Source organism: Photinus pyralis, unplaced genomic scaffold, assembly GCF_008802855.1.
Source record: "Photinus pyralis isolate 1611_PpyrPB1 unplaced genomic scaffold, Ppyr1.3 Ppyr1.4_LG5, whole genome shotgun sequence".
NCBI lineage: Eukaryota > Metazoa > Arthropoda > Insecta > Coleoptera > Lampyridae > Photinus > Photinus pyralis.
The window spans coordinates 23,599,789-23,651,985 of NW_022170596.1; the positions used below are offsets into that span (position 1 = coordinate 23,599,789).

General features: G+C 37.5%; 2 protein-coding genes across 3 annotated transcripts; both read left to right on the top strand.

The window, feature by feature from the left end:
• Window positions 1–2,193: 2,193 nt before the first annotated feature.
• LOC116170629 (FERM, ARHGEF and pleckstrin domain-containing protein 2-like) lies at window positions 2,194–39,574 on the top strand. Its single transcript, XM_031487133.1, has 19 exons — window positions 2,194–2,252; window positions 2,323–2,410; window positions 10,791–10,895; window positions 10,943–11,289; window positions 11,342–11,585; window positions 11,639–11,796; window positions 11,846–11,920; window positions 13,886–14,004; window positions 14,083–14,276; window positions 18,555–18,681; window positions 33,948–34,327; window positions 37,398–37,601; window positions 37,652–37,838; window positions 37,885–38,135; window positions 38,181–38,316; window positions 38,362–38,499; window positions 38,547–38,695; window positions 38,745–39,004; window positions 39,082–39,574. The coding sequence occupies exons 1-19, from the start codon at window positions 2,194–2,196 to the stop codon at window positions 39,176–39,178; spliced, it is 3,318 nt and encodes a 1,105-aa protein (XP_031342993.1). The 3' UTR covers window positions 39,179–39,574.
• Window positions 18,694–33,941, top strand: LOC116172381. 2 transcript variants are annotated; one of them, XM_031489590.1, is made up of 2 exons: window positions 18,694–26,262; window positions 26,315–26,469. In XM_031489590.1, exons 1-2 carry the CDS (start codon window positions 18,714–18,716, stop codon window positions 26,335–26,337), a joined length of 7,572 nt encoding a protein of 2,523 aa, XP_031345450.1. In that variant the 5' UTR covers window positions 18,694–18,713; the 3' UTR covers window positions 26,338–26,469. The 2 variants fall into 2 exon arrangements, with proteins under 2 accessions (XP_031345450.1, XP_031345449.1); XM_031489589.1 differs by having other exon boundaries at window positions 18,694–33,941.
• Window positions 39,575–52,197: the final 12,623 nt, after the last annotated feature.

Sequence of the window (52,197 nt, forward strand, 5' to 3'; positions counted from 1 at the left end):
GTTATTGATCGCCGATAATTAATCTTTTATAGCGCCTCGATGTCTGTGGGGATATCTGGAATATTCGCTACATATATTTGATGTTCCACAAGAATTGCAACCCTCGATATTGAACAATTATTGTAATGTAAGAGCGAATTTCTTTCAAAGTTTGCAAATTTTGAAACTGTAAATCACTGTACCCATTTGTGGATGGAAAAATAATTCTGCATTGGTCCGTAGCAATATACTTTTACCTATACTGTTGACAACACTATCGAGAAAGGCACACGAAAACAGTCTGAAGGAAGATACATAAATATATTCATAACCGAAAAAAACGAAGGGGGTGACAGAAATTTCAATAATTTCCAAATCCATGCATATTTAAGGTATAGAAAGCAGTTAAGAGAGTTTATTTGAATTTCCTGTTCCCGTTCTATTGAATTTTCTTTCTTCCCCCTTGTATCAATTGCACCTTATTGGTATTTTCTCATATTTATGAAGGGCGGTTGGGAGGTATAATGGGAGACGCAAGGGTACAAATTGAATACGTCGCAATGTATAATAGAAACGCAAATTTAGGCCGATATCTATTCTTCGATAAATCGAGTTTAAATATTAAACATCTCGAATAATTGAAAAAAGCGCGCCTCCCTGCGTTCGCTTTACTTTCAAATCCACAAGAGATTACCGGTAGTATTGAATATTTACTAAATTATAAGATATAATTCCGCCACTTAAGACTTTCAAACAATGCTAAATCGAAAGCAAACTTCCACTTACCTGTGCTTTATAAGGAAACACGAGTCTATTGCGGGGTATTCGCGCGCCTTATTCATCCTTAAAATTAGCACAAATATTAGTGTAAGGGATCCGTCGGGGAAAGAGAGAGAGAGAGTTTGTATTTTAAGCTTATTAGCTATATTGAAACATATTGTTTTCTTTGTGAAATTTCGAGGAATGTCCTCGAAACTTCTCCTCCCATTATTTCAATAATTAATTACGGATCCGAGGGTTTATGTCAATTAATTAATTATTCGATCATAGAAAATCAACACATTGTTAACAAATAAGGGTAGGTATAGAGGAATCACCTCGGGAAATTGGATGTGCTCTGACTACTAAATAGAATCAATGTAGAGCCCTTACGACGGAACTGTTGACAAGGTTTCCGATCACGGACAACGTATCTAATTAATTTTATTTTATATCTCGTGTAATTCGATCAAATGTAACACGTGAAATTTTTGTGAGCCCTAATGAGCGGAAAATGTTAATTTTTGGGTTGTATATAGATGTTACCAACTTTTACGGGACTGTGATGATAAAAAATTCGATGTAACGTGCGTGTATTTAGATGTTACAAACCATTATGTAGTGGCGATGTGCGGAAAGTTTAAGATATCGGGTAACCAAATCACGTTGCGAAATAAGCAAATTATTATAATAAATAGTGTAAATTAATAAGATTTACGTGCGTAAAGGTAAAGCGCGGTGCGAGATGTTTAATTTTAAAGATAGCCATAAAGATAATCGCGCCTTTTCACCACAAACGTCGATATTTGTTCAGAATATTAAGACAAAACGTGCGAGAATCTTCCCTTACAATGTAACACATTAATACGCACTTTTCTAACGACAAAATCCGCTTCAGGCGGACGCTCGCCGTCACTATCCGTTCCAGGCGCAAGATCCGGGTGAAAAGGAGCGAAGAAGAGTTACGTAGACGGAATTTGATGAGCTTAAATAACACGTACCTCAAGTCACACCTTAAATAACACAATCATACTTAGGCGAGCTATAATAATTTTAATCAAATCTCTTCTAAGTTAAGTGTTCTTATTTTAGATGCGTATAAAGGCGGCTTTGGCACGCTTAATAATCAAAACTGTGACTTTCTCCAACTTTCTCCTAACGGCCCTCTTGATATTTCGCGCGAAGACGTTAACTAACGCACTTGGCAAATTACAAATGAGAACTTATATTTTCAACACCCTCTAAGGCGGCCGAGGTTTCGTTCGCAACCGCTACATTGTTACTTTGATTAAATTTAATACCAGTGTGTGTTAAGTTTGGCTGAATTTAGAGCCTGTTCGGTATTTAGCTTTGGTTTATAGTAATTGTACGTTTGTTTGCGAATGCTTCCTAAATGAATCGAGTCTTCCGGGAGCTTTGGATTCTTCGAAAAATACGCTCCATCCCTTATGAATTATGGAAATTATTGAGAAAGTGCGAAACGTAAACGAAGAAGACGACACCCAGGCTTCCATGTAATTGCGATGTTTGCATTGAATGGGAATAAGTTCTACCAGATTCTTATTCCTGTCGTCGATTGTCTAGAACACTCACCGAGGGGCAAGAGGAGCGCATGGAGGAGAGAGTTAATGGCATAACCAGAGTTTTTGTACAAGATGTAGAAATATTCAGAGTAAGGATCCGGACAGAAATCCTTAAAGGATTGGGAAGCATTAAAAGAATTGAAAAATGATCCGATTAGTCTTACTCTATCCTCTGGGGGAATAAGAAAAGAAGATACGACAGCTAGAGTGGAGAAGAAGGGTGGTGGAAGAGGAAGCAGAAAAAGTCAGGGGACAGAAACACAGACGGATAGCGAAGCTTGAAACGGATGATAGAAGCAGAACAGAACAGATTGTGGGAGCAGGCGGGGACAGGAAAGAAAAGCTGCAAAGGCAGGAGATAATAGACAAAGGCTGGACAGAGTAGGATAGAGGGCAGAAGGGAAAGTCAGTTGGGTGTGAAGGAGAATCAGAAAATGAGAGAGAGCAGGAGGTATCAAGGTCGTTTTATTTTGCTGTCAAACAAAAAAAAACCTCAAATGAACAATAGAAAAATATGGAATATCTGGTTTTTTACCCAAAAAAATATTTATATGTAACTCAGTTAGAAGATTTTCAAGACTTAATATTGAATTAAAATGGAAAATATTACCTTCTTCTAACACGAATATTGGTTAACGTTTCACACAATTACAAAGTAATTGGATCGGATCGTCCAAGAATTTACTATTTCAATTTAAAAATTTTACTCGTCAAATTTCTTGAAGGACGCGGTTCGTATTGAATACGAATGAATAATTGACGCTTTACCAGAAACTGCCACTTGAGTCGTCCAACCTTGGAAAACTGGATCACCCTCTATTTAGAATTCGCGGAATGGAACCAAAAATTGCTGAACTTGACTTTTTGCGTAATCAAAATGGTCGAGTTAATTTGAAAAAGAATTAACTGAACAGTTGTTTACAGTGGGTGATGGGGGTGGCCGCCTACAAAATAGTGCTAATAGGGCACGCCGCCGCCGCCATCTTTAATCACTAGCCAATATGTTTCGGCCCCTAGCCCAATCACGTGCGCACGTGGCACCGGGGGTCATGAAATACCCCCCCCCTTGCAAACGTAAAAGTCGACAACCATTTGCGAAAAGTTATGTTAAAATCGCCGGGCGTTCAAATTCACTCAGCAAAGTGGGACCCGATAACCTTTTCCCTATAACTCTCAGTAAACTTCTGGTAGCGTTCTGGAAATGGCACTCCAACTGTCTCGTGTACTCAGCGGGGTATTCCCCAGACCCCCCGGTAACACTTTCTTTCACAAATTGTTTTAAGGCTTCAGAACTCGATTGACAGTTGTTGGGGAAGGATTATGTGAATCTCTTCTCTATACACCGGCGGTGCGGGGGTATTGAATACCCCCCCCCATACACTAAAAAGTTGATAACCCAATAACCCCTTTTCGAAAAGTTACATTAAAATCGCCGTGGGTTCAAAGTCACTCTTGTTAAGTGTCGATAACCCTTTCCCTGTAACCCTCAGTGAGCTTATGGTGGTGTTCCGGAAATAACACTCGAACTATCTCGTGTACGGGGGGGGGGGGGGGGGATTCAATACACCCTAGCTAGATCCCCCGGTAACGTTCTCTTCCACAAATTGTTTTAAGGCTTCAGGACTCGATTCAAGGTTGTTGGGGAAGGATTATGAGAACCGCGTCTCCATACCGTAGAAAACGTTGGGCCGGGGGGTGTGGAGAGTATTAAATACCCCCCCCCCTCCACTAAACTAAAAAGTCGATAACCCATTTCTGTAAAGTTACGTTAAAATCGCCGGGGGTTAAAAGCCACCCCTGTTGAGTGTCGATAACCCTTTCCCTGTAACCCTCAATAAAATTATGATAGTGTTCTGAAAAATGGCACTCGAATTGTCTCGCTCTCAGGAACCCCCAATGTAACTAAGAATCCATTGACTTGAAAAATTCTAAAAATAAAAAAATTAACTTTTTAGAATAAAAAGGAAAATTTTAAAGAAATCAGCCCGTTAACGAGTCCGTTTCAAAATGTTACGCTTATAAAGTCCTTTCTTAACTTATCAGATCTGTACGTCTTTCTAGAGCAAGCCTTCCAGAAAAATCAAGGTCTCTCCATTGCATCCTGTCCCAAGTCCAAAAATGTTTTGAATTTTTCCTAAAGCTTTTTAGCTCTCCTAATTCTGTGTTGTTTTATATAGCCTCCTTACTACTTTTTAGAGTCATTCATCATTTTGGGGCTTGCCAGAGCAATCGAAGTTTCTCTCCAGAGTAATATATCTCCCTCTCATAGCTCGTTAGATATTTCCGAAATATTTGGTATTTTGCGAAACTTTTTTTACTCCGCCTAAGCCTCTCTACACTATTCTAATACTCTCGCAGAGAAATTCAGGGGGCTTTCTTCGAATTTCACGCAGCTTTTCGGCGGTTTTATACGTACTTTTTAAGAGATTGGAGGCCTTAAGGCCAATTCACACTATAGCTCAGGTCACGTTCTGCTCACGCTCCGCTCACAATATTGTTACATGCTCATTTCACATTTGACGATCAGGTCACGGTCAGAACATGCTCATAAGAAATACACGCTACAATAATTGACAGGGCGTGACGTGACCGATAATGTGAATCGGCCTTAATGAGTACTTTACAAGGCATTTGGATGGTTATCGAATCGCTGTAGGTCTCTAGATAATTCTATCGTCTTTCTGGAAATTGTAGTGCGTTTTCAGAATCCTTTCCAGTCTTATGGGTACTTTTCAGAGTAATTGAAGGTCTACCATAGCGCTCTGAGTCTCCCCAGACTACCTATCATTTTTTTAGGGTTGTTTTCGACTTTTTTATAACCGTCCAAGACCATTTTAGCAATTTCAAAGGTGGTTTACAGCGCATTTGAAGGTATACCAAGGCACTTTGTCTCTTAGGTCTTTTAGTCCATCTATTTTTGGTATTTTCCAAGCTTTTTTAACAATCTCCAGAGTCTCACAATTACTTTGCAGAACAGTCCTGGAGTAATCTCTCAGAAGAAGGTTGGTGATACAAGGTGGTGGGCAAGGAGGGCAGGAAAGGGTTGCCTCAGACATTTGTCAGCGAAATAAGAATAGAAATAGTTCAAAAGAGAAACGATGACTATAATCTCTACCGAAAATAATAAATCCCTTGGCTTAATGAAATAATTGGTAACAATCGACGTTACAGTTGACAAATCTAAAGGTACCTGCCGCACATAATCGTTTAATCATACCGTTGGAAGTTTTGTAAATAAAAGGAATAAATGAGCATGAAGTTCTCAATCCCCTCGAGTTTCGAGGATGGAATTTATTCGGGAGTTAAACATTTTGTTCGAGTTACAAAAGAATATTAACCCTCCGGCAAAGACGATCCCAGTAGTCTTTGATAAAACAAAGTCGTCGGTTCGATAAATCGGATTGGGATTTGTAAGACACGGATGACTTCACGGCATTCCTTCGAATTTAAATCTCCGTAAATGTTTAACTTTTGGTTTGTATTAGATTTGCGTACGTCCCCCTCGCGGCGCGCTGCCGCTGGTCGGGAGAAAAATATTTGTATACTCGGCGATCGTTTTCAAAAGGAACTTCGTTAATTATTAACACATCATTACAGAATGAATAGCTCTTCGTCGTCGCCAATAAAAAAACGCGATACCAGGTCATGTGTATTTGTCTTGGGAAATTGAGGCTGTTTATTTTTCATTTGTTGTACGGATAGGTATTATTGAGCCGAGCTCAGGCAAGAAAGGAATATTTAATACGTCGTCGGTGAGGTAATAAACGAATAATCAATTTTTCAAATATGTTCCAAGAGAAAAATCACTTTATTAAGGCACGTTACAGGCATCCAGTCAGCTTTTGATCGGAAAACTTCCGGAAAACGAAAAATTAATAATCGAAATTTGTGCGGATGGTTACTCGCTTGTATATAAAAATGCTATCAAAGCGCCCATCGTCGATCTTTTTTTGACTATCGTTAATAACACTGCATCGAGGAGGAGAGATTTTCTTCCTTTGTCTAACAGAATGCATAATACGAAGGTAGTTCGAAACGAGAACGTTTTCGTGTACGCGAAAAACATGGCAGCGCTAAAAGCATTTAATCTTAAGCGATTGCTTTCAGGCTTTGACAATTTACTGGGCTTTTATCTACAAAGAACGCGTCTCTTCTTCTATTATTGGAGTTTTCAAATGTACACGTGATTGAAATATTAATTGTTAATGGATGAAAAAGTGCCCTGTTTGATGCTTCATTTATAACTTTATTGTGCGTCTAATAATGGAAGTATTTTTGGCCGCCGGTAACATACAACTTTTATTACCTTCGCATTCAGATCTTTCACTTACGTCTTTGCAATTCACTTTTAACATTCAATTGGGGCTTTTCAGCTTCAGTTATAGTTGTACGACAAACAATGTGGAGGACCTGCTTCAACATCCCTCCATCTGGATCCAAATTCACCATTAGACAGTTGGACCGTTGCGGTGCAAAAAGAAGCAAGGAGACCTCCCCGTCCCCCCACAAATTGGCGAATATGTTATCTTTTAGCACCATCCATTATTCAAGTCAGAACCGAACATCATTTATAATTGCTCCTCCTCATCCAAATTTTTAAGTAAACACCGATCTAGGCAATTTCTACACCCTGTAGATCCTCCCCACAGTAACCAATTATAGTCATAAAATGTTCTTGGTCTTTCTCATCATATTCCGATACTCTGCGTACTTTTCGAGGAAAGAAGAGAACACCTTGGTGGAACTCACACCTTGAAAACGTTCGTGAGAAAGTTCGCAGGCTCCTGTACTGGCCTGCGGGCTAGGAAGAGCGGATAGGATTTTCCCGGTTCTTCTGCAGAAGAGCCTGGATGCGCTGCACTTACATTTGTTGCACTTTTTTACGGCCTTCATGGCTTTAGGGTATATCCCCGAAAGCTGGTGACTATATTGACCACAAAACCAGTGATGATTCCTCGGGTCCTGTCCCTATTTTACTGAACTACAATATACGGCTGAATTTTGTATATAAAAAAGACACCTTATAAATGTTCATATTGAACTCATTCACTGGGAGCTTTTCTGTCAACAGCTCGAAATTGCTCGAAAAAAAAAATATATATATACATAAAGTTCAAAGGGCTGTAACTTTTGATCTAGTAGTCCAATCTTGGAACTGTTTGAAATTATGGATTTTACGGGCCAAACTCTATAGAAAATGTTTTTTCCCGGTCGATCTCAGACAATTTTTTTCCCGGCCTCAAAAAAAGGCAGTGTTATACCTTCCTTTTTTTCCAAAAATCGACTGTTCCAAAATTTCTCAGGAAAACACTTTTTCACACTAATTTTGGTGCGTAGAATCCAAAACGATTCGTACTTTTTCGATCAGACGTCTCATACAAAAGTTATGGACTAAATACAAATTTCAAAAATATATATACAGGGTGACAATTTGAAAACTTACCACCCCCCATATCTTAGTAAATAAACGAGATATTTAAAAAAATCAAAATCCGTTTCGGTAATTCGGAGGGGGAATCACAATGACATAGTTGGCGACGCACCCCCTCCAACCCCCTGCGCCCCAGCCACCCCAACTTTTAAATCTTAAATAGTGACCCCCCATGTGTGATATGTCGTTGGAAAGCTCTGAAAAAATGCTTTCCAACCATACCAAATAGCATTACATTTAGGTTAGTAATTATCGTGCAAATCAAAAAATAAACTAATATGATACATTTGAAATCTGTCGTATTTAAAACGCAACCGGCGAACATAGACGAACTAAGACAGAGAATAATTCAAGAATGTCGAAATATTGCAAAACCAACATTTGAAAAGGTTCGACAAGAGTTTGAGAATAGATTATAACTGGCGATCAAAAATGAGTTGCTGTCGAGTCGGCTTTGGATGTTCAAGTTAAATACGATTTTCCATGTAAACAAAAATTTCAAAGGGCGACTCGACAGCAACTCATTTTTGATCGCATAGTAATACTGTCTTACCAATAACGGAAACATTTTGAACATTTATTGAAATAAAAGCCAACTTTAGAAAATGTATCATATTAGTTTATTTTTTGATTTGCACGATAATTACTAACCTAAATGTAATGCTATTGGTATGGTTGGAAAGCATTTTTTCAGAGCTTTCCAACGACGTATCACACATGGGGGGTCACTATTTAAGATTTAAAAGTTGGGGTGGCTGGGGCGCAGGGGGTGTGAGGGGGTGCGTCGCCAACTATGTAATTGTGATTCCCCCTCCGAATTACCGAAACGGATTTTGATTTTTTTAAATATCTTGTTCATTTGCTAAGATATGGGGGGTGGTAAGTTTTCAAATTGTCACCCTGTATAAGCGATTGAAGATTTAACCATGCCCTCATGTACTTAAAGCTGGTCTAGGCTAGCACAACCCCTTTGTGAGTAGCCTGTTCCCACACCCCCTTCTCGAGAAACAGGCGATTAGAAGTCTTAATGTGGTCATCATGCAGATCTTACCTAGACCCATAACAATCCTTTCGTCAGTAGCCCGTTCATAAACCGCTTTCTCAAGAATCGAGTGAGTAAACAATTGACCCCATCGTCAGAGCCGCGACATTGCCACGGATATTTCATCCAAAATGATGTATGCATTGAAGAGATATTAATTAGCATAGGTTTACGCACGCGACTGACGTCACGTAAGAAAAGTTAATTTGGCTGAATTTCTTATTTTTTGTGCCAGTTAACAACAGTAACAATGCGCACGGCTCTTTGTGAATATCTCATCATGTAGAACTAATATACCTAGACCTTTCATAAGTCCTTTGTGAGTATGATCCTAGTATCATGTGGAATGAACTAGACTTTATTACAAGCCCTTTGTGAGTGGGTACCCCATGTCAACACCCTAGTATCAAGATATAAATGATTTAAGTCATGTAACTCTAGTCTAGACCTACCATAACCTCTTTCTGAGTATTCGTTATGGTTGTAAATGAATGAAGTTTTGGCCCTGCCATTATACACTGTGTCCAAGATAAATATGTCTATCATGGGGATCTCAGAAACCATATAAGATGGTGAAATTAGGGGAAAGTTGCGTAAAGAAAACCAGAAAATTCCGATTACTTCCGAACATATGCCACAAAAATCGAAATTTGGCGCTTTTGTTTTTTTCTGATGTGATGTGAACAAATACAAAAAATAAAAAAAAACATGTTCTCATTGCCACTATTTGAGCTCTACAAGACAGCGTTGAGAGATTTTTAATGTTTCGTATTTCGTATAAGTATTTTTTTGTATAACCTGTGAAAAACGTACATACAGTATTGAGTAGCATTTTTTATTATGAATACGATGTACAGCACACAAAAACAGAAAAAATGGAAACTGTTGGTTTCAACAGCATGGTGCCCCTGCACACAATGCATTGAGAATCCCCATGATAGATATCCTTATCTTGGGCACAGTGCGTATAGCTGATATAGGCCTTGTCACAAGCCCTTTGTGAGTATCTGGTTCCGACACCTGATATCAAGATTAAAGTTTTGACCTCTTTGTCATATAGGGTCTAGACCTACCACAGTCCCAACGTGAGTACCCCGTTACGACACATGTTTCTCGAGATATAATCGAGTAAACCCTTGACTCCGCGGTCATGTAGAGCTGCTGTAGACCTACAACAATCGCTTCCCCGTTCTCGAGATATACGAGTAAGCTCATTCCATTCGCCCAATGCTGCTCAGATGGTAGAAACTTTTAATTAAAGACATACCTCTTAGAAAGGTTTCACTAAGCAGACTGCTTCTCCATCAACTTTTACTACCTCATTGGACGTTAACTTAAATCTTTTATGAAAATAGCCTAACTTCTGCACATTTTATTTCGAAATCGACAAACTGCGTCTCCAACAAAACAACTAAGGCTGAATTTTCTTGAAAGTAAAATGACAGAAGTAGCGTGAGCAATATTAATTTACATCTTTACAGTGACTTTAGTATAAAGTAAAAATATCTTATGCCATTGCGTGCTTCTTTCGGCAATCGCATAAAGCAAAAGGTAATATAAGTGTATCTCCACTATTTGCGGCGTGCCCTTAAATACACAAATCTAAATAAGCAATTTACAAAAGTGATAAAATTTAAGCAACAATTATACAATTACAAAATTTCCAAAAGGAAAAACAACACTGAGATAACAAATTCAAATACAATAAACCAACTCTGTGTTTATTCGTAGATAATCCCCCAAATTTACACTTGGTAATTGAAATAGGTACTCCGATATACAGGATGTCCCGTCATTACTTTTGGTGTTTGGACCAAAATAACGTCTACATGACGTTGTTTATACAACATTCTTTGATTATTACAGTTGATTATCAAAATTGGATTGTAAATAATTAATCGAAGCTATGCCTACTGCTAGTATGTACTGGTATGATGTGGACATTGGATAATTGCATGTCATGTGTAATTCTGTTTTTTATTGCTAATTTTTGTAGGCGAAAGCAGTTGGGCGAGTGCTGTTTGAACAAGTATGCAAGCAATTGCATCTGCTAGAAGCTGATTATTTCGGTCTAGAATACCAAGATCTTACTGGTACAAAGGTAATACCTTTAACACTAACGTAAAGATTGTTAAGCATTTATTTTAGTACTGGTTGGATCTGCAAAAACCGATATCGCGCCAACTCGGACTTTCACTAGTCGATCCACTCTTACACTTCTGTGTTAAATTTTACACGCCCGATCCTGCGCAACTCGAAGAAGAGTACACCCGTTACCTCTTCTGTTTGCAAGTGAAGAGGGACTTATGCCATGGCCTTCTTCAATGTAACGACAACACGGCCGCGCTCATGGCAAGTTACATCGTACAGGCAGAATGCGGCGATTACGTTTCCGAGGACTATCCCGATCACACCTACTTATCTAGTTACAAATTTGTGCCGCACCAAGATCCAGAAATGGAAAGGAGAATAATGGAAAACCACAAAAAGCACGCGTTCGTTGCCTTACAATTACAAGTATATTTTGATTGTCTAAACATTTTCTAGTGGCCAATCACCTGCCGAAGCGGATTTAAATCTTTTAGAAACTGCGAGAAGATGCGAGCTGTACGGTATGAAAATGCACCCGGCTAAGGATCACGAAAATGCGCCCTTAAATTTAGCAGTGGCCCATATGGGAATTGTGGTTTTTCAGAATTACACAAAAATAAATACATTCTCATGGGCGAAAATTAGGAAAATATCTTTTAAACGTAAAAGATTTCTTCTAAAATTACACCCGGAGGGATATGTAAGACTTAAGGCACACTGTCTACGTGTAATCTTGAATTATTATTGATTTAGGGTTACAAAGATATAGTCGAATTCTTTTTCGAAGGAAGGAACGAATGTAAAAATTTCTGGAAGAAATGTGTAGAAAATCATGGGTTTTTTCGGTGTTCGTCGGTTAAAGCGCCATCGCGTCATAAAACACGTGTACTTTCAAGAGGAAGTTCATTTAGGTACTCGGGTTTCGTTCTTATTTCCTCTTTCTATTTATTTCTCTTGCAGGTATAGCGGCAGGACTCAAAAACAAATAGTGGAATTCGTTAGAGATAATTACGTAAAGAGGCAAGCATTCCAAAGGTACATTTTAAGTATCGTTACTTACGTGCATGTTCGCTTTACATTATTTAGTGCTCACTTTTGCAAGAATCATGCAGCTTTGAATCATTTTAGTTTTGAATGAATATAGTCATTCATTTGTCAGCAGAGATTCAGTGGAGTTATTAAGACGTTTAAAGATCACAGTGTAAAATAGAGATGTAATAACGGATGCTTCAATTGTGGATTTTGTCGTCCTTCTATACATTTTTTTTTATCTATTTTGGTTTGTCCTACATTTGAACAAAATGCTCGTGGTCGCGATTTTACAAGAAAATTCACTTTGCGCTTATGTTAAAAGTAAGGAGTTCATACACCTCTTATTAATACACTGTGATAAAGGTATATAATGACCATTTGCTTAGCCTAGGTAACTTGCATAATAAGTCTTGCTATTAGGAGATTCTGGCAGTCAAACAGAGTAACTCAAGGAAGCTTTCTAAACTAGGTAGCAGTCGTGAATAAAAAGTATATCTTTAAATCATTATTGAGATTAGTTTTTTCTGGTTGTGTGATGAAGAAATGTAAATTTGCTAGTTTTTGTAATGCGAGTGGTGTTTTCTGCAATTTGATATTGTTACTTACAGTTCCTGTTATTAATCATTTATCTGTCATTAAAGATGTGTAAGAAATTAACATTCTGATTTCAAAGCTACTGAAAGGGTAACACTGTATGTGTCCAAAAATTGGACTACTTCAGATTTTATTCCTTTTTGCTGTGTTTTTATGTCACAATCACAATGTTATCTTTGGTTAATTTATTGACACTGCAAAAATGGTACACCCTGTACCTTCAAAAATTATTTCTGTAGATGCGCACATCTATAGTGCACAATAGATTTTTGATATTTTTTACCAGGTATGGGCTAGGAAAGACCGCCGCACTGTTGCACAACCCTGTATATAACCAAATACTATAATATTGAATCGAACATTTTTAATGGCTCTAAAAACTGGGACATTTTGTAAACAGTAACTTTTGGCTCTTCCATTTCAATAGGTTGCCAACCCCTAACATAGAGACTTTTTTCCGCATCCATATATGGGTAGGTAAAGTATTGTTTTCATCACAGAAAAAAAGTCAGTTGTTGTTGTCCAGCTTGTTAGCACAAGAACTTAAAATCTTATCTTATTTATAGACCGATCTTGCTAAAGTTTTAACAGTAGGCAAAATCGATCGATTATATTGAACATTTCAAAAGCTGCGCGCGCATGCGCAGAGGTAACTCCCCTATTTGTGGACTGTTAACAGAGCCACCTGTTAATACAAAAAGCGATGCGCGAGAAGTAAATAAATGAAGGGAAGGTACCGGGTCTCAACAAATTACTTCAGTGCGGAAAAGTTAAGTTTTGAAGAAACTCATTTTTTGTTATAAGATAATACTGAGAGTCGAACATGGGACAAAGGTCCAAATGTGATTTTGTTATTGATTCAATTTAATAATTTGCACCGCTTTATGTAGTTTTGTAAGCCTTTTATAGTACATGCTGTTGCTTGTAAATGCTTTTTAAAAACTTTCAATATTGGAATTACTGCTTGCTATTTTCATGTACAATATTTGAAGAAATTGGCACATTTGTATATATTTCATTAGTCATCCTCGGATCAAGTGATATAAAAGTAGACTTTGAACCCTTTTGGAGCATGGTTGTAGTAACGGTTGGTCAGTTATGCTATACCACTGCTGGTATTTTTCATATTAATGATGCATATGGGAAGGAGGATGGGAAAAATGATCGACATAAGTTTGTCAAGAACACTACAGCATGTAGTTTGAATAGGCAATAAGCGATGAGAAAATTTCATTTAAAGTTAGCCAATCAGCTCTAGGCTGTGCTCCATAAGTGATATATGTTTCTTTAACCGAATTTAGTTTTAGAGTCCTGTAATTTACTTTTATAAACGAACTTTCGTGACCTCTTCTCATTCCTCGTTCCTTTGTGCAGGTCAGCATCATTCCGTCATTCTAGTACACATTCAAGTGCAACGAACATGCACACCAGCACAGTTGGAAATAGCATTTCTGCGCATCCGCTGTTGCCACTTGCCAACAGTACTTTAAGTGGTAGGTTTTTGTTTGTTTTACTGTACGCCGCAAATTCAAATGTAACATCGTTTAAAATTGTTTCTTTTTGTAATTCAGTGGGAGTGTCCAAACTATCAGCTTCACTGGGATCGATGGACATAACTGCAGAAACACCGGCTTCTCCGACGACGAAATCAGCCTCTCTCCCCCACGCCACAGTTATATCTTGGAGCTCGGTCCCCGACAAGCGGCCTATCATACCGTATGCTCAGACGACGACATCGCCTTCACCTCCTCTGACGACGCAATCGGTAAGTATTATCCACTTTATCAATGCAGATATTTTATTGTGATGATGGCAACGTGAAAATATATTTGAATTGAGTTTGATATCGTCTACTTGTGTTTTTACAGCTTGAAAGAGAAGTTGCTTGGTCAAATTTTCTGCCGAAGTCTGTAATTTCTTTACTTTGTTGGTACCAAAACCAGAGATGGAACGGACACTGTTGCGTTTTTTAAATTTAATATTGCCTATCATTACCAATACCTAGCTTTAAATGGTGCGACAAACCAAAAAGTGACCTTCATAGAAATGTAATGCGTCACATTTTAAATATATACAGGGTGTCCCTAAAAGGTCTGTACAACGCGCTACCAGGGGTTCTTGGTATCAAAATAGGACGATTTAAGCCTACTTACCTCTATCCAAAAGTGCTTCGTTAAGGCGCTATTTGCCGCCAAAGATTCAAAAAACAAATCGTTATTTTTATTTTATCGGAAAATGGTTTTGCCGATTAAAATGAAAGTCGGGATGTGAATGTCTAATGTCAAAAGGGTCTTTGTGATATCATCGTTTTGATTGTAGTTGCTATGTAGGTGGTAAAATACTGACCATCCACATCTGAAGAGGTCTAAAACTTTTTAACTACTATTTTGACGGTTCTGAATTTTTAGACACTGATAAGACAGTTTTCTTGCAAGCATTTTTTGCCTCTTGATGAATATCGCTATCTGTGATGGTTTACGAAAAAAAAAATTTAGGCATGATGAATGGCATGCACCATACATGCGATTGTTCCTCAAAAAATCAGAAGATGGCTGTTAAACCTTAGAGTGGCTTAACGTTTGTTTGTTGTTTCTTAAACTTTAACAATTTACGTTTTGCTTGAAGACTTAAAACTTTAAAAAATAACGTACCAATGTTCCAAAGGGCACAGTTTAATTTATTACGCCGTATAATGCTTTGTATGCGTGAAAATGGTGGTCACTTTGAACATTTAGTACGTTTAAATTAATACATTACATTGACTTACTCTGTTGTGTTCGTTTATTCTAGATTACTTGCTTGCACTACGGTTTCATAGCCTACTTCTTGCTTGCACTTATGGTTTTTGAGGAACAATCGCATGTATGGTGCATGCCATTCATCATGCCTAAATTTATTTATTTTTTCGTAAACCATCACCAATAGCGATATTCATCAAGAGACAAAAAATGCTTGCAAGTAAACTGTCTATCAGTGTCTAAAAATTCAGAGCCGTCAAAAAGTAGTAGTTAAAAAGTTTTAGACCTCTTCAGATGTGGATGGTCAGTATTTTACCACCTACATAGCAACTACAATCAAAACGATGATATCACAAAGACCCTTTTTACATTAGACATTCACATCCCGACTTTCATTTTAATCGGCAAAACCATTTTCCGATAAAATAAAAATAACGATTTGTTTTTTGAATCTTTGGCGGCAAATAGCGCCTTAACGAAGCACTTTGGGATAGAGGTAAGTAGGGTTAAATCGTCCTATTTTGATACCAAGAACCCCTGGTAGCGCGTTGTACAGACCTTTTAGGGACACCCTGTATAATAATAATAATAAAAAGTGCAATATAATTTATGTTGTAACAGGTGGTCGCTTAGCCGTTTTCGTGAAATTTGGCTTTAAATTTGTATTTTGTTAAACATAGAAAAATTTACATATATCGCTTCATAGTGAACATGAATAAAAGTATGTCTGGCGATAACAAGTAACGTACTGGGGAAGCGAGCGCGGTTGCCACGATCTCTTCGAACCTCGAATGAGACACTAAACCCAGCGTCCATGCGGTGGTGATAACTATTGCTTCAAATGGGAGCACAGACACTGAACGACTGGCGCCGTGCCAACGGTTCTCCGGCGCATCCCCATAACACTGAATCACCACATTATGCTGTATATTTAGGGAAAGACTGATGTTGCACAGACATTCAAATCGTTACGTTCAGAAAATAGCGAGAGAAGTGGTAAAGCGAGGATTCTAGGCTGATTTACGCGAGCGATCACATACAAACACCGACCTGTGGAAAATTGATTGGCGGTTGAAAGTCGGGAACCGGAACGTGCAATTAGTTGGTGAAATCTATCCTAGTAGTAGAAAAAATTTGTAGTTTAACTTTGGGAGAAATCATATTCCGTAGAGAGAATTTGTGACAAATTGCAAGCTATACGTGTGTGCGAACAAACGAATTACTTCCGGGATGAAGAAAAACTTGAACAGCAAGGCCTTTTATTTATGAGTGGTAAAATATACATGAAGGAACATTTTCGAATCGGAGAACTGCTTTTCAAATAAAAAACGGGATTAAATAAACTCATTGTGATAAATAAAGAATTTTTTTAGACTGTTCACTGTACCGCCTGCTTAAAAGCCAGTTCCCTAAAGTTGAGTGACGTCATTGTGCGAAAATTAAAATTTTGTATACCACGGCATACGGCAAGGAATTTAAAGACAATTGCATTTACCCGGAACAAAACCTAGTGAGCAAAGTTAATATCAACACAGCGGAATATTGGCTTATTATTCCTGTGCATAATCACGATTGCGAGCATTACTTTCGCGAAATTGAAGTCGGTTTGCTTGGATTCGCGATTCATACGAACTTGCCTTCCGCTTATCTTTGCATTCATTCGAAGATAATGTTATCACGGTGGTTTAAAAAGGTCAACTGTACGATTGAAGCGAATTTTGTTTGAAGTAATTTTAATATACCTAAAGGACTCGACCTATGAGAACCATTTGCATGAACAGATTTTATGAATTAGAATCGAATCCACACAAAGGATTTTGATTATTTTGTTTCATATATTGGAAAATTTCAGTGATACCATTGCTTTGAAAGTCATTAGGTGAATTATTTTGACATTTGGTCAACGCCTACTACACCAAAATGTGAAAAATTATTTATTATTTAAGGGCCGGTATTTCCATCTCGGGATAAAGTGAAGTATAAGATATCTTCCAGGTAAACCGACAGTTAGCGTCGCTTCGGGTATTTCGAACCTCGTTTAAATATTATCGGCAGGATAAGCTCTAGATAAAGTTATTGGGTAGATTTTCTGCAGTTATCAATATAACCCCTAGATATTGCGTAAAATTACTAGTAGACTGGTGACGTTTTAAAAATTTGCGAAATTACCAACCGTACCTATACTAAATAGGAAGAAAGAAATTGAAGTATGCAAGTAGAAGTACTCAAATACATACTATGTTTTCTTGAAGGATATAGGTAACCTATTTTAGATTCCAAATGGATCAAGATTTTCTTGACTTATTCGAATCCGATGACGAAGAATTATTTGAGGTGATCTTTGCATACGATTAGCTTCGGCTGTACGATTATTAATTCCAGACTTTGCATTACATTGTTGGGCAATATGAGCCCAGCAATTATTTTTTTCTGCCCGAGTAACACCCATCACTGCGTTTATTTTCCAGGACGTCCTTGTACTCGATAACCAAATCCACAAGCACACGATTTTCAGATGTGCTGAAATTAGCAGTTCTTTTCTTTCTACGAGGTGCATTTACATCACGATTTTGGTTCATGTTCAGAGTACCTACTCATAAGTAAGGCTTATTCTGTAATTTACGTTTGACAAATATATTATAAGTCACTGAATTTCTTTCAAAAACAAAAGCATTCGTTCAAATTGTCAGGTAGTAAGCTATCTTTCTCTAATATATGGCTCTGCCGTTCGCTATCTTTTTCTATTACAGACTTCTAAAAGCGGCAACATTGGCTATGGTTAGGTAGCTATCTACGGGATATATTTATACCGCACGCCAATGGAAATACCCGCAGATAGATAAACGGAAGATATCGGGCGGTATAAGTTATTTTGCCGGTACGAATCTAGTACTTTATCCGAAGATGGAAATACCGGCCCTAAGTCAGAAAAAAAGGCTTGTTATTCCTTTTTTTTATTTTTAACATCTTGCTGTAGTAGGCGTTGATCAAATGTCAAAGTAAAGTACCTTTAAATGACAATAAAGAAACATATTGTGTGATACATCGTTGTTTTCGTAATAAAAAATGTTACACAATAAAGTTGAAACGTCGTAATTAAAATCTGTGGACACCATCTAGTAGAATGACTGAATGTGCTATTTTTAATATTTGTGGAGCTATCTATGGGAGAGTAATATAGTCTTTGGCAATATTTTGGTCAGGAGGCATCAATTTGTGAATCAATTTGAGACAAGTTTCTAAAATGGATGCACAAATCGATTACATTCCTGGCAGCTACGACTAATGTTACAAATTTGTCATAGGTTTCCTCGGCAACTTCTGCGACTATGAGCCCGCAGCATGCGCAGCACGAGGATCAGAACCTGCCGGGCTACAACAACAGCAATTTGCCGGTCGCCGTTCTCGCAGCAGTTCACAGGGACGACACAGGTATTACTCGCACTCCCACCACTACTGCCCAGATGCCCTATAGTCGTAGATCAGAGGGCAAGCTTGATGAACCTTCCTCCGTGCTTATCAACAATTATCCCTCACAGACGCAGTCACAAAACGATTTGGACGCCCAAATCAATTCCCAATATACCTATAAGTCTATAGCAATTCCAACTAAACGTAAAATATGGCAACGTAGCGCTAGTTGTAGAGAGTTATATGATTATAGTTTTGAGGAATCAGGTCAGGCTAAGAAAAGAAGTACTATAGGTAATAATGCTGTTGACAAATCATACATGAACTTAGAAAAGCGAAAACTGGAATCTCCCGTGACTAGATACGATGAACATAGCCTCTTGTATAGTAGCACTCACCAAAGCAGTCTGGAAATGCAACAAGACATCATGGTGCCCGATCAAAAGATCTATTCCAGCAGCTATCCGGGGACGACGTCGTTCTCGCAGGATTCAATCGAAGATCCTGGCAATTACGATTTGCGCGATTCCCAAGACGACCTATCGCACGACAGTTACGAGCTGCTCGAAAAGTCGGACGACGATATCAGTTTGGGCGTCGAGTACAAGAAAAGTAAAACCTTTAGTGCGCGTAGTTGCAGTTTAGATTCTGGAAACTATCTGCCGTCCGACGTCGATTCGGATCAGGACAACAAGCTTAAGTCGAAGAGCAGCTCAGATTTGCTACAGAGTTTAGTCGTCGTGGATGACCCTCGCGATTATCCCAGAGAGAAAATACCTCGCAAGTCCGATGGAACTTATTATAAAATTATAAAGCTGGGATCTAGAGCGTCAAGTTTAGAATCAAAAAGCGACTATTACGAGATAAAGGTATCGAAAGGCAGTCGGAAATCTAGTAGGGAAACCAGTTTCGGTTCGAGAACTTCGAGTCAAGAGTCGAAAAGCGATTCTGAGATTAAAAAGCTCGTTAGGAAGAATAAGAGCATGGATAGTTTAAGTAAAAAGTGCGAGTTTATAGAATCGTGCACATCGAGTTTGGATTCTAAGAGTGACTATTTCGATGCCATTTCGAAGGTGGATGAATCAAAGTTAATTAAACTTCAACACGAATATGATCGTAAAATACCATTTGAGCGCAACTACGGGATTCAGAAGCAAATTAGCGGCAAGAAAGATGATAATGAAAGGTATAATGGTCTTTCCAAGGATATGTCACATGTTCAAACAGTTAGTTTGCAAAATGTTGAAATTGATAATTTGCGTTCCAAAGTCGTGGACAATTTTAATGACGACGCTGCCGTGCCGACATCGAAGGGGAGTGAAAATGGACGCGTAAAGAGTCTAAAGGAAACCAGAAGTCTAAAGTCGACAGATTCTGAGAGTAATATATTTAGCTTTGATGAGGATAGAATACAATCCCTTCAAGAGAATGATATGGAAATGGGAGTTCAAACAAATCATATCTCTGCGGAGCAGATAATAAAACCGTTTGAATCCAAAAAAGATATCTTCAAGGACGTGTTTGTGGAAATTGAGCCAAAACGGCTGGAAAAAAATTGGGACGGACTTCTGCTGCATCAACCGATTGAAAGAACCAAATCGGACCCAAATTCTCTAGCGAGGCAGCGTTTAAATCTCAGTTCAAGGAGGCACTTGCTGATGCATCAAAAATCGATAGACTTAACACCGGCGGAGTCGAGCGACGACGATTATTTGTATAGGCAAATCCCAAGCGCGCCGCCTATTACGAAGTATAGGGGATCCCATTTTGAAATGCCCACTGCAGAATTTGGCCATTTTGACGTTCTCAAACGTGAGATTGAGGGGCAAAAGACCAAGTTTGAAGTTCCTAAAAGTCAATTTGAAGTGTTGGGCGCAAAAACGCAATCCGATTTGATAAATTTGCCCCCGAAAAACGATATTCCATATACGTTACACAAGCGTCACATTATGAATGGAACCGCCTCCAAAGAGGAAACAAATAAATTTAAAGAAACGGCGAAACCATCACGTAGAAGTCAAAATGCGAGCGAGCCTCCTGTGGTCGTGGAGGAGACTAAACCGAAAAGTCCAGTGGCAGTTGAATCTGAACCGTCCGCATTTCTATTTACGCAAAATATCGATTTGTCTAAGGTCGATCCAGTTACATTGGAAGTCGACAAGTCTAAAGTGGTACACCATATGTTAAGTCCGAAGCGCGATATTACTAGAATTGATCCCGTTTTATTGGAAACCTTAAATTCGAAGCTTAGTCAAATTGAAAGCGATTCTCCTACAAGTTCGAAGACGGAGAGTTTAAAACCAGACGCGAAACAAAAGAATCAAAAGCTTATTGACGATATTAAGATCGAACAATCTGTGCAAACAACACCAATAATTCCTAAAATTGAAACTAAATTGGTACCAACTAAAACTAAAATTAAGACGGACATCAAACCTAAGCGCGTAACAAAGCCTCGCTCGCAAGTAAACAAAAAGGGCACAAAATCGTCGAACAAAACCAAAATACGAATCACCTCCTTTAGCTCCGATGATGAATCACTGGATTCGGATGACGTGTTTGGTTCCGCCGAGGCGACCCCTACAAAGTTGGAGTTTTCTCCACCACAAACTCGCAAGGAGATGGAGTCAATACTGAAGTACGAAGCCGAACGTAAATATCTGCAGTACACCATGTCGTCGACGGAAGTCGAAGGATCACCTCCACAATCACGCAAGGTCGATATTCCCTACGATCGCACTTTGGATCCGAATTACCAGACTGAGCTCCGACGAATTTCCGAGCGTTCTATTTCGATACCTAGTTCTGAAGACGATCTGAATATCGCCACTGCCGATTTACAACCGGTGTTCAATGAAACGTTGCCCGATTCCGTATTGCCTACTGTGCCAGAGGTCGATAGGGAAACGGTAGATAAGTCGTCCGAAAATACTATATGCGAAGATCTAAATAGAGAAGAGGAAGATACAATAACGCAGGTAATCGAAAAGGCGTTCATGCTTCAAGAGCTGCCCGCTGAAAGTTATCAGGATAGCGAAGAGAAGGCTTTATTAAAATCGGACATTGAGCGCGATTTACAGGATTTAAGAGTGCCGTCCAAGACGAAACTGACGGAGATAGGTTCGCCGTCATCTCGCCGGAAAGGTCAAAGTTCGTACCTTTTCGCGCACGCTCGATTAAACCTATCGGAAGGATCTGCCATGACAATGCTGCAGAAGCAACAGGCAACCGAGTCTCCGGTTCCGGGGAGACGAGCGAAGAGTTTAGACACTCCCGTCATTCCCGTAAATAGATTGCCTCCTTTAAACGCGTTTTCAAGTAAGGATGATACGGTGGAAGAAGAAGATCACGTGGAAATCAAAAATGTTGAAGAATCCGCGAAAAGTAAAGCGCCAGTAGAGGGCGGGCAACCAAAAGTTGAGTCAAAAACGAAGCCCGCTGTTAAAGCAAAGGTGAAAGTTGCAGAGAAGGAAAAAGACCAGATCGTTCCCGATGTTGCTTATAGATCTAAGAAAAGTTCTAAACAAGCTGCGCCGTCACGTACGCAGAGAATTGACAGCAAGAATAAGGTCGTCTCCGCTAAACGCCCCCCTCTAAAAGCCGAACCCAAGGAGAGAAGTCACAAACCGATTTCCAAAATTCCTCCGAAGGTTCCCGTTAGAACGGCTTCGATAAAACCTCCCGTACCGACTAAGTTAAAACCGGAACCAGCCAAAGTAGAAGAAGAGGAGATGAGCGAAGTCGCCCTTCAAAAACAGCTTACTGTGGAAACATCAGAGGTTAAGGAAATTAAACGTGCGAAAAGCCAAGATATCGAGTCCAGTAAGAAGACTATACCAAAGGAAAAGGCGCGCTCGTTAGATAAGTTGGAATTTAAACGCGCCGGCAGCAGGGAGCGTATTAAATCGTTAGAAGATAGTAGCGATACGGACATCGCGAAGCGGCAAGAAAAGCAACAGATGCTGTACGAGATAGCCATTCAACAAACGAAGACCGTCAAAAGTCCCATTAAAGACGTCCTACCCGTTTTCCCGCAGGTTGAGGAATCGGTGAGGGAACGTCATGGAAAATTGGAAATTAGCATCAATACCATTGAACAAAACAACGTCTCCTTAGAAGAAGCAATAATTATAACCAAGTCACCGAAGAGGCTCGATAAAAAAATGGACAAGAAACTCACGAAGAGTTTAGAATTAAATTTAACTGATGAAACCGAAGACGGAGAATCTGCCAAGATGGTGCAGAGGTTAGGAAAAAGTCTGGATTTGGAAAATAGGCCCCGCGATGAGGACCAAGTGTACACTTTTGACAAATTTGAGGAGTCTCCCGACGATAAAGCCGAGAATGTACAGAAATTAGTTAAAGCCGAAGTGCATAGTCAACCCGGTGAAGATGAACGGGTTACTCTCGAAGGTACGAGCTTGGACATTTGGTTGTCGTTAGAGGATAAAAATAAAAGTAAAGTGGAAGCGTTAGGAAATATCGTAGTAATTCAGAAGTCGAAGGATTTTTTTGAGCAGCGTAGTAAACCGCCGGACCTAAGTAGGATAGAGAATAAAAGCTCATCGGATTCTCAAAGTATAGAAAAAGTTAGTTTAGGTAATTCGTTAGACATTAAGTATATAGATTCGTCGGGAGATTCTTCGCACAAATCCGAAAAAGACACAAAGCTTATTTCGGATTTGCAAAAGGCCTCGGAAACCGTCGGCCGATTAATTGCGAAGAAACTTGAAAAACGTAAACAACTCGAACTGCAGAGCAAATCTGTGCCGGAACCGACCGATAATGCGTTGGTTAGAATTACTAGCGAAGATGAGTCACTGACTGAAGTGAGCGATTTGAAGTGTGAACTGGATGCGAACCTTTTAGGCGTTACTGACGCACATAAGGAGGTTTTATTGAAGTTGAGTATCGAAAGGAGCCGATCTGAAGATACAGGTTCGTGGATAACGGTGGAGTGCGATGAATACATAGGTACCGAAGACTCGTTTGAGTTTGAGGGGCCTCTGGAGTCTCCGGAAAAAGTGGGAGAGCCTAATGTCGAAATCGTGGAAGAGCAAGTGGTCACCACGCAAACCGCCGAGGTAGAAGCTCCGGAAAATCTCAACTTACTAACTACAAGTTCCAGAATTAATAAAATCGATTTATTGAAGCGAAGCTCGGATCAATCGCGTTCAAGCGATACGACCGGCTCTTGGACGAGCGGAGAAAAAGATTTAAGTGGCGGTAATCCCAAAGAAACTGGAGACGAATCCAGTTTAAGCTGTACAATGGGGCAGGCGATCGGTCTGAGCCAAACCATTGAGAAATTCTCCTCGCGCGATCAGCTAGATAAAAACTCGCCCGAGTTGGAAGTACCGCGCAGTCCGAGAAGTCCGAGAATCTGCGTCTTAGGTCGGGCGTTTACAATTGACGAGGAGTCTATAGTTAACAACTGTTCCGACGAGTCAAGCTCCGAGGGTGCAAACGAAATTCCGCCCGATATTACTCCGATCGAGGAGGTCGAAGAGTTGAAACCGGACGACGGCATCAAGTATAAGAAGAGTCCGTATCCGTTTGAGGAGAAATGGTCTAGCGATTCCGAATTGGGACAACGCATTCATCAAAAAATTGTCAAAAAGTTGTCCTCCGCAGATAAGAGCATGTCGTCTATTGACGATTCGTACTGCGATAAACGAACTAAAAATGGGAAAGGGGTGGATAAGCGCGCTTTACTGTACGTTGAGAGACTGTCAGCGGAGTCTCGAAGCTCTTTGGATACCGAATCAAGTTCGGGTAGCTTGGGCATGGCCGTGCGTAAACAGAAGACTGGCGAGTTGCCACTTCAAGAAGCGAGCTCGACGTGGCGCCCGTTTCCATTGGAGAGTTCGGGTTCTTCTAGTTTCGAAGAAGGTATATTGCCTCCAGATCCGGATTTGGAACGGGAATACTTCGTGTCCGGATTCAAAGTGGACGCAGACGTCATCCCTTCCAAAGAAAATGGAAGCAACGGAGACATTTCCAATTTTACAACAAACTTTGGTTATCCTTGTTTATTAGGTAATAACTCGAACATATGCGTCAATATTACATCGGCCGAGGTACTGCCCGGATATAGCGCTACTTTTTTAGGACGTACATTGTCGCGAATATCGGAACGTAGCACAAATTCTGAAAAATCGAGCTTAGACGAAGACTCGACCAAAGCCAGTACGCAGCTAGACAGTCTCAATGACGAATCGCTAGCTTCGAGCGACCATCAGGCTACCATTAGTTCAGACACACCCAGCAACGCCCACGTTTCCGAATCGGACAAGATAATGCCTGTCAATACAATTTCGAGCAGTAGGCCAAGCGATAAACCTTCCGAGCAGTTCTGCCACTTAAATAATTTACTGCTGCAGAGGCAAATTTCGGATGACCGCAGAACGTCCGCCGAAATGGCGGAACTGTCGATTGACGACATTGAAATTATCACGTCGGAAAGCGGATTGAAACTGAGACACCAAGATTCGGACGATACGGTGATTGATGAAGAGTGGGTCGATCCCGAACATGTCAAAGCGAAAAAGGGTTCTAGCAGTCAGGAGAGTGACGAGTGGCCATTGCCGGAGATACCACAAACGGGATCGAAGCCACTGTTCGCCTTGCACGAAACCGGAAGTTCGGACGCCTCGCAAATTACAACGCAAGTCTATAAACCACCACCTCAACCTGAGATTCCGAAAGTATTCGGACTTCGAGGATCTTTAAAGAGTCAAGATTCTGAGCCCTGGCCCAGTCCTCCTTCGAGCATCCAAGAACCTTTAGTTACAGGTAAAGTGGAAACTCATTACATCACGCCTCCAGAAGAGCCATGTAGGGTGTTAGTTGAATCGAGCACGGTCAGTGCTTACGATAACGATTCCGATTCCGATAATGAAAACAAAACTATGGATATGGATGGCGATAAGAGCAACACGGCTTCGGATCCCACCTATGAAAATGTGGCAACCGATCAGATGGATCAGATTAGCGAGTGCATTTCGGACAGCTACAGCATAGGCCCAAGTGGAGTTAAAATTATTCTCCAAAACAAGGCGGGTTTATCGAGTTCTAATTCCGAGGAAGACTTGAACATATCCAATTTAAATGATGACGTCTTCGTAGATGTCGTAGAGGTCTCCAAGAATGAATTGAGACCTCCTACGGTTTTAAGGCGAAGCACGAACTCGGACGATTCATCTCATTCCGGTCATAAAAGTGATACCAGGAAGCATAAAAGCTCACACAGTTCTTATTCTGAAGAGGAGTGCACGAGTTCCAAGGGAACGAATCTGGAAGATGGTACGGTCAGATTAGCGCTAAAACCTACGAAATGTACGCATAGCTCTCATTCGGAAGATACGTCTATTGCGTTGAGTTTATCCGAATGGTCCAATAGTACCAATACGGTAAAAATTCAAAATGTATCCACAAGTAATAGTGGTGCCACCAAAAGTAGCTCGGGTTTAAAAAGTGACGATAATTCACTCGCCGACATTGCGCATTCGATATCCGAGTGGTCAAGCAGTAACAGTAATACATTAAAGCAGCACAATTCAGGGCTACAGTTTCAAAAGCTGTCATCAAGCGCTTCAACAGGTGATAGTAGTACATTGACCGAATTTGTACCTACAATTTCTGATATTTCCAGTTCGGATACTTCTAAAACATTGATTCCGCAACAGTTTTTTAACGTACGACAATCCGTGACGCGACTAGGATCTAGTATCGACGACCTTGACGTGCCCTATGATCAAAAGAATATCAAAAGTCCTCAAAACATTCCGTCTGAAGATGTAGTGATACAATCAAATTTGACATCGTCGAGATTTACAGATAAACAAAAAACGTTTACCAAATCCACCGAACGTCCCGTTTTGATTCCGATACAGTTGCTATCCGACACAGAAAAGAGCACGGAAAGCAGCTCCTTGGAACAAAAAACAGAGAAACAGAGGTTCATGCAAAAATCCTCATCCTTAAAGGTGTCCGATAGACCAATCAAAGTTCCACTATCCAAGTGTTCGCCGTACTATTCCAGTAGTTTAAGTTCCGAGTCGACTCCAGTACCCTCCCTAAAAACAATTTCGGCCAATAAAACGGCCACAGTGCCTCTAACTCGAAGTCACAAGAAACCAATCGCGAAAAGTATATTTCAAACAAAAAGTCCTCCTAGCGAAAACGAATCGACCAGCTCCATGGAATCTCCGAAGAATACGCCGGATTGTAGGGATCGAAGGGGGTACCGGCGGAGGAGGCAGGTGCCCCAGAAGAGACACAAAACCGAAAAAGACAAAGGATTTTTTTACGTAGAACACGAGTCGTCGCTTCCCGAATACAATGACTGCATACACTCCCATAGCATTAAAGATCTTCCCAGTAAATTCCAATACGAAAACGTCATTAACGACGATGGAATGATCATGAATTCGGTATACTCCGAGGCGCTGGAGGAGGGCTACTTTCCCGACGGAGATTCGCAGTCGGGCTCCGACATCTTTCGTATGGAACGCGAGGAGGAACTTAGCGATAGGTACGAGTTAGCGGAAGGTTTCGACGTCTCCTCGATTCCTCCTCCTTTAATCGAAGACGACTTCGAAGATGACAGACCTCCGGAAATTTGATTTTAAATTTCATTAGGTACCCGTTGGAAAATTGCGATTAGTAGTCGACGTAATTTTACATTTTTTATGAAGCCGTGTGTCATACTCGTCGAGTAACAAATAAGAATTCTGAAAACTTGCTCATTTTTTTATAATATTGGTATTCATAAATGGGATTGATTTGTCGAAATTGCGGCTATTTATTTAACGTTCTGTTTACGCCAAGGTTAAGTGTTTGCCCAGGTTTGTCTATTTCATTAGTTAAATTAAAAGTTTAAAACATTTACTATTTCGCGGTAATAGAGATCTTTTTTATAACATTGTTATATTTATGTTGTAAATTTCCTGTAACATTCTTGAATGATCAGAAGCGCATTCTGTCGAATGGAGTTTATTATTATTTACAGTCTTCTAGGGCGTTGGCAAATTCTAGGATCGTATCGTATTTGAATTGCATGTAATCATAAGTATGGGATTAAATGCGCAGAAGTGAGGTAATGTCAACATAACCGCACAAGTACAACTGTACATACAGTGTGTAAATTTTAACTCTAACATACAAATCTCCTATGTTCAATTCTTAAATATACAAGTCAATGCGTTTGTATACCTGACAGTTATGCAACCTACCTTGCACACAAATTTGACAGCAATGATTTTAGATATTAGCACTGAGTGCAAGCAGGAAATGGTTTTTATTTAATAATTTAGTTGAAGACGTAGAATGGACAAAATGAAACCATTTTTCTACACAAGGGACATAGAGGTATAGAAAAAGATTATTGTAGGTCTGACTTTTTAATAAGCTAGAAAGAAACCCAATAAGCATTAGATGAGTGTGAGAGAGACATAACTTTACCAATGTTGACACTGACAGGAGCAATTAAATGTGTCCATTGTTACTAGCCTACTCAAAAGACGCATGAATGGCATCAGCGCTTTTAGTTTGATGTGTATTCTATCTCACTTTGCACTCATATAATATTTATCGGGTATCTTCCTTCTTACCATAAGCAAAGATAATACACTAGATAGACACCGTAAATAGGCAAGTTGCTAAATCGCTTATTTAGTTCCGTAAAGAAGATATAGGGGCCTTTTGCAATTAACCCTATCATCGGAAGCCGTAATCGTACGTATTCAACACACAAGCTGCATTACATTATCTCTTCCTTGACCTACCCCACATTCCTTTATATATTTACATAGATTAAATTACATTTAAAGGTAAAGCAAATGTCTGTGTAGGCGTTTCTGAGAATTTCCGCCACGTTGCGAATATTACGCACTTTTAGCGGGCTGGAATGTTAAATCACAGTTACGAATTCAACAAACTCAATGCATGTTTTTCCTTGTAAGTTGTAAGCAAAGATTAGACTACCCTTTGTATAATATGTACATTATACAGGGTGTAACATCCCCCTCGGATCGTAATGCCTTCACCATAAAAGATATCGGAAAAAAATGTTTCTAAAATATTTCTGGTCACCAGTGGCGTGCTGTATTTCACTAGCGTATCAAACATCCGTGTTTTTTTAAATTGCAACACCCCATATTTTGTAGAGAAATTCAAAAGTACTGTAGAGTACTTTTTTATTTGTTATGTAACATAGTATAGTACTTAACTTTACCCATTTCGCTATTATAACCTTTTCTTCTCAAAATTTGACATTTTTTCGAATGTATACTTTCCAGAGAAACTAAATCACGCCGGCACTTAAATTTTGAGTTCAGGCACATACCTGGTGAATATTTCAAAACCGAACATAAACAATTAACATGTTAAAAAATTAAAATGTTTTTTGCAGATTGTTGCTCCACTGCTCCATGTAGGTTAACTTCCGACTTACGAGGGTTTATTGATGACCCCATGCAATCGAAAGAAGATTTTTTTCTCATCTAATGATAGGCGAATTTGTTCATTTGCAGGTGTATTTCTCATAATTTCATAAAAAATTCAACATAATTAGCAATTAGCAAAATCATGTTAAGCCATGACTCAATTGGAAATTTTTGAATAACATTTGAATCTGCTTTTTGTCTTACTAATAGTGTTAATAGTCATGGCTTGCTTGATTTTGGTAATTGCATTTATTTCCAAATTTTGATGAAATAATGGGAAATGCAACCGAAAATTAACTAATTCGTATGTGATTAGATGAGAAAACAATCTTTCTTTTGATTGGTGTCACGATAAGCCCTTTAAGTTAACATGGGGAGCACAATCTACAAAAAACATTTATCCCATGTTAATTGCCTATGTTCGGCTCGGATTTATAAAATAACGGCATCGAATTTTTTTTAAATAACTTATTTTTATTAAATTCTTTCAAAGACCTTCTGTCAGGTTTTATCACAAAAAAACTGTCAAAGACAAAAAGCTAAAATATTTTTTTTTCAGCAAAACAGTTATTTTTGTTTCGTTAAAATTTTAGTAGTCCACATTAGGCATAAAAGATGTAAGACTGTCAAAAACTTTTTTAGCTTCCTAGCACGAGCTAGGTAGCTATTGCGATAGCCGTTTTTTGGACATGTCAAAATTGTGTAATTGTAAACAGGAACAGGTAGATTGTCAGGCTGAAACTGAAACCTTCCAATCTTTATAAGAAATACGGCAGATTTTTCTGTAACTGTTGAGTGTGGAATATGTTATTAATTTAAATTAGAGCAGAAAAAGAACAGTGAAAGAATGCGATACGCCTACAGAAGGCCGCGCTTGACTAACAATATAAAGAGCCATTGTTCTAATATTGTCTGCAAAATGCAGTGAATAATTGCTACTATTGTGGTAAAAACCCATGGACAAAATTGAGCGTTTAAAATTTATACAGACGGTGTCTATCTAGTGTAGTATTATCTTTGCTATAAGTCAGATCTTTTTCCATACCTGTACAGGACAGTTCTACAGGCTACACGCCTATAGCATGGCGAGAGCTTTACATGCGCAGCCGAAGAGTTTGCGCGGTTTACTTGAATGTTTCCAGTGCTGTAGTCATGTCGCGGTTTACATTACCGTTGGTAAGACGTATAGTTTTGTGGAATTTGACAGCACAATACGTCTATTAGTAAGTAAAATAACTGTTGGGTGAGGGCGCTTCACAATTTGTAAATCGCGAATAACGAACATGACACTCTGAAACTCAATCAACAAGTTTTCCCCAGCAGTTGCCGATCTTATATTAGCTCTGCGCCGTTATTCGCCATTCATTTTAAGAGTGATCCGCCGGTGTGAAAGGTGACAGATAAATATGATAGTTTGATCCATCACTGAGAGACAATTTTGTCCTGGTTAAATTTACAGTGACTATAGAAGAAAATGGCGACAATAGGTGCATCATTTTTGATTGGTTGGTGGTACACGGCCGCCATTTTGTGGCAAACTGTAATGTCATGTACGTTTTCCCCAGCAGTTGCCGATCTTATATTAGCTCTGCGCCGTTATTCGCCATTCATTTTAAGAGTGATCCGCCGGTGTGAAAGGTGACAGATAAATATGATAGTTTGATCCATCACTGAGAGACAATTTTGTCCTGGTTAAATTTACAGTGACTATAGAAGAAAATGGCGACAATAGGTGCATCATTTTTGATTGGTTGGTGGTACACGGCCGCCATTTTGTGGCAAACTGTAATGTCATGTACCTATTCTTGGTTGTTTCCTTAAGTCGTGTTTATTTATTAGTTTTGTAATATGTTGTGAAGTTCCATGTGACAAAGAGGACCAATTACTACTACGACACTGATAATAATAGGTTTAAATTGCCTGGTTGTGCCACAGTAGATTGTAGTAATTCAGTCAAGAAATGCTTTTCAATGAGACGATTTCCGAAGGACCCAGTAAGACGAAAAGAATGGGTAACCAAAATGAAATGATATCACTGGACACCAACAGATAATTCTTGTTTATGTGAGATAACGATCGGAGTATGATATAGTTCATGTATATTAAGATAAACAGGCGCAATTTTCGCACTAAATAGAAGTACGACCTGCAAACAACTGTATCTTTGTTTTACCCCCGACCCTCCCGAGTAGAGGTTGCAAAACGCTCTAAACGATCAAGTTCGGTCGACTTTCCCACGCGTCCGTCGACGGTAGGGCGACGGGCGTCGAAGACCTCGCTAAATCGTTCGATCGGTAGTAGCAATGGGCGGTGCGTACAAAAGGCAGGTACGACCGCGACGATTAGGCGAAGCGTTCAACCGTGCGCCCGCCTCCGTGCGTTTTTTCGGCTATTAAGCAGGACAGGTCGCGTTCGTTATCAGAATTAACCGGACAAATCGCCTAAGCCATTCTACTTTAAATGGTCGAAGATTCAACAGGATACCCGTAACTGGAATGGCATCGTCCATAAACTTTTTACAAAACAATGTGCCAGACAAAGATGATTATACAAACAACGTGTGAAACAAGGATGATGATAACTACCACAGCCTACGTTAGACGGCATGCGATTTTGGTTATTGATACCCTTCCAGTTACAGATTATACAGTTCAATGGCTTCAGCTAAGGTCCGCTTAAATTTGTTGGTGCAAACAACCATTAAACCTACTGAGTATTGCTGTCAGAACTGTGTCAATACCAATCGAATTGATGTTTAATTATAGTTCTTGTAGATTTTCACTTGATCTTTTTATACTGTTGTTAGCTATGCTTTACACTTTACAGTAACTGACAATACAAACTTCAAAATTGACAATTCTAGATCTTAGTCTGTTTTTTTTTTTGCTGTTGTTAGCTCTTAAGAGCTTACATTCGATATCTATATTTTGTGGTTTGTTTATTCTAGATTAATTTACGCTTCATACTTTATGACACTCTTTGTATGTCTATTATCCGTACAATCTTTGGCAAGCACTTGACTTTGTTTTGACTGTTAATATTTCTAATTCTTTTGTGAGAGGAGCAATCAAAATTTCTTGTTAATTCTCATGAAATTTAATCAAAGTAATTTACATTAACCACTTTGTTGCAATTAAATTAAACAACTTTATTGTTCGAGAGCGAATCAATGAGGAATTCGATATATTAGTATTCCAATCGATGTTCCCTCGTTTTTGTAACCACACAAAACATGTGCCAACCTTTAGTGGTATGTGCCAAAAGCTACATTTTACTTCTACCAAATACACGACGATTGATTCAGTTGGTGAAGAATGTGTAGATGAGATGAATTTGATACGCCAAATTTTCGAAGTGCTTCTGTTTAGAAATAAATTTGTGAATATTTTTAGAATTTTGATTTTATGCGGCTACAGGAAGACTGAATGTATTTGTAAATAGAATAAAGAAATAACCCTGCGCTATCAACTAAATCAAATTTAGATAGAATTAATTGTCTTACTATTCCATTCTCGTTTTAACACAATTTAATGTCGTATTGATTTGCATGGCATCCGTATGATTTCCATTTACTCCTTTACACATGAAGCGGAGAGCCTGTAACGAGCGAACGCTGCACATTTGCTTGTTTTGGGGTTGTATTAATCCAAAGTTAGCACAATAAGAAAGTGCCAAATTTGATCGAAATTCTCATGCAATTCAATTACACAAGTAAATTGAGACAGTAACATTATTAGACCAATGTTTGATAGATTCTGTATGTTCAAATTTTTAAAGTGAAAAATTTTAAATGTGTTTTTATTTAAAATTTTAATATAGTAATTATAGCCAAAATGAAGTGCTAAACAATTTTTAGTGTAGTACCGTAAGAAATTTTGTATAATTTTTAGACGAATCATGTTTCGCGTTTTGTATGTATTTGTTATTTTATCAAGTGTGTATATTGAGTAAGGTTCAAGTCTGAGTCATTATTAAAATTTGAGAAAACTCCAATTTTAAATTAGCTACCGAAAGACACTTAATTGCTTAATAGAATTTAGAGCTCTGCAATCACACTTCTTTTAAGATACCTGTATTGGACGTGAGATACTGAATATACATTCTGTTGTTCTTTCATGTTAGATGGAATCGAGTATAGAGTATACTCTTTATGTCAAAGCAGGATTTGCTACCAATAGTGCAGATATGACAATTGTTATCTGTGATTTTTTTTGCTCATATATTTTATATTCCTACTACATAGAGAAAATGTGATTAGCGTTGTGTGTTTTGTTAGTTACCAACCAACTCAAGTTTAATTCTAATTGTGTGTAACAAGAAGAGGTTTATTGTGATGAAGTTCATTTAGTCAATTAAGTTTCAGTGTAGACGGAGACCTAGATCTTACCCTATGAAATGATTTAAAGTACAAATGATTCGTTGAAGTTTTATTATAGTAATTGTTTTGTGATACTACATTTATAAGTAATAAAAATTACAACAAATCAATAAAACGAATTGTTTGGCCTAAGCTATGTAGATTGCAAATCTGAAAAACATAGGTTGAGAAATTTCAAAACGTAACATGTCAATATTAATAAATAAATAATATACTGTTATTCCTTAGGTGTCACCTAATATTTTCCGCTCTGTGCATTAAGTTAACATCTTATATCCATTTATTATTATTCTAAATAAAACATACTAATTACTAATATCGCAGTGCTTTTGTACCTTTATTAATGCTTAACCAGGAAATAGGTGAGGGTTTGCTTTTTTGATATTGCTTTTGCTTGTGTTCTATTTCCGTTCAGCCACTTTTGATTAAGCCACTATACTAACGTATAAATCCACTTTCAGAGAAGGGAAAGGTCGAGTCCAACAACAAGGATGAGACTCTGATATCGGAAAATAATAATTCCGTTTACACGACGTCGACGCCCAATTCGAAGATAAACGGTCATGCGACAAACTTCATCTATGACCGTTGGAAGGAGAATAACGAGAATGACACGAAATGTCACGACTTCAGCGAGGTTACGAATCTATCGAAGGAGCAATACTTAAATTCGATCAACGCGAATACGCCGATCAACAAAGCGAACATTACAATTATTGCTGATATTGAGGGGGAAGTAAGGAAGAAGTCAAGGTTTGCATCCGATAAGTCTTATTATATTGCCAAGGAGATTTTGTTGACCGAGGTGACTTACAAGAAAGATCTGGATGTTATTAATGTGGTGAGTTCACAAGTTTTTTAATCTTATGTTAATCAATTTAATTGAATATTTTCGGTTAACAAATAATTATCAGATAATCGTGTTTACTTATTAAATCGTCGACAATTTAACAACAGAATACAACATTTTTTTTCCTGCTTCATAAAATGGATTCCATAACGTAATAACCAGTTATGATTACCCAATTTTGTTATTTTTCACTATTTACCGATTAATGGAATAATACGGGACAGAGGTACAATATAAATTATGTAGGACAATATTGCTATGATGGATGACAACTCGCATGTAATATGTTACCACAGCATTTAAAAAATCAAGTTCTATGCATTATCCGGAAAGATCTACAGTATGTGTAGCATCGATTGACTTCCCCTCTCTTCATAAGTTATTAGATCCATGGAGTTCGTAGTACCCGTTCGACAAAATACAAAATAACTCCTAATTTTGTGCTATTTATTGCTGCAAATAAAAAATTTTGTGCTACTTAATTGGTAAAGATATTAAAAATTTGTTTTATTAATATTAAGTAATTAAAAGTGCTTTTGACATTTCCATAGTTTGCAGGTTTTGTGATTTTTAGTGTATCATAGGAAAATACAACATGTTCATTGAAGCATTTACACAATCTATTGTCATAAAACACAATAATCCCACAAACCGGGACATGGCAAATTATAATGAGTGTTTGTAATTTATTATTTCCCACACGAATAGTTAGGCAACTATATCTACTGAAATTATAACAAATGAAAAGCACTGTGTGAAATGGCAAACGGTCACTAAGCCACCTGTCCAGATAGGTCAATTAAATAAAGTCACTCACAAAAACAATTAACATACAAGTACAACTGTTAAAAACTTCATTTAATCACAATACAAATTTATTCGATAATTAATGTAATAAAAAGTGGCGACGATGGCAATATCCTAATAATCCCAATATCCAGTCTTACATTTCGATTTCCAATAACAAATCCAAAATTGATTGGACAACAAAAATTTATGAGCAAAGCAAATTTGGTGGGAGAAACAACAGAACATATTTGGTACATGGTATATTGATCCTTGTTGATAATATAATTCCTATTTTGGAGGTCTTATGTTTACATAAACTGAAACACTTGGTATTTTGCATTGGGGTAGTGGTAGAGAATGACCCCCCACTTTTTTGACGAAAATACACGTTTTGAAGCACCAAGAATCCGACAAACGTAATTTCGATAATATCTGTTTGTCTGTCTGTACTCTCATTTCCGACTAAACAATTGGAACCAAATTTGGTGCACATATTCTTAAACATAAAAGGAAGAGCTGAAAAGGTTTTGGGCAGACTCGCGTTTGCGTAAGTGTGTCAAAATAATAAGTTAAAAACGTGGTCACTTGCGACCAACGGAAGCGCATTTTCCCCGCACAGAGTATTACGCTAAAAAATAAAACGAGTGACGAATTTTGTAAGCTGGTAGTTGTTGCTAACTAAACTGCGGAATTGTCATTAGTCGTTAATGTCAAAAACACAAGCGTGAAATCGTTTGATTTATTTCTGTTCACAGTGCTGTATATTTCTACTTTACAATCATTATGAAGTAGACATCGGGAGTTACGTGTGTTTTTCCCTATGTCTACTATAAAGAATGTAACTGGAAGGGAAACCGGTATAGGCGACAAATGCGTACCGTTGAAGCCGTGCGATAGAATGAGTTGGTAGTGTAACTATTTCAGTCACTCTCATCGCGCCCAGTTTGTTTATTAGCACGCCTGAGAAGCAGAAAATACGACTGTATGAATTTAATTTAATGCCGAATCAAAAAATTTGTTTTGCGCACGCACAATTTCAAATTTTTTATTTGGTAAGATATTTAAATGAAATTTTGTATGTAGGCAGAGCTGGGCAGTATTCGATTTTGTAAATACTTTTTAGTATTCAAATCCTTTAAAGTATTCAAATACTTTGTAATTAAATACTTTTATGGAAGCAGTATTTGTATTTGTAACTCAAATACTTTCACAAATATTTAGTATTCGAATACTTCGCAAAGTATTTGGATACTTCGTAAAGTATTCGAATACTTCGCAAGGTATTTGAATACTTTTCAAAGTATTCGAATACTCTTTATAGTATTCGAATACCTTTGATAGTATTAGAATACTTTTGAAAGTATTCGAATACTTTTCAAAGTATTCGAATACCTTTGATAGTATTAGAATACTTTTGAAAGTATTCGAATACCTTTGAAAGTATTCGAATACATTCTAAAGTATTTGAATACTTATTTTTTTAAGTATATATTTGAATAATTTTCAATGTATCTGTATCTAGTATTCGCTTGTGCTGAACGTAAAAGTATTTAGTGTTCAAATGCCTTTGATTTGTGTATTTACTATTTAGTATTCAAGCAACATCAAATAAAAGTAAAACTAATGCAGATTCAAAAATTTGTTTTACAAGTTATGCTGATCTGGTGGGACAGAATCAGCCCCTTAAGGTGTATTGTAAAACTGATGTGTGTGTGAAGATCTCGAGGATCGTTCAGTATTCAGTTGTATCGGATTTTTAGTTACTCCTTGCTTAACCTCTCTTTTAATAAATTTTGCTAGCAAAAAGTTGAATACAACTTTGAATCGTGGAGGAGTTGGGGGGCTTGCGAACGGCGATATTTCATCAAAAAGAAGCCTTTACTACAAAATGTGCTTTTTCCAAAATTTTAGATTTCTGTTGTCCTACAGGAGACCCTACTATAAGGAATATTTTACCAAAAATTCAGATCAACCGCAGTAAAAACAAAATGTAATTTAAGGAAGGAAAATAATGAATCCACAAAATAGTAACTTTTCCATTCGGAAAAATGCGCTAAAAGTTAGTGTTCTTACATAATATAAATAGATCGATTACGACTAGTACATAAATGGGATGGGATTTGGTTACATATGGGGGGTGGCAAAAAAAGACAAAGAACCTCAATTTTCACTCCCACTTATGTCATCAACAAGAGAGTTAACATAATCTTTCCCATGTAAATGTCTAACAACCTTATTTTACGCATAATATTGAAATAATTAATTCTTTCAGTGGTTTCGTGATGAAGTAGCAAAAGAGGAGGCGGAAGAATGTTCAATGTTATTGACCCTAATTGCGCCATTAGCCCAAGCTCACGGTTTACTAGTTAGAGACTTAGAACAGAGACTTCAAAATTGGGACGGACAGGGTGGTCCAAAGTCAGGATCGGGACGTATCGCCGATGTATTGCTAACCCATCTACCTCCCCTACTACCGGTAAACCTTATTCAGTCGGCGATTGATGTAATCAATGTAAATACTTTCAGATTTACGAAGAATACCTAGACGGTCACATTTCCGTTTTGGAACGGCTCGATCAGGCGTTTAAACAGAATAATCACTTCGAGCAACTCTATCGTGATTTCGAAACTCAAAAAGTTTGTTACCTTCCGTTCACCGTCTTTATTCTTAAACCTCTACACAGACTCCTACAATATCAGAATTTACTTCAAAGTAAGTGACCTACACTTTAATTCGGGATAACTTACGTATTTTTCAGGACTTTTAAAACATTACGGATCTACTCATCCCGATCGAGCAGACTGTCTGACGGCGAATGACATGTTAAAAGAACTAATGCATCCTGTTGTAGTAACGCTGGCGCATTCCGAAAATTTGGCAACGTTATGCGAATTACAAAGAGATATTAGTGGCTTTGATAATATTGTACAACCCGACCGTAAATTCATCAGGCACGGTTGTTTACTCAAACATTCCAGGAAAGGGTACCAGCAAAGAATGTTCTTCCTGGTATATTGATAAATATTTTGGATATGTATAACACATCATTTTTAGTTTTCGGATATCTTATTGTACACTTCACGATCTCCTGTTTCTCTTGAATTTAAGGTACACGGCCATATGCCGTTGCGTGGGGTTTTGTTGGAAGAACCCGAGGGTGATTTAGCTAGTTATGGATTTATAATCTATGGTACGTACCCAACTTGTTTTAGCGTTTGTGACATGGATTTTGCAGGAGGTAATAGAGCGTTAATGGTCGCTGCAAATTCTCAAGAAGAAAAGGACTGCTGGAAGGAAGACATGCAGAACGCCATTCAGCAGGCTAGGGATAAAACAGATACGAAAATTACGTATTTAAGTTTAAAGAGTTGTAGTTAGTTTACTGTTATTTTCGATATTTCGAGTAACTTGGCCTTGTAGGTTCGTCAGATGAAATTGTGGATCAATGTGGTAAAGATATTGGAACTCAAACGACAAAACCATCAACTCAACGTAGCAATACGACCGTTCACGTTTGTTGGCATAGGAATACTAGTCTTAGCATGGAGGATCAGCTCATAGCTATGCAGGTACGTGTAGCAATTACCCACGACAATATCTATCATATTTTCTTGTTAGAATCAATTATCTGGATACCTATTGAGAAAGTTTAAGAGTAGTAACGGATGGCAAAAATTGTGGGTGGTGTTTACATCATTTTGCTTATTTTTCTATAAGGGTTGCATGGATGAATTTCCTTTAGCGTCTTTGCCACTGTTGGGGTATTCAATTGGAACACCGACAACAGATGATAATATTGGCAAAGAGTTTGTATTCAAATTGCAGTACAAAAATCATGTGTACTTCTTCCGAGCAGAATCTGAATATACATACAATAGGTGAGTTTTTTGTTAGCTTTAAACTTATGCTTGTTTTTTGACTTTTTTCTGTGAGAGACAAACGTGTATCTTTTCAGATGGATGGAAGTAATAGGCACTGCTACGCAATGTAAACACAAAACCCGGCACAATGTACTAAATGAAAATTCAATCGAAAAATCACCAGACAATTAAGACCGAAGGTCTTAAGAACGTAGTCTACCAGTGTACTTAGGCAGCGAAGCTTAGTTATATGGTAACTAACCTGTAATAAAACTACTTATTCTCTTTCCGTCGATTATAACAAAAAATTGAAACAGTTTAACAAAAAATAAGCACTTTTGGTTTGTGAATATTAGTGTACCAGTTGGACCAATTATTAATGTGATAAAGTGGTACTTTGTACCTATTCATATCGTTTTATGAACTTGCAATAAGAATGGAGTGTACATTGTTAACTATTAAACAAAAATGGCTGTGCCATTATGGTATTTGTTCAATAATCAGTATTTAAAAGGCGCATTCTATACTTTTGTTATTTAAGTACTTATATACTCTATTTAACTCCGTAAATAGACTGAATTGACTTCATTCCGGTTTCTTTATTTTTGCTGTTTATATATTTACCAAATAGTCCGAATGAAATTCACGCATTTATTTTTGGCAGCTATGTCTGTAACCTTAAAGTGTGATTAGTTAATATGTATGTTTATCTGCATGTAAAACTAAATTTAACAAATTTTGTACCAAAAAATTATGTTTTGTAAAAATGTAGTATTTTAATGTAGGTAAAAAGAAGGGTAATAATGGTGGAGCAAGAGAAATATATATTTGATACATCACAAATTTGTGTAAAATAACAGTTTTATTAAAAATAAATTATGAATAACTTGGTTTTTTATGTTTACACTGTACAGGTCCGGTAGCTGTTTGTGACATTCACTTATCCTCCGATATCGTGTATAATCCAGCAGATAAATGTCATCGAAAGTCCTAAAAAACGTACAAATTGCCAAAAAAATTTTTGCTTTTAACCACCATCAGAAAAAGCAAAATCCTTTCGCGTCCATCTTTTCCCAGTTGCATCCTGCTTCTGTTCGTTGGGCGAACCTGCAACTAAGGAAAACGATTAGACTTTTAAACAAGAAAAAGTACACCAACGGAACAATGCAAAATTCTTTCCGTCCATCTCGTTTCGGTTGTGTTCTCCCTTCATTCACGACCAATCTAGCAGAGAAAAGTCAAATCTGCAATTAAAACAAAAGTTTAGAATTGTAAGCAAGAAAAAGCACATCAAAAGGCAAAATTGACAAAAAACAAAAAGTAAGATTCTTTCTGTCCATCTCGCCTCAGTTGCGTCTCCCCATCGTTTCTGACTGATCCAACAGAGGAAATGGCAAATCTGCAATTACAAAAATGATTAGAATTGTAAGTAAAAAAAGGAACACCAAAATCCGTAGTAAAATTGTCAAATATGCACAATTTAAAAAGATGATTAGAATTGTAAGCAAAAAAATTTGCTGACTTCCAAGCGTCAAAAAGTGGGGAGGGGGGTATTTTTTTACCCCAATGCAACACGCCCCTTACTAACGCGAGGGCGGTAAAAACATCAATTGTTTCAATAATTTGTGCGTCTTGCTGTGTAAACCTGGCGATCTTAAAAGCGACGTAATTTTACAAAAGATCATAAAAAATGTACAATATCGCCAAAAATAAGTTTTGCACTTTCTGACCGTCTCGCACCAGTTGCAGGACCGACTCGAGGCAAAAATTACGTGTAAGAGAGCATTAAAATTTGCGCCCTAAGGTATCCGCGCGCTAAAGCCTGAATAATAGGACTTTGGGAACAAACAGGTTTATAAAAACATAGGTAGAGGTTCATATTAAAAAAAATAACGTAATTACATGTTTCGACCAAACGAAACCCAATTTTTTAAATTTATTTTTATTATGATTATTTTGCTTAAATTATCTAGATCCTATTATTGGCGCAATGAGGGTGGGCCTTTTTATATTTGTGTAATAATAATTTATTTTATTGTTTTAAAATGGCTGGTAGTCAGTGGCGTAGCGTAGAGTAGCGATCAAGGTTTGTCGCCCTATGTTTTAGGAGCTGGTGAACATTTTGAGTTTCCTCTATCGTTTATTTAAAAAAAAGTTCACATTTCTTATTCTATTCTGGATTTCAGTACTTTTAGAGCGAGCGATTGTTTAAGAGGGGGGGGGGGGGCACCTCTTGACATTATACCTATCTATAAACTTTAGTTTGATACCTATAATTATATGATCCATGTACCAGAGTCCAGATGAACAACACACCCTACAATAAAGACAGACAGGCAGCCTGAAACAGCGTAATTTTTCATTTTTTTTATAATGCGGTAAAAACGATTTACCCAACACTGCTTCTGAAATCGAACCTAGAAACCGTAAGATTTTCACAGACGCTAATGATATTTGAATTGAGTAATAGGCATTGTTTAAAAGATATATTGATAACAGAAGTTTACACTTTTGTATGTAGAAGTTTCTTCGTATTGTATTTTCCCCTCAGTTTTTGTCAGATAAAAGCATCTTCAAGTCCGTCGATGGTCATCGTCGTTGCTTACAAAATCAATATTTAAATGTATTTTCACAAGATTTCTTTTATTGGTTTCTACTTTTAACTATTTTCAAAAGCGCCCTAGCACCTCTAGTTACCTACTCCGGCTTCTTGCACCACTGGCAAGTCAAGGTACTCATGGATCTCAATTCCGAACCCACTCTCTTCTACTTGCCTACCTAAAGTGAATTTCGAAAAAATACACAAAATATTACGACACAACAATAAAATTCGGTGTAAGTTTTTCTTCTCTCGCGGATCGTTTGGTTTTAAAAATAGAAAACGCTGCGCATCTAACCACCCCCGGAAAAAAAGCACGATTCTTTCCAACCACCACGCTTTTGTTGCTTCTTCCTTTCGTTCGTGACCAATCCAGAGGAGAAATGTAGAATCTGTAACTAAAAGAAAATGGTTAGAAGGTATAATCAAGGAGAAGCGCATCAAAATCCATTGAAAATTAACAAAATCGCCAAAAATAAATGTTGCTTTTAACCACCACCGGGAAAAAGCAACATTTTTCCATCCACCTCGTTTTAAGTGCGTCTTCCCTTTGCCCGTGACCAATCCACAGAGAAAATAATGTCGAATCTGCAATTAAAAGAAAATGATTAGAATGTAAACAAGGAAAAGCACATCAAAAGCCATGCAAATTAACAAAATCGCGAAAAATAAATGTTGCTTTTAACACCCACCGGAAAAAAGGCAAGATTCTTTCCGACCACCTCGCTATAGTTGCGTCTTCCCTTCGTTCGTGACCAATCCAAAGAGCAAATAATGTCGAATCTGCAATTAAAAGAAAATGATTAGAATGTAAGCACATCAAAAGCCATTGCAAATTAACAAAATCGCGGAAAATAAATGTTGCTTTTAACCACCACCGGGAAAAAGCAAGATTTTTCCATCCACCTGGCTTTAATTGCGTCTTCCCTTCGTCCGTGACCCATCCAAAGAGAAAATAATGTCGAATCTGCAATTAAAAGAAAATGATTAGAATGTAAGCAAGGAAAAGCACATCAACAGCCATTGAAAATTAACAAAATGGCGGAAAATAAATCTTGCTTTCAACCCCCACCGGAAAAAGCAAGATTCTTTTCGACCACCCCGCTTTAGTTGCGTCTTCCCTTCGTCCGTGACCAATCCAAAGAGAAAATAATGTCGAATCTGCAATTAAAAGAAAATGATTAGAATGTAAGCAAGGAAAAGCACATCAAAAGCCATTGAAAATTAACAAAATGGCGGAAAATAAATGTTGCTTTTAACCCCACCGGAAAAAGCAAGATTCTTTTCGACCACCCCGCTTTAGTTGCGTCTTCCCTTCGTCCGTGACCAATCCAAAGAGAAAATAATGTCGAATCTGCAATTAAAAGAAAATGATTAGAATGTAAGCAAGGAAAAGCACATCAAAAGCCATTGAAAATTAACAAAATCGCGGAAAATAAATATTGCTTTTAACCACCGCTGGGAAAATGCAAGATTTTTCCATCCACCTCGCTTTAATTGCGTCTTCCCTTCGTCCGTGACCAATCAAAAGAGAAAATAATGTCGAATCTGCAATTAAAAGAAAATGATTAGAATGTAAGCAAGGAAAAGCACATCAAAAGCCATTAAAGATTATCAAAATCGCCAAATATAAATCATGCTTTTAACCATCACCGAAAAAAGTAAGTTTCTTTCAATCCGTCTTGCCCCAATTGCGTCCTCCCTTCATTCGTGACAAATCTAGCGCAGAGAAATGTCGAATATGTTATTAAAATAAGAAGTTTAGAATTGTATGCAAAAAGAAGCGCATTAATCACAATGGCACCAAAAAGAAGTTTTGCATCAATTTGCTTTTAAACACAATGAGCAGAAAGACGATTCTTTTCGTCCATCTTGACCCAATCCAACAGAAGAGAAATGCGGAATCTAGAAAAAGATCGGAATTTACGCAAGAGAAAGCAGTGGCGGCTCGTAAGCTGCGTAGAAGGTAGTGCCAAATTGTGTCCCCCTCCCCATTATTTTAATAGTTACAAATTTTTGTTTTCATATTATTCCAGTTATTTAGATTTTGAGTATAATTCGAATATTTATAATGCAAGTGACGGAAACAAATCTAGCCCCTTTAATTTCTTTGGACGGAGGCTTGTTTCATTATAAGTATACTTCAAGCATGCATTCCAGTAATTCATTTTGTGTTGTTTTATATGAGAATTAGTGGATATTTTTGACAAAAAATTGTATGGAAAGTGTTACTTTTTTCACGATTTGTACTATCCGTTTCCATGGCGTTTAGTCTGATCTATAAACAATAGCAACATTTTATTTGCAGTTGCATTAATGAGGCCGAAGTATCATTTTCAGCAATAGTTGTACAAATAAGTATTCAAATCTTTATCTAAACAAGTACCGAAATTTATTAATTCTTTGAATACCTACTCCTTTATTTTCGGATTTATCGCTATTAATTGTCGTGTGGTCCTCTTAAAGAAGATTCAGACACATTTCGTTTTTTAACAATATTTAAGTCCGGTAACGGCCTGCTTAATTGCTTTATTTAAAGTCTATTTTCCAGAGAATGCATGGAAAAAGGTTTATTACGGCTCGACCGTATTTGAAGTCAGCGGATAAGCACAAATGAATTTTTCCTGGTACCTAATTTATCAAATCATTTACTTTTTTTGTTTTAAGGCTTTAAAACACAATTATGTACTCTAGTGAGCACAATTAATAATAGTTAATTATATTTTAAGAATTGATAATTAGCAGGTTCCTTGAGGTGGTGCCATGGCTCCTTGGCTCTTTATAGAGAGCCGCCCCTGAGAGAAAGTACACAGAAAATTTACACTATCGACAAAAATAGTTTTTTTCTGTCTCGTCGAATCTGCAATTAAAAGAATAATGTTAGAATTTGACGGAAAAAATTAATTGTGGGTTAAACTACCACCGGAAAATTCAAGATCCATGCCGTCTATAACTTGCCCCAGTTAGGACCTTCTTTCGTTGTGACCAATGCAGTAGCTGAATGTCGAATCTGTAATTAAAAGCAACGGTGTAGAATTTTTAGCAAAAAGGCATATTAAGTACATAACAAATTCACAATAAAGCAAAATGTAATTTTTTCTGCTAACATCACTCCTCGAAAAAGTAAGACATTTCACGTTCATCCTACCCCATCAGTTGAGTATTCTATTCGTTTCTCACCAATCTAGCAGATAAATGTCAAATGCACAATTAAAATTAAAAAAATAGAATTGTAAGCAAAAATGACACATCAATAAAAGTCATAGAAAATTGATGTGCATAGTAAGTGTATATAGTACGTATATTAAGAGAGGTAACATATCAGTGTAAATTGCTTCCTTAAAATTTACGATTGTATTTTTCAATTTTTTTAAGTCATTTTCAAAAATCTCGTGCACTTTGGGCAAGTAGGCGTTTAGATCGTTGCTAAGTACCAATAAGGTAGGAAAAATGTCGAAATTTATTAGCTCGATGCTGAAGATGTGAATATAATGCAATTACCACATTTTCGAAAAAAAATAATTGCGGAGTACTATAGTTTAAATATACGGAAACGCGAGATTAGGAGGTGCTTTACGTATTGTTTAATTCTAGTAGTAATGTAAGGCCGATTCTAATTTAAAAAGTCACTAGAAAAGTAACTAGGTTTGGAACTCTGCTAGGGTCCCCGTACATTCCTTCACTCAACGGTAACATGTTGTGGATTCTAACTCAAAAAGTCATTCTTATTCCCCATTCTCTGCTTTTTATTCAATGCTATGGCTAATAAAAGCACAACTTGAACCAAATTACCACACATAAATGGTACATTGCATGTAAAATATATTTTGTTTTACATAATTAAGTACACTTCAGCAGAATGCTTCGCATTACACAATTGATGCCCCTTTGGGGGCGATGGCGAATTTCATATATTAATTACTACAAGGCAAACGACCTTTCTCATTAAAATTGAAGCTTGAAAAGGGCGACAAATTTCATTTCTCATTCTTCTATAATAAAAATAATAAGTTGTTACATACATCTTTGTATTGTACTCTATTCTATTAGGTGTCTAAATGCAATTGCCCAGAGGAATGCCAGAACATAGTAACGCGACTTACGCATTTATTGACCGTTATACAACGCTTAATTAAGCTAAATATTTAGCCTTCTATAGGTACACACCCTTCACAAATTTAATTACCGTTACAGAGTAGGTACAACTAAATGTAATTTGGTGATGCCCATAGCGTGCGTTCATTGCACTTGAGTTTATGTAGGCATACCTTTTCCATATGGGTAATCTAATTTCGAAATAGGAGGGAAATATTGCGATTTTCAATTATAATTAAGTACATTGAGCAGTAAATGCCGTCTGCCATTTTAATTACAAGGCGTTTTGCGTCAAATCTGTATTGCTAAAGACTTTTAAGTTGTCGGAAAGCAACCCTTAGCGTTAGCGTGCCGATCAAGACTTTTTTTGGGGATGCACTGCAGTTTCTTAATAAACATGCAGGTTATATTTTATTACGCTACGTGGCAGAGTAAAAGATCAACAAATATTTCCACCCACTGTTATACGTGTTGCATTGTATTAGGTATAGACTGTAATACTGCAGCTCAATTCTGAATTGTTTCATAGTATTTTCCTACTTGATAAGCTAACTCTATGATGTTCAGAACGTTTTTACGATACTCGATCTGTAAGTCGTTAATAAATAGGTAGGTACTCTAAAAAAAGTAGTATCTGTAATTTGAAAGTTAGATCCATCGTATTTTCCCAGTCTTCACTAATAAATTCAAAAAACGAATCTAAAGCCCTTTGTTTGGATCCGATTACTATCAATAAAATGCGATACAAATCTGGTTCATGCAATCGATTTCCACAGGTCGGTTTCTTTAGGAATATTATGATTATTTATTGCGAACACAGGCAAATCTGCATGAGATTCTCGAAAGCACGTGTGAACTTGTTTATGTCCAGGAATAAAAATCCACTTCCACCCTGTACTGCATATTACTTTTGCCCATTTATTAATTGGGATTTGCTGCGAGTAATTGCACAATCTTTAAATTTTTACCGCATATAGCTGATAACTGAACTTGATTTATGGCGTAGTTCATCTCGGAATGAAGTCACTAAACTATAGCTAATGCTAAGACCAAGAACTGCAGTCCGCACTAGATGAGCAAGCAACAGATGCACGAAGAATCGGACTGTATGACGTAATTACTCCACGGAATATACAATCGAAGCATACAGAGCGACAGCACGCTAACAATAACGCTTAATAAACAATAACAAATATTTTATGCAAAATGTAAATAATAACAAATTGTGACATGAAATTCAAAGATTAATAGGTAGTACAAGAAAGAATAAAATGATTACCATCTGTAAATATACTTTTCAAACCACGACAAACAAAATAAACGCCGAGGGGTGCTACCTAACCGTACGGGTATGTTAACACAATAGCCTGCGTTTTACTCGAAATGCGTTCCGTGAGCGATCTTATATCTAGCCATATTTTTGGTCACGATTACTATGAAGCGGCACATGTGTAAATTTCGTTAGGTTGTATATTTTTTAAACTTTAATGCGGCCATCCGTTATAAGGGCCTAACTTGCGGCAGAAGCTTCGGAAATAGTTAAAAAGGTCATACCCAAGAAACTGTCCGATGGGACGACCCATTTTAAGCGTTAGATTTTGTAAAAACGTTTATTTTTTGACATACTTAGTTGTTTCATACTATGTAATCTGATGCAGTTAATTGTTTCGTTTAGTTTTTGTTGTTTTTTGCACATATTCAAGGTATTGGAAAAGTTCAGATCTCTTCAACAACGTGAGTGGTTAAAAATTCCAAAAGTTATCAAAAGTTTTGCAGCCCGCTGTTTATAAGAATGCTAAAGTTAGATAATATTGTCAATAAAACGGGATTCCCAATTATACCGGAAGCGAACATTCTTATTTTAATTTTCCTGCAAGTTCTGTTCCGTTTCTCATTCTGAGTAAAATCGTTTAAGGAAAGCCGAGTCTGTACGCTGTTTTTTGAACATTTATTTTAATTTTTTTAAAATCTCATACTCATACAGAACTATAAAATGAGAAATATAACTTGTATTCACTTATTTTCGAAGTTATACAGAAAAAGAGGGAGAAGTGGCAAACTTTGGAATTACGTTAAGATCCTGACAAATATGGAAATTGGGTTTTAGTAAATAGACACTGATTACTATTAAAGAGCGATATTTGAACTTGTAGATAGAAAATCGATTACCAGATTTCAAGTGGAGAATAGGATACGCACCACCCCATAATTTATTGTCATATGACTTTCTAATTTTGTTTGGTCCTACACTATAAATGAACATTCTAATCAATGTGTCATTTAACAACTGATAATATTTTATATCACTTCCTTGATTCAAGGCAACTTTGCTTCAGAATCAAATTAGCTTCTTCGGAATAGAGTGTTGGTTGTATAACACAATACAATGAAGTGCGTACCTAATTAGATATTAAATTATCGCTGGGCGAATTAAATTTCGCATTTGACAAACAGACGCTTTTAGATAGAAATGGACTTAGTAAAGGTTGTGGTTTCCTCTACCGTATTATGAGTCGCACGCGCGAAATTTTCTGCATGAAAAACTCACTCGCTTTTCCAAGTATACAGTTGATATTCGCCTCTCTGTCAGAGCAGCTGAGAGTTTCTAAAACTTTTCATCCTTTCGCGTGCCGCAACAGAATTGTTTGGTGCTTGTTACGTTTATTAATATTGGTGGTGTAATTAATTGACGATGATCGCGAATGGCTTCTCGTTTATGTGTTTGTGAAGACATATAAAAGTAAGTACATGCTCTCTGTTGGTCAAACTCTATTAGGACCGGTCTTAATAGGGATGAAAAAGTCGGCCCTAAGTAGACGCAAAAAAGGGCGGTACTTTCTGTTACAGAAAGAAAAAGGTTACTTAATGAGATTTGACTTAGGCCGAGAGAGGCTTAAAAAGTCTTCGTAAAAGGAAACCCATTTGTAGTAATGCCAGTGTTGTTGCATGAAATACAATTAATACAAATACCTAATCAACTATTATTTATTTCCTATTGTGGTTACAAGTGTATTTTTAATTTTGCGGTAAAACAAACACTGGATACGGATATGAATTCATATATTCCTCACGAGCTCACACGTTATTATGAAATGTTTGTATATATCTACTTACACACTTGCCCGATTTGACTGTGTTAATTTATTTTCTCTGTCTGTCCAAAACATCCAGATATTTTATTTTGCAACAGGTTTTCGTGTGCGTCTGAAGTATCATGGTGAAAGTCGATTGACACAAAACGAGAGAGTACTGACTGCTTAGAGAGTTGTCAACTCATTTACACTTCAATTCTTACACATATATTTTGTTGACGAGTGCCTAAGTTGAGCATTGTTACAAAAAGTACTTCTTTTTTCAATCCTATAGAACTAGAAATGCTTTGATTTACCTATGAATATACGCGTATGCAATAGTTTCATATCATTGCAGAATGTCTCCCCGCTTTACAAATTAGATTTAGGGCCGTATTTACTTCTTGTCTCAATTAAACTTATCGTAAACTTGACGTTTTTTGTTCAGTGTTTGTTATAATAGCTCTTGCACTCATGGTAGTTCCACAGTTTTTTGGGCAATTGCTCAATCCAAAAAAACAGCGCTGCCCAAAACATCATGAACTTTGGAGGAAGTTTATTTGTCTCTTGGTGTGCCGAGGCCGGTTTTTAAGCGTACCATTCTCTGCGGTTTTTTGTACTATTAAAAACATCAACAAATAATTTCAACTGGACGGTATCATATTTCAAAATGCATTAAAACAATGCGGATTTAATAACTTTTTAGAGCAACCTGATTATGAACTATGTGCTCTTGAATTGAACTGAAATAGAATGCTTCCTTCTAAAGTACATTCATGGGTTGAAAATGGGAATTAGGTACACAAACGTAAAGAAGGAAGAAAATCTTGTACATATGACCTGATACTCGCAATATCCAATCATTGCGACAAAGTGAATAACTGCTAATCTGTTGATTTGCTTGATGCACTAGGACCTAGATAATTGATCATTGGGTTACCAAAATTTTCTCTTATCAACAATTATTGCGATGGAGTGAAATAATTGAACTGAGGCGATTGTAATAATGCATTTTTAGGTTCATACAAAAAAAGAAGTCAATAGACACCGAGATAGACACCAATTAGTAGTGTTATCGCGAGACGAGACGAGACTAACTCAAAGTCTCGTCTCGCCCTGGTTCAGTCTTGTCTCGTTTGGTCTCGCGTGGTCTCGCCATACTATCTAAAAATTGTGTAGAGCATATAAAAGGCACAACGAACGCATGACAAATAATAATGACCTTCCTTATCTATCTCCTAATCACGAAACATAATTATGCGCATTTTAAGGATTTTCTTTACCATTCTGCAGCTAAAAAATATTACCTTTCATAAACTGTATCTGGTAATGTAACAGGTAGGAAAGTCTCACTTGATTTTTTGTTACTTAAATACTCACAGATAATTATCTGTCCAAGTTATTTTGTAGAATCTTACTTTTATGGTGTTAACTACGCGGCAAATATGGCTCTAAATTGAGTCACTGTACCAATTACATATTACAATGAGAGCATTAAGGGCTTTTAATATAAAGGAATCCGAGAGATCCAATTATAGTAGATAATGTATTAAGGGATAAAACAAGAGTATAATTCCCTGAGGGAACAGTAATACCCCGAGCGACGTAGTCGCGAGGGTATTGCGTTCCCCGAGGGGAATTATACTCCGTTTTATCCCGTGGTACATTCTACGTTTTATTTTTTATTGATAATAGTAGAATTGCTGATGAAAAGTAAATTAATTGGCAAATAAAAATTTCACATCTGATTCGCGTTGTTGCATATGGGGTTGGCTGCGACACCCATGTTACCTAGTTACGTATATAAACAAAAAAAAATGCTGCGTCCGTCATTTTGAAAGCAATTTTTGTGTCGTTTGGCTTTGTTCAAGAACAGAAAATGTTGGAAGGGAATGAAGATGATGATGTTCCCATGGGGGGAATAAAAGAAGCTGAAGACGCTCTTAAGGATTTAGTGCCGGCGACTTCAAAAACATTATATGAAAACGAATACTCCAAGTTTTGTAAATTGCGATCGGAAAAATCCTTGAAGATTGTGAACGAAAAAATTCTTTTGGCGTATTTTAGTGAACGATCTAAGCAGGGAAAACCGTCTTGTTTGTGGACCTACTACTCCATGGTATTAAATCCATGCTGCGTGTGTGAGAGAACCTAGACATTTCAAGGTATTATTTATACACATTATTAGTCAAATTTAAACAATACTTAGACGTTCTTTTGGATTATAGTTATGGGCAATTGAAAACGTTTTTAAAAATAAGAATCAGGGATTTAAGCCCAAGAAGTCTAGATTCGCCATTCACTGTCTGAGGGAAATCTGAAAAGTACCTAGATGTATTTCAAAATGTTGTTTTACACACAATTGCTATCGACAATGGATCTGTATCACAACCTACAAAATGAATGAAGTTAAGTATCGTAAAAGAAGACCATTTTAAGAAATATAACATGGTTACCACCTATGGAATGTCATTCTCGTTCCTTCTGTAGGTTTTGACTTATATTACACAATTGACAGCTAACCATTGTGTTTGACTTTACCGTAAATGTCAATTAATTGTCAAAGTAGTCCTATTGTTCTGACAGGGAATTAGATTTTATAACTCCCGTTGTTATGACAGCGGGAATTATGGGTCTGTTTATGTGGCTATAGACTAGTATTTTAACCACCATGTAAATTATCAATAATAGATATTTATTTTATGAGGAGTATAAGTTACACTTTATGTGACCGAGTATGAAAGTTTAAACGCCGAGCGTAGCGAGGCGAGTTAAATTCATACGAGTCACATAAAGGAACTTATACTTCGAATGAAATACTATATTTTACTCACAATCGGTTAGTATTATCTGAATTCCTAACCTTCATAGCGGTTTCGAAGCGACTCATTACTCACCTTAGCCGGGAAAGTAACTTTCCCGGCTAGCTGTCACTTTCCCGGCTAGCATCTGTCACTTTCCTTACCTGCAATTGCTATTCATATTGTCCTTATATGAAACTCATACTAATAGTGACACCCACCAATGTAACCATTAATGTTTACAGCAATAGCAAATTACGAAGAAGAACGAAACTATTTGCTATTGTTGTAAACATTAATGGTTACATTGGCGGTGTCACTATTATTGACAGTTAAAGTAACACCTTGTTGAATTATATACTTTACCTTAAATGATCGATTGTGAGTAAAATAGTATACAAACCTCGCTGGTCAGTGGTTCATAACCAACACCTCGCGCTTATACCTCACCGACGCGCGCGTCGGTGAGGTACCTTAAGCCCTCGGGGTAGGTAATGAACCACCTCCCAGCTCGGTATGTAATCTACTATTATTTTCAAACGTTATTTACATTTAGGTAGGAAATAGGTAAAGATGCACTCAATAGGTACCGCAAATAATATCAGCATAACATTGCTTGGTATCCATGACTACAGTATAACTCAA

Excerpts from the sequence above, each read along its gene's own strand:
- LOC116170629 (XM_031487133.1), top strand. The coding sequence starts at position 2,194 with ATGGAAATTATTGAGAAAGTGCGAAACGTAAACGAAGAAGACGACACC. Across the intron at positions 2,411-10,790 it reads AAGATGTAGAAATATTCAGA|GCGAAAGCAGTTGGGCGAGT; the intron begins GTAAGGATCCGG and ends TAATTTTTGTAG. Across the intron at positions 38,696-38,744 it reads ATCAGCTCATAGCTATGCAG|AATCAATTATCTGGATACCT; the intron begins GTACGTGTAGCA and ends TTTTCTTGTTAG.
- LOC116172381 (XM_031489589.1), top strand. The coding sequence starts at position 18,714 with ATGCCCTATAGTCGTAGATCAGAGGGCAAGCTTGATGAACCTTCCTCC.